The following is a 71497-nucleotide window of genomic DNA, read 5'->3' on the forward strand; positions in this document are numbered from 1 at the left end:
AGAGATTTTAGAGAAATTTAAAAACTAATTTCAAAATGTATCTGAAAATCAAAGAACCTAGAATAGGCAAGTCGGTCTTGAAGAAACAATAACTTGGAGGACTTACTCTGCTAGATTTCAAACCTGATTTTAAAGCTACAGTAATTTAAAAATGGTAGTTTGGTGTACGTATCCATAAATACATCAAAGTAAAAGAATACAGATTCAAACAATATGCCCACATATGTACAGTTATTTAATTTTTTTAGTAGAATCTTTTTTATTCATTAAAAAAACTCAAAACCCCCAAATGAAAAAGTTTTCCAACCACACACAGGAAGGGTATGGGTACAGGGGGTGTCTGTCCCTCTAGTCCTGGCCCCCAGCCCATGTGGTTTTAGCAGCAATAAGGAGTGTGGGGTAATGGCCCCCAGAATTAAAATGGTGTATGTGTGTATGAGAAGGAAAGTGGGGCAAAGCTGTGGGAAGCGGTGGAGGGGAAGGAACAAAGGAGGTCAGTACTGAGAACACTGAAGGTGGGAGGCCATTTCATAACACTGCTTGTTGATGAAACTGCCATGGACACTTTCTTTGCCCATCAGCAGGCCTAGCGTCTTGGCAGTCATGGTGACAATGGCATTGAAGGTGGGGGCTCCACTGATGCTCTTCATATGAAGATCCACGGTCAATTCCCCATCCTGCAGCAGTGAGTCCGGGACCACAGCACATTTCTTCCCCCCAGTGTCAGCCCATCCACGAAAAAGCTTGACCAGTCTTTGCCAACCAGGACACCAACCTCAGCTGGGGTGATGTTGAGGAAAGTTTTCCCTGGGACGGCGGCCCAGACAGAGGGCGAGTCCTTGTAGCCCACGATGGCCGCGTCCTAACAGGTCCCGTCCGCCACCAGGCTGTAGATAGAGGCATCCACCGGGGCATTGCGCCTTTGCAGGGGCTCCTCTGGTCGCTGCTGCTGGGGCCGCCGTTGCTGGCGGGCGCGAGAGGCGGAGAGCTCAGGGCAGGCGCTGCCGTCCTGACCAAGGCACTGGCACTGCCAGAGATACCAACGCCCTTCATTGGGAAAATGAAAGACTTAAGTAAAACGTTTTTGAGTGAAATAATATTTGTTGTTTTAAAAAGTTAATATTAACAACCACTCTCCACCATACACTGAAATTAACTTGCGGTATGAAAGTTAAAATGAGAAACCTTGTGAAGGAAAAACAGGAAATAGTTTCATGAACTTGACATACGAAAATATTTCTCAGATGAGATACCGTAGCACTCACCATAGTAAGCAATCAAGTGAATTGCACTTCATTTTTAAAAACTTTCTGCTTATTATGTTTTGTTTAACAACTTAAAAGCTATCTGTAGACCAGAAATAATTATTTGCTATATAATATCAAAAAATGTATATATAAATGGACTCATTCAACATATATAAAGAACTCCTATAGATTACAAAGAAAATGACAAACACCCCAATATATCAATGAACAGAAACATTTGAAAAGGTCTTTTCCATAAGAAGTTATCTAAATGAACAATAGGTATGAGAAAACCAAAATAGGATATCTCCATACACATGGTAGAATGACTATAATTTAAAAGACTGAAAATATTAAGTGTGTGGGAAGGTACAGCACCTGGAAATGGCCTGTATCTTTCATAGAAATGTAAAATAATACAACTTCTTTGCAAAACTCTGTGACCATTTTCTACCCATTCACCAAACGATTTCATCCCTAGGTTTAGATACCCAGGAAAATAAGTAAAATAAGTATAAGTATGTATATTCACAAAAATAATTGTACGAGAATATTCATAGTTACTTATGCACAGTAGCCAACAAGCAAACCTGTCTCCCATCAGAAAAATGGATATCAAATTGTGTGATAATCATACCATCAATAGGATATTACTTGGCCAAAACAAAATGAAACAAGGGAAAAACACAATCCAACAAATTAGTGTCATATATAACCACCTAAGTAAGAAAAGTCAAAACAAGAGAACATACTAAATGATTCCTTTTTTTTTTTTTTTTTTTTTTTGAGACAGAGTCTTGCTCCGTTGCCCAGGCTGGAGCGCAGTGGCGCGATCTCAGCTCCGCTTCCCAGGTTCAATAAATTCTCCCTGCCTCAGCCTCCCAAGTAGCTGGGATTACAGGCACCTGCCACCATGCCTGACTAATTTTTGTATTTTCAGTAGAGACAGGGTTTTGCCATGTTGGCCAGGCTGGTCTCGAACTCCTGACCTCAGGTGATCTGCCTGCCTCGGCCTTGCAGTGTCTTAGGATGACAGATGTGAGCCACCAGGCCCGGCCAAAATGATTCCATTTTTATGAAGCACACAAATAAGCAAAATTAATCTATGGTGGCTGCTATAGTTTAGATATTGGTCCCCTCGAAATTACATGTTTAAATGTGGTCCCCAGTGTTGGAGGTTGGGGTTAATGGGAGGTGTTTGGGGCATGGGAGTGGATCCCTCATGAACAGAATAATCCCCACCCTGGGAGAAGGTAGTGAGTGAATCAAAGAGTGAATTAAACACAGCCAAAGGAAGACCCAAGTCTCATACTTCTCTTGCATATTCCAAAGTCCCAGGGAAATTCCAGGTGATAGAGGTTATTTCCCATACTGTTAAAGCAAGGTTGCAGACACTTGGGAATTTTGGTCCCAGTACTCTAGGAGGGCACACTTGTGTCCTGGAAAATAATACAGGAATGAATTCTCTTCCCGTGACTCATTCTGCTCATTCTTCCAGCATCACAACAACCAAAAAATGGAAATATGGCCAAACACATGATTTGCTATCCCTCTTCTTCAGGTTTCTTACCTGTTACTTATGGATAATAGCTTTACCTTAACGATTATGAAGAAGATACAATGTCCACATATGAGCACAGTTTTGAACAAAATGCCTTGTACGAATTGGTCAATGAATAATTACTAAATAATTATGTGAATATTTACTGAATTATATGAATCCTATGAATAATTACTGAATAATTATTGTGATTGCTTTTATTGGCAGTGCTGAAAACTCATCCCTGTGTGACCTCGAGTAAGCCATGTAACTTTGTGAACCTGCAGTTTTATCATACTTGACAGCTCCCAGACCCCAGAAAATGCACTGACTTAAAGCCTTTGATGCATCTCAAAGCAATATCCTTACAGTGTCATTGGAGGATGGTGTGGGCTGCAGAGACGGATGCTTTCAAATGGGATTGATCCAGTCCTCCTTCCTTCACTTCCACATGAATGCTGGGCAGCCCAGGGTCACACCCACTGCACCCTCAACTCAGGCAAGTCCAGCAGCCAATCTTAGGAGACCTGGGCTACAGGACAGTCTCCCAAGTTCCAGGCTCACAAAACCTAGGTGGGAATGAAAGCTGAGAAAGTGAGGAGGTGGTTCAGGGGGTCACTCTTTCCTACTCATTCCTCTCACCTCAAACTCACCTACTGCACAGCAACACTGAGGATCACCAACCAACCCTGACCGGAACCTTGATCTTGCCATATTCTGTTAGTGGAATGCAACCAAAAATCAATGGTGTTAGTCCAACTCAACAAAATATACATCAAACCATATTCCACAAGAACTGCTCGTGGCCCTGTTCTTTTCAGTATATGGGAAAACAAAATGGAAACAACAAAATAGCATCAAGTTTACAAAAATTCCCAAGATAGATGGTCACACACGTTTTCAGGAGACGTCTATATAAATGATGTTGATCACTTGATACCTTGAAAAGTGCTCTTGTGGCACTAGAATGACATCCATAAGTGACAAGTATAAAATGTAGTGCTCAGTGACATTAAAAAACAAATCAACCCACATAGAGGAAGAGCTTTGGACGTAGGGATGCCAAACTGGTCTTGGGTGTGATGAAAACCCAAGATGGTGCCCCAGTAAGATAAAAGAAATCAACATAACAATGGGATGCAGCAAGAAGAATACTGAGAAAGAAAAGAAAACATTTTTTAAAAATGAATTATTCATTCACTTTCTAGTAGATACAGAAAAAACTGCAGAAGACCCAGAGGATATCAGGGCAGGCTAAAAGTTTGATATCTTACACCTGTGGAAAAGCCTTAAGATGTGTTTTAACTTAGAGCAGGTGGGGTGACTTCATGACTACCATTAAGAAAATATAACCTGTGGGGAAACTGTTTCTGTCTTGATGATTTTGTACAGACAAGAGCTAAACAGTGAGGAATATGCTTAGATGTATTGGGAAAGAGATGGGTCTGTGCCATTGTCACAAGGGTACACAAATACTGAGAGTGAATGCTCAGGAATGATCCCCATTGGTGGTGACCCTCAGGTGAGACCAGGGTGCCTGTGTTTCAGCAAAGCCTGGGCAATTGGAATGCAGGGCTCCTAAGATTCCATGACACCCCCACCTTCTAATTCTGTTATTGCAACTGGAGACCGTTACCTGGCACGCTGGCCACAATCTCCCTCACTCTTGTTAGAGTCTGAGCTACGGGCAGTGCCTTCAGCTCTGAGCTAAGGTACCTCAAACCTTGTTTTTGTGGTTAAGGATCCTAAAGTGCTGTGCGGAGTGATCACGTTTTTCTCAACAGTAAGTTAAGAATTTCAGTTACTGACATCCCTCAGTCCTGATTAAACCTATTTGATTCCACCAATTTTTAACCCACCATATATTTGTGTTTCTTCTCCCCAGTCCCTGACTCCACCTCTTCTGCCACAAACGTCAGCATGGTGGTGTCTGCTGGCCCTTGGTCCAGTGAGAAGGCAGAGATGAACATTCTAGAAATCAATGAGAAATTGCGCCCCCAGCTGGCAGAGAAGAAACAACAGTTCAGAAACATAAAAGAGAAATTTCTTGTAACTCAAGTGGCCTACTTCCTGGCCAACCAGCAGAATAAATACAGTAAGATCTCTAGGCTCACCATCATGAAAGTGATGAATGACATCCTGTCTTCTCTCTGAGAAACTAAATGCTCTCTCCATCAAAAATAATTTCATCCTTCCCGTACTTCTAGGAAAATAGAAATGGGTATTTTAACATTTTATTAAAGTTGGAAGACAGAGGTACCAAAGTATTTGGCAACTTTCCATGTTTGCAGTCAGGTGGGGGTGGGACTAGAGTTCAAATCCCAGTTGCTGATTTTCTGACACAGGCAGAGAACGACCTGTTTTCTCCAAGAGGCTCAATCATGTTTTCAAGAATCCTCTCTGTACCATATAAGATCCTGCAGACGAATAACATCTAGTCTGTTGTTCTAAATGTCTGGGACTAGTGAACTTTTATTCAGTTCAAGCTTCTGTTGAGGCCCAAAAGGCAAAGCTCTGTTCTAGGGACCCTGAGGGAAAGTTGGTGATAGTACCCAGTACCCGCTCTGAGGGGCTTCAAGAGGTGTCTGCTCCTAATAGAACCTGTGGTAGCTATAAGTGACAGCATCAAGAGCAGGGAGTAGGGGCCGGGTGCGGTGGTTCACTCCTGTAATCCCAGCACTTTGGGAGGCTGAGGTAGGCAGATCACAAGGTCAGGAGTTTGAGACCAGCCTGGCCAACATGGTGAAACCGCGTCTCCACTAAAAATACAAGAATTAGCTGGGCATGGTGGCAGGTGCCTGTAACCCCAGCTACTTGGGAGGCTGAGGCAGGAGGATCCTTTGAACCCAGGAGGCAGAGGTTGCAGTGAGTCAAGATCGCGCCATTGCACTCCAGCCTTGGGGACAGGGCAAGACTCGAAGGAAAAAAAAAAAAAGCAGAGAGTACCCTGGTGAGAGGAAGTCCTGCTTCCTGGGGCACAGGCTCTTGTTCCTAAAGAGGAAGAAAGATCGCACCTGAGAATGTGTGGAAGTAGCAGTGCAGTGTGCATAGCAGGGACCCTGGGCCTGTGTCCTGCGCTCCATCCAAGTTGCTTGTCTTTTCTGATCCTCAGTTTTATCATTTGATCATAGAGTACTACAATAATACCTACCTCTGTAAATTGCTGCAGTGAGTTACATGAGCTATTTCTTGCCAATCTCCTGGAACAGTTACTGGCACAGAGTAAACACTATGTATTAGTTCTTCATTGTACTGTTTCTAAATTAACACAAGCTTTATTAGTATTTGGGCATATTTCCTTCATGGCCTTATGGTCTTATGTCTCATACTTTATGCTTCAGATATGATTCTTAAAATCTTATCTGAAGATATGATTTAAAAATCAAAGATTTTAAAAAATCTTTGACATACTTGTCCTTGGAATTCCCAGTAAAAGGGAAACCATCAGTCCCATAGTCCTAGGGGCCTTCCCGACTTACAAGAAATCACTGCTTCATGGCCCAGTGCAGTGTTTTAGAGGAGAGGCTGAAGGCTTGGGAAAGCGGCCCCACATTCAGACTCAGACCTCAGGGGCTGTGAGTTCTGATTCCACTTCATTGTGGTTGAATCATCTTGTCAATTTCCTTGATGTGCCCTTGAGTTTCTCTTTCTTCATCTCTAAATTTTGGAGGATTCGACGCCAGAAAGTCGGGAGACTGAAGAGTAAAGACGTGGAAATCCCTGCCTAGAGCCTGGTAGTGGGGACGGTTTTGTCCTTGGTATGGACCTGCCTCCTGCCCTGAAGGCAGTGACCACAGCAGCATGTCCAGCCTTCCACTGAGGCAGGCATGTCTGTCTTTTCTCAGAGTATGAAGAGTGCAAAGACCTCATAAAATCTATGCTGAGGGATGAGCTGCAGGTCAAGGGGGAGAAGCTCGCAGAGCAGCTCAAGCAAGCTGAGGAGCTCAGGTGAGGGGGCCCCGTGGGGGCAGGCAGGTGGGCAGGTGTGTAAATCTCTGAAGTACAGCAGCTCGGCGGGAGAAGTAAGAGCTAAGCTGGGTCAGGGAAGGGAAGGAATTGCCATGGCAGGCTCACGACACACAAATATTTATCAAACAGAGAACAAGGATAATAATACGTTATGGGTTGCAGTTGTTTCTCAGAGCCTTGTTTTCTCTTTTTCAAACAAGTAATTGTTGAGGTGAAATTTGCATAACACAAAATTAACCAAAGAAGTGGGAACCACCCAGCAGCATTCAGTATACTCAAAATGGTGTGTCATCACCACCCCACTTACCCTTGTTCAGAATCACCTCCTGACTGGCTACGGCGTCTCATTCTTCCACTCAATCAATGTTGCCTTCTCGGCCCTGTCATTCTTTTCTTCTTTCGTCTTTTCAATTCTCCCCATCTGCACCCGGCCTCATTTCTGTACATGGCTTTGTATCTATCGCCGCAAGATGCACTATGCGTATTTTCACATGGAAATGTCCGTGGCCAGGGTGAGGAACTGAAAGGATGTCTTTTTGAAATGGAATTAGGAAGACACCTACTTTTGTTTACAGAAGAGAAAGATGAATGGATCATCATCAAGGATCTTACAGGAGCCCTCTCTGATACAGAGGAAGCCTGTAAACCATTTTCTATTCTTTCTCTTGGCCACGGGCATTCCTTTAAACATGTGCTGACCTTCTGCTTGGAGGTCTCCTTGAGGACATTGTCTCAGAAATCTCTGTTGCAATATTAGAACTGATCGCTCATCCCTTTCCACTGTTAAATGTTCTCTACCCTCTCACCTTAGGCAATATAAAGTCCTGGTTCACTCTCAGGCACAAGAGCTGATCCAGTTAAGGGAGAAGTTACGGGAAGGGAGAGATGCCTCCCGCTCATTGACTCAGCATCTCCAGGCCCTCCTCACTCCGGATGAGCCGGACAAGTCCCAGCGGCGGGACCTCCGAGAACAGCTGGCCAAGGGGTGTAGGCTGGCACGGCACCTTGTCCACAAGCTCAGCTCAGGTAAGATGGCCACAGGCCCTGATGACCCCAAACCCCAGGCTTATGAGAGACTCCAGACCTCCACACTTTCACAATGACGGTTGTATCGGTGGGGCTTTTTTCCACTAAACATATGTGGCCATGACATGACCAGGACTTCCTGGGTAAGAACAGAGATGAGAAACCCATGAGGTTGGAGGTCACAGTATTGCAAATGTCCCTCCTTCCTTGATGGAAGGTGGTCTTTGGAGCAACAGGCAGTATCTGTCTAGTTTTTGTTTTTTTTTTTTTTTTTTTTTTTTTTGAGACGGAGTCTCGCTCTGTCACCCAGGCTGGAGTGCGGTGGCCGGATCTCAGCTCACTGCAAGCTCCGCCTCCCGGGTTCACGCCATTCTCCTGCCTCAGCCTCCCGAGTAGCTGGGACTATAGGCGCCCGCCACCTCGCCCGGCTAGTTTTTTGTATTTTTTAGTAGAGACGGGGTTTCACCGTGTTAGCCAGGATGGTCTCGATCTCCTGACCTCGTGATCCGCCCGTCTCGGCCTCCCAAAGTGCTGGGATTACAGGCGTGAGCCACCGCGCCCGGCCAATCTGTCTAGTTTTAAAGGACAGGAAGGAGGCTGTGACGGGAGGACACTTGTTAGAGTGAAAAGAGCTCTGGACTAAGAATGAAGGTTCCCAGGCTGTCTCTTCAGCAATGTTCTTAGTAACTGTTGGTGAGTGATTTATTTATCTTTCCTGGGTTACTGTCTCTCATTCTGCAAAGGCAGACACATTGTCTCTTGCAAGTGTCTCTATCATTCAAATGCCAGAACACTTATGACTGCTTTTCAAAATGAGATGAAGCCCCTCACCGTGTGGTGTTGGAGAAGACACTTGATGTGGGGGCATTTGGTGGTAGGAAGGGCTTCAGACTGGAGCACTCCCCACGGAGAGAATGTCCCTGAATAACACAGCAGAAGCCACGTGGAGGGCCTGTGCAGTCTCCTGATGTATAGAGGACTGTGGGACAAGTTTGTCCTCTCCTAAGAGAAAGAATTAGTTTCTAAATGCAAACTGTGACAGGACACCAAGCCCGTGCCTGGGAATCAGATCTGTGGCGGGATGGGGGAGACAGCTGCCAAAGGCCGGAGAGAGGCTGCACAAGCCTCCAGTGATATGGGGAGCAAAACGTCTTTTCAGTGTTTGCCCACATCTTGATGGTGGCCCTCCAGATCAGAAATGCATTGCCTGATGGATCAGGAAACAACGCCAGGGCATTTTGTTAAAGATAAAACATGAGAGCTTTCAGTTCAATGCTGACCCATCATAGATGTTCATGTCTCTGTGCACATTGGGCTGACTGTGCTTGCAGAGTGTGAAGTGGGAAATATCTGAACGAACACTTCTGTATTTACAGAAGATGATGAAGATGAGGATGAAAATGATAAAGCTGAGGAGGTCGATAAAGTACAGGAATCACCTGCCCCCAGGTAAGACTGAATAATCAGGAGCAGGTAATGGGTGGTAACATATGGAAAAGGTCTCAGCAAGAACACAAAGGGAGTGAAGGTAGTCACAGATTCCGGATGCAGGATAAAGAAAGCTGCAGAGTGCACTGATTTCTTGCACTCACCTAACAAGGAAATAGGCCTGTTAACATGTTTGTCCATTGTCTCCATGGTACCTTAAGGAAGACCCTCAGTAAACTCACCAGCCCCAGGGACTTCCTGCACACACAGAGAAGGCCTGTTCTACCCTGTTGTGAAAACCAGGAGGAGGTGCAAAGCTGCTTTCTCCATGGTTGTCTTTAGATACTTGTTATGAATGATAAATAGCAAAGAGGCAACAAGCAGAGGAATTAGGAAGTACCTAGCAAAGTGAAACACCAGGAAAAGTACCTAGACAAAAAAAAATTACATTTTATCTCACAATGTTAAAATAAAAAGGCCTAGAAGGCACACCATGTCTGGAGTCTATAATGGGTCCAAAGCCTGCGTTCCCTTGGCCACAGTATGTGAAATTCAACCCAGCTTAGACACAGGGTGTGGCAGCTGTTGTCTCTGTGTGTGTGCTGTGTGTACTGTGCAGGGATAGCTGAGTCTTCATCCTCCTCAGCTCCTACCTGTCCAGTGCAATGAACACCAGTTGCTCTCTTCCTCTCTGGCTCCCACGGCAGCCATGCTTCATTGCAGAGAGAAGAAGATTGCCTGTTCTCTCTAAATGGGAACCTCTTGTTTGCTTTCTGGAACCACTCTCTTATGCCTCCTGTCAAAACCAGCTAGGACTCCCTGGGGTCCAATCCCTCTCGGTCTAATCTTCTGTCATCTCTATCCCACCTGGCTCATCAGGGAGGCACAGAAGGCTGAAGAAAAAGAAGTCCCTGAAGGCTCACTGGAGGAATGTGTCATCAGTCGTTCAAATAGCCACGGCCCTTGTAACTCCAACCCGCCACACAGGAACACAAAAATCACATTTGAGGAAGACAAAGCCACCTCAACTCTGATTGTTGATGGTGAATCCTCTCAAGATGAATGGCAGGATGCTCTAAACATTCTCCCAGGTAACCTCTGTTTTCCTTGTGTCTCATACCTCTGTCTAGGCTATGGAAGATCAATTCTGAGGATGGGCTGTATACACACATATTGGTTTGAGTCAGAAACTAGGATGGAGCTGGGTGCGGTGACTCACATGTATAATCACAGTACTTTGGGAGGCCCAGGTGGGTGGATCACTTGAGATCAGGAGTTCAAGACCAGCCTGGACAATATGGTGAATCCCATCTTTACAATAAATACAAAAAATTAGCCAGGCATGCTGCTGCATGCCTATAGTCCCAACTACTCACGAGGCTTAGGTGGAAGAATTGTCTGAGCCTGGGAGGTAGAGGCTGCAGTGAGCCGTGATTGCACTGCTACACTCCAACTTAGGCGACAGAGCAAGAACCTGTGTCAAAAAGAAAAAGAGAGAGAGAGAGAGAAAGAGAGACAGAGAGAGAGAAGTGGAAGAGGAGAGAGAGAGAATGAGAAACTAGGATGGAATATTAAACACAGATACCAGTGGATCAGAGAGCTTTCCTGTCCTCCTTGGCCTATGTCATACCTTTGTCATCCTGGCCCCAGTATCAGGTTATTGGAACAGAGGCAGGTGTGACAAAACCATAGCTACCCATGTACAGGAGGAGTACAGGAGGTATCTGTCAGGCCTCCTAGCTCGGTTCCTATGTCTCTTGTCAGCTGCAATGGTGTTATTTGTGTCTCTGAACAATGTCCGTGGAGTTTCTTTGCCTGTCTGAGGCCACTGACAGCCTTGTCCATTTATTTGAAGATGTTGTTTCCCTGGTTTCACTCTCCTCATCTCCAGTCTGGATCTCCTTTAAACCAGCTTGTCTCAACTATTCAGTCAACTGAAACCAGGACATCAACACTTGCACCCTTATCTTGCTTATAAGTTTCCATAAAGCAAGCCTGGGTCCTGAGTTCTTCACCCCATGAGTGGCCACTGTTTCTGGGTAGCACCACAGATTTCTTTTCTTTCTTTCTTTTCTCTTTCTTTCTTTTTCTTTTTTTCCTTTTTTTTTTTTTTTTTCTTGTGATGAAGTCTCACTCTGTCACCCAGGCTGGAATACAGTGGCGTGATCTTGGCTCACTACAACTTTTGCCTCTAGGGTTCAAGTGATTCTCTTGCCTCAGCCTCCCGAGTAGCTGGTACTTCCAGTGTGCGTCACCACGCCTGGCTAATTTTTGTATTTTTAGTAGAGGTGGGGTTTCACCATGTTGGCCAGGCTGATCTTGAACTCCTGACATCAAGTAATCTGCCTGCCTTGGTCTCCCAAAGTGCTGGGACTAGAGGCATGAGCCACCCGCCGGCCCCACAGATTCTTTTTTAAGCAAAAGTTGTTAGAATTAATCTATCAGTTCAATTTTCTATATAAATTTCTCTAACCATTCATTGACCATGATATATGAAGAGATAAATCAGTATTGCAGCAGCACTTCTGGAAATCAGGGCAATTTTTGAAAATCTTAGGGAAAATGATTTAATTGTTTGTGCTGACTCAGGTCAGAGGATATAAGATTAAGATCTACCAGATGAGGGAGATTTTGTCCCACGGATCTGAAAAGCAGTCTCATCTACTTCTGTCAAGACTTAATCTAGGGCACATTAGAACGTTCCTGTCAGAATATCACTTCTTACACTGAGAATATTTATGTCCTTGTGCTATGACTGGACACTGATTTGGTCTTGTGTGAAGCGTGATTTGCTTAATGTGACCTGCTCTTCTGAATTTGTTTACAGAAAATCGAAATGATCATGAGGAAGAGGAAGGGAAAGCGCCAGTGCCCCCCAGGTAACTCTGTAGATTTGTGGGATGTTAGTACAATAGTGACACCGGGAGACTGTAGATCCAGGGAAAAATAGAAAGTGACAAACAGAACTGCCTCATCCATTCATCCAGCTGCAAATTATACGTTTTAACAATGCTGTCTTTTTGAGTGTGGTACTTGAGTAGGTTACACATTTCTTTCTTTCTTTCTTTTTTGAGACAGAGTCTTGCTGTGTCTCCCAGGCCAGAGTGCAGTGGCATGATCTCGGCTCACTGCCAGCTCTGCCTTCTGGGTTCATGCCATTCTCCTGCCTCAGCCTCCCAAGTAGCTGGGAATACAGGCACCTGCCACCATGCTGGGCTAATTTTTTTTTTTTTTTTTTTTTTTGTATTTTTAGTAGAGACAGGGTTTCACCGTGTTAGCCAGGATGATCTTGATCTCCTGACCTTGTGATCTGCCTGCCTTTACCTCCCAAAGTGCTGGGATTACAGGTGTGAGCCACCGCGCCTGGCCAGGTTTCAATTTCTTAATCCCCCCCTTGCATAGGAATATGCAATCAGTTGAGCCAGGTGAGCTAACCAAACTCAGGGATGTCACCTGTTCTCTCCCATGTGGTTAATCCAGAGTGAGATGCATGTATGCTTTCTACATATTTGATGTCAGCGTGTTGGCAAGTATTTCATTACAAAACAGGGAAATGGTAATTTATGTCAAAATATTTTTTAAATGGGCTTTGAAAAGACAAGATCTGTGTATCTGGAATGCCTCAAGAGCTGTGTTTACTTGGGTGCTGCATGTAAACATCAACACATTTAAGCATAGGAAGCCAAGCCCTGTGTCAGTTCTCTGCGCTGCAAGTCGTGATCGCGGTTTACAGGGAGAGTCTGGGACCTCCCGCAGCAGCTCGTTTGTGGCCAACGCACTGAGCACCTGCTGCTTGCGTTTGCTCTGTCCCTAGGGCGGTCACATCCACCCCACATTTAGAAGGATAGATTTTTCTCTCTTGGAGGAGACTACCCCTTTGGTTTCTGTGACCACTCCCTTATGTGTCCCATGAAACCACCTGAGATGCTGTGGTGTTGAATCCCTCTTGTCACTCCTCTCCTGTCTGGCGCATCAGGAAGCTGCAGGAGTCTGAAGAGAAGGAAGTGCTGCAGGACTCTCTGGAGGAAAGTGTTTTGACTTCCTGTAGTCACCATGATATGTCCCAATCTTACCAGCCTTGCGAAGGCACTTTCTTGGCACTGGACGAACAGAAAGTTTGCTCTGCTCAGGATGTAGCCAGCGAACACTCCAATTCCAAAGGAGAGGAAACCCCACTTGGCTTCCCAGGTAGGCTCCATATTCTTGGCACCCCACGACCGGTCTAGAATGACAGATGCCATACTGTCAGGCGAACCCTATACTCATATACTAGTTAGAACCAGGCTCTAGGATTGAGTTTGAAGAAGGCATCCCATGAGTCAGAGAGTTTTGCTCCATCCTAGCCCCATATCACATGTCATCTTTCATCTTTGCCCCACTAGCAAATCACTGTACCCAAGGTTGACCTCACAAGTTCATATGCACCCCTGCGGCCTGGATGCAGGATTTATCCATCAGTCCTCCCAATTTAGATTGAATCCGTCATCTCACATGGGATCTTCTACTTTTCCCTCCCAAACAGCCTGAGTTTTTATGCTGTCCAAGGCCGTTGGCAGCCATTTCTATATTCCTGGGACTGTCATTACTCTTGTTCCTTTCTGTCAGGCTAGACACTGTCTCTTTTTAGTTGGCTTGCCTTAGCTAGGAAGTCTCTGAGTACCAGAACATGAACACCACTATTGGACTTTCGATGTTTCTCTGAAAGAAGGCTGGGCCCTGAAACTCCCTACAAGATGAAAGGCCAGTGTTTCTGCATAGCATGAGAGATTCTTTTGACGCAATCTATCCATCTAAATGTGAATTCTACAAAACCACCAACAGTAACCTATCCGAAGGAAGCATGCTGAATACTGCAGTAACCCTCCTGGAAAGCATTGAAGTGGATCCCCAGGATCTCTCAGTAAAAAAGGATGTGTTTAACATCCTGCTGTGGCTCAGGACAGAAGGGACTATGATGATGACCTGTTATGTTAAGGAGATTTGCTCCATGGCTCAGGAATGTAAACCTAGTGGCTTCTCACAAGGCTCATGCCGAGGCCTCCTGGGAAGTTCCTCTCACAATAGGCTGTTATGACACTGAGTGTATTTATGCCACTGTGTACGTTTGGACACAAGTTTGTGCATGTATGAATGGGATCAAGTTCATGTGACTGGTTTTCTCTCAATGTATTTGCAGAAAAGCAACTTGGTCTTGAAGAGGTGAAAAGACAAGAAACAATTGCTCCCAGGTAATTGAGAAAAATCAGGAACTGTCAATTCAGGGTGATATCTGTACAATTCATATCCACAGAGAACCAGAAAGTCCTGAATATACCTAATGCATCCCTTCAGCCAACCAGAAATGATCCTTTTGGACAATGTTTTCTGTTTTCATTGTGATACTTGTATTATTTGCCATTTCTTATTTGCAATTTCTTATTAACTTCTCAAGTTCCGTACACAAAACCAGTTGACCTTGTGAACAACTAATCAGTCACAGAGATTTCCTGCAAGCAGATATGTTCTTCTTATGGTTTCAACCACCCTGAGATGCATATCTGCTTTCTGCTGGTTTTGCATTAGCACAGTGGTGAGTATTCCACGGCAAGAAAATTTGATAGAAAAATTATTATTATACCATGCCACAATATTAAGAGAAAGGGGAGTTGATGACATGAGATTTTGGGGGATATTATAATGCCTCAAAATCTGTACTTCCTTGGCCAATACATATAAAATTCAATACAATTTAAGAAAAAAGGATGAAACCACTGTTCTGGGACATGATAATCAGTAAGTCATGACTGTACCATACAGAAACACTCAGTCTCCTGCCTCAGAAAATCATAATCTGGCCAATTCATGGAGTACCTGATGCTTCTCTCTCTCTTGTCTCTCTTTCCCTCTCTCTCTATTGCTCACCTACCCCATGGCAACCACACTGCAACCCACCAAGAAGAGGAGAATATTGAACTCTCTAATGGGTTGACCATTTGCTTTCTGTGATCGCTCCTTCATGCCTCACATGAAATCCAGCTAGGGCTCTGAAACTTTTTGGATTAATCTATAGTCCTTCCTACCCTGCAGGCTCAGCAGGGAACCGCTGAGGGTGGACAAGCATGAAGTCCCCCGGGAGTTACTGGATGGATGTTATTTGATTGCTTCTGTTCTTCCTGACCTGACTCACTCCTGCCAGCCTTATAGGAGAACTCTGTATTCTTTTGAAGAAAAGCAAGTCAGCTTGGCTCTTGTAGACAGTGAGTACTCCATTGTGAACATGATAAATCTCTTATTGGTGCCCCAGGCAGACTTTGTAATCCTTGCACCTCGCACTCCTGGCTGGACTTAGACGTGTCATTGGTGTGGGCATCACTCGTAGACACAGGTTGATTTGCTGGAACTTAGGCTGTAATGTTGGCTCTCCTGCTACCCACCTCCTTTTCTATGGCCTGGTTCCTGACAGGCCATGTATCGGTGCTGGTCTGTGGCCTGGGGATTGGGGGCCCCTGTTCTAAATCATCAAAACCTGAGTATTTGGTGAAGGTGGCTGAATATTACAGTCTCCCTCATACAATGCAATTTAGCTATTTGCCTAGAGTCTGTGGGGAAAAGGATTACTTCACTGTGTGCCAGACTCAGAATGGAGGATGTTGGGATGATGGCCTACTAGCACAGGCAGATTTTGCCCCATGGCTCAGGAAAGCCAGTAAGCCAGTTCTCTCAAGACACGACCTTATGCCTCCTGAAATATGTCTCTCACAGTATCCTGTTCTCATACTGGAAAGTTAGATGTCTCTGTGTTAGGACTGGACAGTGAATTGGACATGTGTGGAGGGGAATCAGCTTAATGTGACAGCCCTGTCTGAATTTATTTGTAGAAAATCTAAATGACCGAAAGAAGATGGAAGACCAACAACTACTGTGCCCTAGGTAAGTCTCAGGAACTGTAGACTGTTCATTCACTGTTGACAGCTGGAGACTCCAGACCTAGGTAAAACAGAAAGTGCTATATATATATATATCCTCTCAGCAAGTCACAAATTATCCCTAGTCATAAGATTGTCTGTTTTCATGGTGGTACCTGCATAGGATCCCATTACTTCCTCCCTCTGGCATTTAGTAACCTGCAGTTGGTTACTCAGGTCAACACACCTGACTAGGGAGCTCCTGCAATTGCCCCTTCTCTCTTGGGTGCGGGGCCACAACCAGTGTGATGCAGACTTGATTTTGGCTTGTTTCTCTTCATCGTGTGTTAGGACTTTGGTAATAGGAAAAGGAACTAGAAAAAAACCATAGCCTGTCACTATATTGAGAATAAGAGGCCTGCCTGAAGGTGAAAGGTTTTGGAGCCTACACTTCCTCTAATGCTACAATCATGTACCTATTGCATATCAACTTCAACTCATTTTATGGAAAACCACTGAAGCCACTGCTTTAGTAATCTCTCCATACTGTGTGTCATGAGGGTGATAATAGAGGGCTTCCTTTCTCCCTCCCCATCGACTTATAATCTGGCCAGTTCCCTGAGCACAGCCCCACACCACATTCCCTTGGAAGCCACACTGTATCCTACAAATTAGAGGATACTTTTCCTCCTTTTAAATAGATTCCCATCTCTGATTTCTGCAACCACTGTCTCAAACCTTCCACCAAATTCAGATAGACCTCTGTGGCACCTGATCTTCCATGGATTAATTTTTAGACCTTCCTACCCCAACAGGCTCAATAGGCGACTGCTACAGGTGGAGGAGCATGAAGTCCCTCAGGAGTCATGGGATGAAGCTGACTCGACTCTTCCGATCCCTCCTGACCTGACTGACTCCTACCAGTCTGATATGAGGAGTGCCCTGCATTCATTAGAGGAACAGCAAGCCTGCGTGGCTCTTGACGTAGACAGTGAGTACTCCGTTGTGAAGGTGATGTAAGTCCTAGGTGGACCCCAAAATCCTTGGGCCTCCCACCCATGGCTGGACTGAGAGTTGTCAACACTGTGAACTGGACCTAGATATACATGTAGATTTGTATCCCTCTGGAATCGAGTCTGAAACAAAGACGTAAGATTGGGTCCATGAACTTTGGCCTCTTCCTAGTCTCAGGCCATTCTTGTGGCATCCTGGATCAACTGTTAGGACACTGGACCCCAAGCAGGTGTGAAAAATTCACACCAATGTATGTAACACATGCCCAACAGGTGTCTGTCAGGCCTCTTAATCTGAATAAACTTTGTCTTGCCAGCTATTGTGCTCCTTACAAGTTTCCTTCCCCAACCATGTTCCTTCAGGTTCTATGCCTGCCCAAGGCCAGTGGCATCTTTGACTACATTTCTGTTAGCGATATTACCCAGATTTCAATGAATCAAGCTTCATTCTCTGTGTCTTCGATGTTGGCCTGTCTTAGCAGAGCAGTCCATTACCTTTTGTTATGTTTGCAGAAGCAAGACTGGGCCTCGTCACTCCTAGATGGCAAGAATAGCCAATGTTTCTTTATAGCACCAAAGATTCATTTTGATTCAAGAGTCTGTTGATTCCTCCCTTCATTCTAATTTCAATGTCTAACATCCTCGCAACCATGAACGATGTGGGTATTTAATGATAGAAAGTTAGGTATTTCCGCTAGAAAGCAGTTGGGGTATTTGCTTTAAATTGGTGTGAAAAATGTTGCATAACTCTTTGCACAAAATCAGGAGTGATGATATTGGGATGATGATCTACCACAACAGGGAGATTTCACCCCTAGGCTTAGGGAAGAAACCCAGAGCACCTCTCTCATGACAGGACTTCAGGCCTCCGGAAATATTTCTCTCACAGTGTCCTGTTCTCCCACTGAGGAAACCGATGTTCCTATGTTAGGATTGCACAGTGGATTGTTTGTGTGTGTAGGGGAACCTGCTTAATGTGTCTGTCCCTGTCTGAATTTATTTGCAGAAATTAACAAGGATCAAGAGGAGCTAGCAGACCAAGACCCACCATGCCGCAGGTAACTCTGAGGAATCATGGACAGTCAATTCAGTGTTGATATCTGGAGACTCCACATGCAGGGAAAATCAGAGTGTGCTGAATATACCTGTTTCATCTGTTCAGCCAACCATGAAATAGCCATGTTCATAATGTTGACTCTGTTCATTGTATACCTATATTTGTTTTTTCTCCTTATTAATCCCTGTAAATTGTACTAGTCTGCATTCAGTTGACTCTGTTGAACTGATCAGTCACAGACATTTTCTGTGGTCCTCTTTTCTGTCCTTTTTGCTTAAAGTGAAGAAGAGGTGCACATCTGATGTCTGCCACTTTGACAATAACATGTTTGCAAGTATTTGATAGCAGGAAAGTGAGTGAAAATTACTCATGTCCTGCTACAATATTGAGAGCAAGGGATGTTGAGGATGCACTCACTCTGTCTGTGAAGCCTTACGAGGCTGTATTCATTTGGCCAGTGATGCTAATTTCAACAAATGTATGCAAAAGTGCTGCATGCACTGTGTCATGGCCATTTCTCACAGGGATTGTTCCATCTCTTTCCTCCCCAGCTCATTGTCTGCCCAGTGCACTGAGCACCTGCTGCTCTCTGTCTCCTGCTCGAGACAGGGAAGCATCCTTGTATCTCTCTGAGGGGACTGTCCTTTGCTTCCTCTGGTCCCTTCTGTGAGCCTCCCTATAGACCCAGCTGAGTACAGTGGTTTTGGTTATCTCTGGTGTTTACCTTATGTCGTCTTTACCCACCAGACTGAGGCAGGAGCTGCTAGAGGTGGAGGAGCAGGAGGTCCCAGAGAACTCCCTGGATGAAGTTTACTTGACTCCTTTGGTTCCTCATGACCTGTGTGACTGCCACCAGGCTTATAGCGGCACCTTGTACTCACTGGAGGATCAGCTCGCCTGCTCTGCTCTAGATATAGCCTGTGAGTACTCCAGCCTGAAGGTCACAAAGCTCCACCGTTCTCCCAGGCAGCCCCTATCTGTTTTGCTTTGTGCAACTTGTGCAGCTGAGGCGGTTCATCTCTGTAGGCAGGCCCTGTATACTGAGCCTGTTTTGAATCTGGCTCTTGGATCTAGTTTTAAGCACAGACATCCACTAGGTGGAACTTCCTCTTCTGTCCCAACTGGCTCATCTGTCACCTGGCATCTTCTCACAAGAGCAGGCTGTGCGTATCCAAACAGACCAGAGAAGGGGATGGTGAGGGATCATTGCAAAATCTTGACAACAGTAGCTTACCTGGAGAAATCTGTATAACAGACCTTCTTTTTTTATTGTTTCATTTTATTTTACTTTAAGTTCTGGGATACATGTGTAGAATGTGCATGTTTGTGATATAGGTATACATGTGCCATGGTGATTTGCTGCACCTATCAACTCATCATCTAGGTTTTAAGCCACGCATACATTAGGTATTTCTCCTAATGCTCTCCCTCCCCTTTCCCCTCAACCCCCAACAGGCCCTGGCATGTGTTGTTCCCCTCGTAGTGTCCATGTGTTCTCATTGTTTAACTCCCACTTATGGGTGAGAACATGTGGTGTTTGGTTTTCTATTCCTTTGTTAGTTTGCCCAGAATGATGGTTTCTAGCTTCATCCATGTCATTCACTCTGCACAGGACATGATCTTAATCTTTTTTATAGCTGGTGTGTAAGGAAGGGGTCCAGTTTCAGTTTTCTGGATATGGCTAACCAGGTTTCCCAGCACCATTTATGAAATAGGGAATCCTTTCCCCATTGTTTGTTTGGTGAGGTTTGTCGAAGATCAGATGGTGTCATTCTTTAAGATAGGGCATCTCTCTTTTCTGAAATTATGTTGCTAACTGCTGCCCTGAGCAGTGCCCTTATCTCTTTTCTGGCCACCCACATGTGCTTGCAGTCTTGCTCAATTATTTTGGAGGTCTATTTCAAGATTTCTGTGTCCCAAGCTAGATTCTCTACTTTAGGGATCCCCAACCCCCGGGGCCATGGACCTGTGTTGGTTCATGACGCACAGGAGGTGAGCAGTGGGTGAGCATTACCGCCTGAGCTCCACCTCCTGTTGGATCATCAGCAGCATTGGATTCTCATAGGAGCTTGAACCCTATCGTGAATTGTGCGTGTGAGGAGTCTAGGTTGTGCGCTCCATATGAGAATCTAATGCCTGATGATCTGTCACTGTCTCCCATCACCTTCAGATGGGACTAACTAATTGCAGGAATACAAGCTCAGGGATCCCAATAATTCTATATTATGGTGAGTTGTATAATTGTTTCATTATGTATTACAATGTGATAATAATAGAAATAAAGTGCACAATAAATGTAATGTGCTTGAATCATCCCAAAACCATCCCCCCTACCCTGCTCCGTGGAAAATTGTCTTCCTTGAAACTGGTCCCTGGTGCCAAAAAGGTTGGTGACTGCTATTGTATTTCCTCTGTGGTAGCTTCCCTCCACTGAAGCAGTCTAGTGTCCTTTCCTCCATGCAAGGCCATAGCTTACATCCTCTGTAGAGCGCTAGTAGATTTTACATGGATGGGATTGTAGTTTCAACCACGTGTTGGTCTCAGTGCTATATTCTCACAGAAGCCATTGACAACTCGTATATCTGATGAACAAAGCAGAGTGGTTCCCGTCCCCATGATCTCCAGAAAACCCTTCCTCTTAGCAACTTCCCCTTGAGACAGCAGCTTCACAGGATGTGTAGAGAACAATATCCAACGTTCATTTCTTCTTGCTCATTCTATTTTTTTTTTTTTTTGAAACGCAGTCACTCTGTCACCCAGGCTGGAGTGCAATGGCATGGTATCGGCTCACTGCAACCTCCACCTCCCAGGTTCAAGCAATTCTTGTGCCTCAGCCTCCTGCGTCGCTGAGATTACAGGTGCCTGCCACCACGCCCAGCTAATTTTTGCCTTTTGAGATGGAGTCTTGCTCTTGTTACCCAGGCAGGAATGCAGTGGCACGATCTTGGCTCACTGCAACATCCACCTCCTGGGTTCAAGTGATTCTTGTTACTGAACCTGCCAAGTAGCTGGGATTATAGGCACCCACAATCATGCCTGGCTGATATTTGTATTTTTAGTAGAGATGGGTTTCACCATGTTGGCCAGGCTGGTCTCGAACTCCGTACCTCAGGTGATCCACCCGCCTTGGCCTCACAAAATGCTGGGATTACAGGCATGAGCCACCGTGACTGGCCTAATTTTGCCTTTTTAGTAGAAATGGGACTTCACTATGTTGGTGAAGCTGGTCTCCAACTCCTGGCCTCAGGTGACCTGCCTGACTCGGCCTCCCAAAGTGCTAGAATTACAAGCATGTGCCACCATGCCTGGCCTGATTGTTGGGAATTTTACCCATCAAATCATCTTCTAGTAAGAACAAGGAACTCTGTGATGTCCCCCAAAATATATGAATGTTTTATAATGAAATTAGCAACAATGCCAGGTGCAGTGACTCACTTCAGTAATTCTATCGCTTTGAGAGGTCGAGGGAGGGGGCTTGCTTGTGCTCAGGAGATTGAGACCAGTGTGGGCAACATGGAAAAACACTGTCTCTACAAAAACTTAGCAGGACATGGTGACACACACCTGTAGTCCCAGTTACTATGCGGGGGGCTGAGGTGGAAGGATCATATGAGCCTGGGAAGTTGAGGCCTCAGAGAGCTGCGATTGTACGACCACACTCCAGCCTGAGCAACAAGGAGACCTTGTCTCAAAAAAAGAAAAAAGAAAAAGAAAGAAAGAAAGAAAGAGAAAAGAAACTAGCAACAAAAATGTTGGCCTCTATCTATTTTGGTAAGTGCCTTTGATGTTGGGACCATCTCCTTTCCTGTTTTCCATTTCTCCCTGAGTTTCAAAAAAGCAAAGGCTTTTTTTAGGATCACAGCAATTCATGAAACAGAAATAAAATACACATTGACTTTGCATCGGCTGTATGCCAGGCCCCTTGCTAAGCAAGCTCTGTCCTTGCTGTAACTCGTTCAGTGCTCCAGGGACGCTCCCAAGTTTGCGGTGGCATCTCCATGTTAGAGCTGAGGACGCCGAGGCTCAGAAAGGTCCACTCACCTGCCCAGGATGTCTTGACTAGTTGCAGTGGGAACATAAGCCCCATATCTACCTGACTCCAGAGCACAGTCGCTGTTATTTATTTCTGTGTTGGCGGGAGAACGTGTCAGGGCTGAGCCGACATGGGTGCTCACCCTTTTTTCTTTTGTAGAAATTAATTTGGAATGATTTCAAGTTGAAACAGAAAAGTTGCTAGCCTGGTACAAAGAACTCCTGCAGCCCCTGGCGCAGATTCCCGAAGGAGGAATGCCTCTGTGCGCTTTGTCTGTGAGCAGAGCTAGTGGCTCCTCCAGTCCCTCCAGGGGGACCTACAGCTCTATGGGGCTCTCCTTGGAAAATCACACAGGGGATGAAAGGTCTTAGTCTCTCCCCAGCCCTTGTCCCCAGGGTTTCAACTTGGCCATCCTTGAGCCCCTGTATATCTGCAGGGCTCTGTCTGAGGAACACCCCAACCAGGACAGGGCTTCTACAAGGAGGAAGGGAAGTGCTCAGACACATGTCTCAGAAGTGACATGCCTCTGATATGGGCCGGCTCTGCCAGAGCATCATGAAACAGGGGCCTGGGGAGGCCACAATCCTCCATGCAGATGGGTTGAGATGAATGAATGCACCTGTCAAATTACACAAGGATGCATCCTGTGTGTGGGTTCATGACAATGGTGTGTGAATAGTGTGCACAGTGCACAGCCCTGACCCCAGCAGCGGTTTCCACAGGTGATCTGCTCCATCCATCCTCTCCTTACAGAGGAAAGCTTGGTAGAACCAAGGAGAATACAACCTAAATGATCACTTGATCTATAATTGAGCGCTTTTTCCCACCTGCCCAACTCACAATACTACCGTATTTTAGAAGCTTGAGAAAATATTTTCCCTTTTCTCCTGAAAATGCAAAGAATATTCAAAGTATAAGTTTAATAAGACTCAGTAGTCTAGCAAAGAGGGACAAAATGACATGACAAAATTAAGTAGTAATAATTAAAAACATTCCTAGACATTGATTCTAAACAGCCAAGTGCAGAGGATCAGAAAGAGAGACCTGTGTTTGCCCAGTCTTCACCAATGAGATTTGTTGTTTCAGCATGTTGTTCTCATTTGCCCAATGTGAACTATCTTAAAATCTTAGAGTGTCCTAAGTGACTGATTGACTGATGGTTAACGATCAGTAAACTGTGCCCTGAGTAACTAAGGAGGCCACACCAAGCCAAGAGAAGTGCTCCTGGACAAAGACGCAGAAACTGGAAGGCACCCTGTGCAGGGCTGGGCCAGGGAGCAGCCAGCCTGACCCCAGGGGAGACTCTGTGTGAGGGAGTGGTGGGAGGTGATGCTGGATAGGATCATGGGACAGAAGATAGTAGGAGCACACAGGCAGAGTGAGCGGGGAGAGTGGCGCAGTGGGCAGCTGAGAGTTTTCAGAAGCAGAGTAGAAACGTGGAAAGAACAGGGCCTTTGGGTGATAAATTGCTTGTGGTATAATTGCTCGTGCGGAGATGGCAGAATCAGAGAAAGCAGTTGCAGGGGTGTATGAAGTCAGGCATCAGTGATGAGTCTGATACACTGTCCTCTCAGGAAGATGAAAGAGAACAGATACACGGAAGGCATTTTTAAGAAAACTTAGAGAAATCTTGATGAGAATGAGGATGTGCAGAGGGGAGGAGAGAGAGGAGCCCTGCAGCAACGTGGATCAGGCCCTGCGCACCCCATCCCTCTTCTGAGGCAGATCTGGACTGGCGTGAGGCCACCGGAAGTCTTTCCTTAGTCCACTTTCTGAGAGTGTGATTTCCTCTTCCTGTGGAAATAGCGATAATATTTATGGTGGGTGCTGCCTGGACTCCACTGGAGGAGCGGGTAAGATGAGGACTGTGCTCGGTGTTCTCTCCCTACAGAACCACACACGCTGATCCGTAATACCTGTGGCCCCTAAGTGTCTGTGAAGGGACTGGTCCCTCTAATACTTTGCTTATGGCTGCTGAGACCCTTCATGTGGCAATAAGATGTATATGTGTGGGCAGGTGGTAAAACCATTATAGGCAATAGGAAATTCAAAATGTCCCGGAACCCTGAAAAGCTTTCCTCATTTAGTATGTGGTCTATAGGATCCCAGCCCCCTTTTCCATGGTTCTTTCTCAAAGCCTGGCGGCTCTAACTCTTGCCTTGTTCTTATACCCCTGTGTGTGGAGAGAAACAACTTCTCCTCTCCTATGCTCTGAGGGCTCTCTAGAACTTTCCCTCTAGACCACTGGAAAGAGATCAATAATGACAGAATAATTAGCATGACATTGTTAGCCAATCCAAAGCCCTCTGGGCTGAAACAGGGGTATTTCACTTCAGGGACGCCCAGCCTGGGCACCTGCCATCTCAGCATCCCCAGGCACAAACAGGAAAGGTGACCATGCCTGCATTTACATGATGTCGGTCTGCGTGGCCTGGTCACTGGGTGATTTTACTGAGAGGCAGGGACATCAAGGATAGGCGTTCTGGGCATGCGTAACAAATGAGGTTGTTCCTACTGAAGACCCTTCTCTTTCAGCTCCCACCCAGGCAGCTTGTCCCCACGGGCCTTGGAGTGGAGACATCGGCCACCACCTGTCAGAGATGCAGGCTTCACAGGCACAGCCGGAGCCGAGAACCCTGGTGCCCAATTCTTTGCAACTGCAGCTGGATCAAGGGTTTGACTGTGGCTATGGCTTAGCCAGGCGGGGCGTTTCTTCCACCACCTGCAGCTTCACAGCCAACGCTGATCCTGGGAAGCAATGGCCCTTCCAAGGTAGGGAAGGAAAGGGGACCGGGAAGCTGTAATCCGGGTGTTGGTGGTCATGGTACTGTGGGTGGAGGAGACAGTGGGGCCTCTTCATGCTCCCTCAGAGTCAAGTTGAAATCCACGATGCTCCAACCCAGTGAGGTGAGCAAGAGCCTGGGGCTTAGGATCAAATTTGCTCTCAGGCCCTGGCTTTGCCACTGTCTAGTTGTTCACTTTGGCCAAAGTTTTTATCTTTTTGCTATTTATATCTCAGTTCCCTCATATGAGATACCTGAAAAATCATATCTACCTGTAATCATTATTGAGAGTATTAATTATGATAATTTCCAGAGGGCCGGATTCAGTAACAATTGCTCAATAAACCTATGAATAGATGATATCGAATCCTTTTCTCTTTCTGGCAAATTCGCACTTAGAAAGTGACTTCACATGTGGTGTTTTGTCTGCGGTAGAGCAATTGTTAGGATCTCTGCTTTCTGGGGACCCCTCTTCCATTGCTTTCTTAGAAAGTCTCCTTTGCCAGCTTTCTTCCTCTCATTACCCATCCCTTATGAGACCAATCTTCCTTTACCAGACACTTTCAGTAATAACCTATTAGGCACATTCAGTAAAAGTGTAAATCCTGGCCCTCAAGTCAGTCTTCTGACGTATCCAGCTGCTTCTGCTTTTTCAGCTTTTTTTGAAATAAAAGGGCAACCTTCTCATGGAAAGTGTACACATCAGTCTCTTTTATGAAACTCCATTTAGTTCATCATCTCTACTACGTCCACAGCCACGTCCTCAGTTTCTTTCTTCCAGGGATCCACTTCTGCTCAGATTTCCTTAAAACCCTGGGTCGTGTTTATCCTTACTCTCCGTCCCACTCAATATCTCCTCCTGGAGCCCCTGGGGCTGCCTGGTGCTCATCTGTCAGGCGATGCCCTCAGCTGAAGAATAAGGAGACCCATGTCCTCAGGAGGAGGGAGGGTCACGTGATGTAACGAGCACCATCTGGGTCCCTGAAGAGGACACATGGAAGGCGCTCAGTGAGTGTCAGGGAATGCGTAGTCCCTGACATGTGCCGTGATAACTTCGAATATTTAAACATATTTCTTCCCACTGGAATCTCTTTTGTTTCTCCATGGATTCCCACACCCCCAGCCAAGACTCACCCCACTGGCTCAGACACGCCCTCTCTTGCTCATTTTCCCTGGAGTCTAGAGCATGAACCAGGCTCCAGGTAAGAGGACAGAATGAATGCCTTTTGTTTTCTTTTCCTTCACCTGGTGATTTCTCCTGGCTTTCTAACTGGTCATTTGTTTCTCACCACACTTTTTCTTCTCAATATTCTCATATTTCTATTTTTTTCCAATTTTTATGGACGAGAAGAGTGGTTATACTGTTACATTCAATAGCTCCCAAATCCCTGTATAATACTTTTATTAGATTAATATGTATAAATAGATATATACATTTGTGTCATTTGTCATATATATTAAGCATATTTGGTATGTATGTTATATAGGGTATATATACATGCAGGAGATCATATAATGATGCAAGTTTTGTAACTTCTCCATGTTTAGTCTTCCTGGTTCTTTTCTCTCATCAGCTGCTGTCACCGCTGTCTGATCTCACCTCTGTGCCCCATGGGCTGCCGCCCGGCCAGGCCCTGCCAGGCCCTGCCATCGCCTTCTCCTATTTGAGCTCAGTTCTGATTTCACTTTGATTTTGCTTGAGTTTTATAATCTCTTCCTTCCCAAAAGCACAATCTAGATACAGTGTGATTTCCTTGCCTTATCTACCTGTAATCTATTTGTGTTTCTCAATCCTCTGTTGTTTGAATATTTTTGTGAATTGGGAGTGTCTTTGCTTCCTGGCAATCTTGTCATTACTGGGTAATGTAAGAAAGATCAACAAAAAGAAAATATCAAAGTGACTCCATTGGCTTTGGATGCCACTTTTCCTTATTTGATGTTCTTTGGGTAGGAGGAAAGTCACAGTGAGAACATGGATGCCAGTGGATCCCATTGTCTTTGGTTTCATTTTCAGAGCTGGGTTTAGAGCCTCCTGGAATGAAGAACCCTCCCCAGCTGGAAGGTGATGCTCTTGAAGGCTCAACCGACAACACACATGGGCATCAAGTCATTGGCCACATTCATGCCTCAAGTGTCCTAAAACCGAAAATGATCAAAAGAAAACTGCCGTTCAGCAGGTGGAGACTGGCATGCAGATTCCCTGGCCTGCAAGCTTAGAGTAGGAAAGTAATCACATCTACGGCTCTTAGCGGCACTCACTCCTTATTTCTCTCTGTCTATGATGACAGCTCATTCTCCCACTGCTGTTCTCTTCCCTATTTGTGGGTATTGTCTGAGGCCCCTGCTGCTTCTCACGTCCAGGTTCTTCCCATAGTCTGCTCTCCCGCTCCTTCCCAGAAGACTGGGACATGGAGTTGTAAGGGGGTGGGTTTCTCTGCAAAGGGCCCTCTCCTTCTACAGCCCTCTGCTTCTGAGTGTGCATGGTAGACTCTGAGCACATCCTCTCTGGGAGGTGTGAAAAGCCATCACTGCTCCGGACAAAGAGGATCAGAATGAAAGGGTCATCGGCTGCTGGTTGGGCATAGGCAGGTCCTCATATCTGCCCTCCAGGCTGACTGGAAGTTCAGCGGTGTTTTCTTCTCACTTGTGGATGGCACTTGCCCCTTCAGCTAGCCAGAGGCTGAGGCTTCAGCTCATCCTTCCAGCAGGAGCTCAGTTTGCCCCTGGGCTATCACAACTTAACAATCCCTCCAGACTCAGTCATCAGCAGGACTTGACATAGATGCTCTTTTCATTTTTTCTTTTCTCTCTCCTACAGATACCAAATACTGCTGGAAGGATGAAAAAGATGAAAAGATGTCACAAAAAGTAGCTTTTCCGCTTGATGAAAAAAACTAAAACAGCAAAGCAAGTTGAAGTTCAAATACAACACTGCAGGGGTCCTTTGCTGAGGACTGAATTTTAGACACAGAACGCTCTTGATGATTTCAACCCACTAGGATCCATTGATTTGAGAAACCACAATCCGTCCCATTTCCACTTGTGATGAATACCCAAGGACACCAATTCCCGGATGGACAAACAGCATTGAGAGGCCTTAGCCCTGCTCCTCTCAATTCCATCCTGTAGAGAACAGGAGTCAGGAGCTGCTGGCAGGAGACAGTATGTCACCCGAGACTCTGCCGGTGCAGAATATGAACAATGCCATGTTCTTGCTGAAAACGTTTAGCCTGAGTTTCATAGGAGGTAATCACCAGACAACTGCAGAATGTAGAACACTGAGCAGGACAACTGACGTGTCTCCTTCACACAGTCCACGTCACCACGAATCACACAACAAAAAGGAGAAGAGACATTTTGGGTAGAAAGATAATGTAGCTACACTTCTTTAGTTATTTTGAACCCAAAGTATCTCCTCATCTTTTTGTTGTTGTCATTGATGGTGGTGACATGGACTTCTTTGTAGAGGACAGGTCAGCTGTCTGGCTCAATGGTCTTCATTCTGAAGTTGTCAGAAAATTTCCTTATGATTAAATTCAGCCTAAACATTTTGCCAGGAACACTGCAGAGTCAATGCTGTGAGTTTCCAACCTCAGCTCATCTGCAGGCAGAGAAGGTCCGGTTTGTCTGTCACCATTATTGTTATATCAGGACTGGTTACGTGGTTAAGGAGGGATCTGGGAGATCTGTCCTTTGTAAAGACACCTTATTTATAATTAATTTGGAAAGTGGTTTGAAAAAGGATAAATACCCCGTATTCTAACAATCTTCCTCTGAGAATTTCATCATCAATCAATCACCCCTGGCTGTGTCAGTTATTATATTTATGTTTGTACATTGGAAATTTCTATCTCAGTTCTTACTATAAACTTATTTCTGTTGGCATTCTGTTGTGAAAAAGAATATTCCCTGCCCAAATTTTAACTTTCATCCAGGACTAATTTTAGTCTATTAAAGTTAAAATGTTTATGTTTTAAATCTGTTTAATTAAAATATTCTTGCCTATCATTCTGGACTAGTAGATTTTTTTTTTACATACAATGTTTTAAGCTTTTATGATGATTGGTTTTGGTGGATAAGGATACAGATTAATAAAAACATTCTTATTTCCCTGTTTACATTTTAAACTCTTCCACATTTTAGTCTACATTTATCATATGCAGTAGTAGATGGTATTTACTACATTTCTTTATCAATGCTATTTTTTCTTTGTGTGTGTGTGTGCCTTTTGTTTGTTATTTAGGAAGGGTTGTGTAGCTCATGTTAAACATTGCACTAAAAATGTTTTGACATCACTAGTCCCCTTTTAACTTGACACACTTCTAATATTTGGTTTATAAATTTTTAATCATATCTTTTGAATTTAAAATTTTACCACTATGACAACCAAAGATATTATTTTCCTCTTCTCTGACCTCTTAACCTGCCATTTCTTACAGTGTTAGTTCAACCCAAGCATATACCAGTGACAGCCTGTGTTTCCCACCTCGCCTCCACCTTGGCTTTTGGTTTAGGTCCACAATTAAACATGCTGATGCTCATGAACTATTCAAAAGTGAGTGTCCTGGGCATCACTTGTTGAAGGGAATTTATTCTTGGGAGAGTCCTCATGAGGGAATAGGGTCTCGCTGAGTTTTGCTTAATAACGTTTTCCCACTGCCTTGGTATATGGTGCACATGACTAGATATAAGGTACTGGCCAAAAATAATTTTTCTTGAGTTTTTAGAAAATGTCTTGCTTTAGGGGACAGGGATGGTGTGTGTTCTCATTCTGGGATTCTGTTTCATTCTACCAGGACCTCTAATTTCTGCCAGTTACTTCATTCATTCTCTTCACCACAAGTCTCCAGAGGATGCTTCCTTTGTCCACACCTCCCCATCTCCCAGCAATTCTGGGTTTCCGAGCTTGCCACCTCTGGTCCTCTGCACCGTGAAGCCCCTTCCTTTCAATTCCCCAGTAGCCAGTGTAAGTATGGATTGATTAGTTCTATAATCAATTTTGAGTTAGTTTTAGTGCAAGTATGGATGTTTTGGTAGCTTTTGTTTCTTTCTTTGCTTATTATTTTTTACTACCAGGTCTCAGGCATGATCTGTCTTTCTTCACACTCACTTTCTGAGGATAGTTTTACCTGTGTTCTGTCATGAACAGGCCCTCCCTGCTGTCCTGGCCTCTATTCGAGTAGTGTTTCCTGCTCCCTCTGCAGTTGTGTGGCTCCCAGACCCTGCTAAAGAAAATCACCTGAGGGCTACAGGGTTGTTTAGCCCTGGTGTTTAGGGGCAGGGTTCTAGGTGGTATTTTTGACTCCCTGCTAATTCCTAGGGCTTTGAAGTGTATGTTAAGAAAATCAGCTGTTATCCTATCCTACTTCTTCAAACGTGGAATTTCAATAGTATAAAAAAGGAGACAGAATCATATAATAGAACTCCCTCATATTCATTGGCTAGCTCAGCAACTATCATTGAATAATTGAACTTTTAAAAATACAATCCTTCCTACTTATGAAATGTGTGTATACATATATATATATATATGTATAATGCATGTACTTGTATGTGTGTGTGTGTGTGTGTGTGTATATACATATAAATTTGGACATATGATTATGGAGGCTGCAATTCCCAAGATGGAAAGCTGGATACCCAGGAAAGCATTTCCTTCTTATTAGGCCCTTTCTTTCTCCTCTGACCTTTGGTTGATTGGATGAGGCCCACCCACATTAGGGACGACAGTCTGCTTCACTTAGTCTGCCTATTCCAGTGTTAATGTCATCCAGAAACACCCTCCAGCACACACCCAGAATAATGTTGGAACAAATGTCCTGGCACACTGGGGCTTGGTCACAGTGACACACACAATTAACCATTATACAGGTCCTTCATCATATGTGGGATTTTCATATTTTTCTCCCAATTTGTAGCATATGTTTTATTCTATTATCGATGTCTTGTGCTGACCAAGGATTTTTAATTTTTATGAAGTTGAATATATCAATGTTTTCTTTAATAGTTTGTGTTGATACGATAACTAAGAATACTTTGTGCCTAACTCTACATCATGAAAATTTTCTCTTACGTTTTCTACTGTAAGTTTTCTAGATTTGCAGTTTACATTTAGTTGTATAATCAATTTTGAGTTAGTTTTTGTGCAAGTATGGATGTTTAAGTGGATTTTTTTTCTTTCTTTGTTAGTTGTTTTTTACTTCCACTTTTATTTTAAGTTCAGGGGTGCATGTGCAGGATGTGTAGGTTTGCTACATAGGTAAATGTGTGCCATGGTGCTTTGCTGCACAGATCATCCCATCACCTAGGTATTAAGCCCAGCATCCATTAGCTCCTCTTCCTGATGCTCTCCCTCTCCCCACTTCCCACCCCCCGAAAGGGCCAAGGATGTGTTGTCTCCACCCCTACCCTATCTGTCTATGTGTTCTCATCATTCATCTCCCACCTATAAGCGAGAACATGCAGGGTTTTGTTTTCTATTCCTGTGTTAGTTTGCTGAGGCTAATGGCTTCCAACTCCCTCCATGTCCCTGAAAAGGACATAACCTTATTCCTTTTTGTGACTGCATAGTATTCCATGTGTATATATACCACATTTTCTTTATGTAGTCTATCATTAAAGGGCATTTAGGTTGATCCCATGTCTTTGCTATTGTGAATAGTGCTGCAGTGAACATATGTGTGCATATATCTTTATAACAGAATAATTTATATTCCTTTGGGTATATACCCAGTAATAGGATTGCTGGGTCAAGTGGTATTTCTGCCTTTATATTTTTAAGGAATCACCACACTGTCTGCCACAATGGTTGACAGTTACACTCCCACCAACAGTGTAAAAGCATTCCTTTTTCTCCAAAACCTCACCAGCATCTGTGAATTTTTTTCTATTTTTGCCTATGGATGTCCAGTTTTCTCAACACAATTTGTTGATAAGACAATGCTTTCTCTCCTGAATTGTTTTGAACCATTGTCCGTCCATTGGAGAGATGAGACTGGAAAGAGGACTGTCCTGATCATTGGAGGGATAGGGCCTGAAGTAGGGCAGGTCTTATGGAAAAGAAAATGAACACATATTTTTCAGTGAGGCAGAGGAAAGCCCCAAGCACAAGTGAAGTACTCCCTACCCCCATGTGTGGCACACTTGCCTCTGCTCTCTCTGCCTCTCCTGCTGCACAATCTTGGGTGTGCACAGACACTGAAGCTGAGTTGTGTCACTGGGCACATTTAGGCATTGACATCAAATGTGTGGCATCAAATCCCAGAATCTCAAACAGGCAAAGTGGCAGGAAAACATGAGACTTAATGAAGAATGAAATAATTCATTGAAAATGACACATATGTTAGAAATAGCAGGCAAGGACATTACAGCAGTTATTACAATTTTAATTAAGTGAAGATGTGGGAGATACTTTTAAAATATCAAGTTCCATAAGTGAAAACTACATTTTACTGTCTGAATTTTTTTTTAAAATGCACTAGATTGAACATTGCAGAGGAAAAGGTTAATGAATTAGAGGGAATAGCAATAGAAATGAACACAAATGAAATACACAGGAAAAAATGAATTTAAGAAATAAAAAGCCCATCAGTGGGAAAACTTTAAACACTCTACTAAATGGAATCCCTGAAGGGAATGGAGTGGATAAGAGGGATAGAAAAATATTTAAAACATACTAGATGAAAACTTTCAAAGCTTCATGAAAACCATAAACCCCAAATAACCAAGAAACATAATGTATTCTGATATCCCAAAGTCTGTGCTCTCTTCAGAAAAGAAAGTTCAGCATAAAGCACTCAACCAGGAGTCAAGATATTGTATTTTCAACTGTTATTTCAACAGCTGTATTATAACAGGCCAGTTTATTTCACGCCTTTCTAATTTGACCTAAAGTGCTGGGTGGCATTGGGGCTGGCACAGCTTTGCTCAATTATGTGTTGAAGAGTATACAGAGACTGCCAGGCTGAGGGAAGATGCAAGAGAATAGAAGAGATGTTCACAGGGAACAACAGAGTTAGAGGCAGCATCAGCCATTGTCGGCTGCTCATTTTCCCAGACAGAGCCCACAAGCCTCAGCCATGCTTTGCTTCTGCAAGATGCTTCTTCAGCTTTTCAATAAACCTGCCCGAATTTAAGCTGACGGGGGTTTATTTCTCCCTCATCATAAATGAAATTCTTCACCACAACGATCTCCAATGAATTGTGGGCACAGCAGGCAGGCCCATCCCTGCTTCTGTTCCACTATCTCCCCTGTAGGTTGAAAAGGAGGAGGTACTGAATTACCTCCAAATGTTCCTCTGGCTCTGATATTCTGTTATTCTGGTCTCTTTTCAGCTACTTTGTTTTTGGAAGCATGTTTCCTAAGGCGTCCAGTTGAACCACCTTTGTCTACTGTGTCCAGGCATTCCTGGTGGTATTTCAGAATAGACACTCCTGGGTTACTGCACTCACAACCTCTGAACCAATTCTATGACCATCTGTTTCATGGCCACATGTTTGCTCATTTTCTATGTACATAAAGGGAGGGGACAGACAGCAAACTTGCATGTTATAAATTGTATCATCTTAAAAAGGAAACAAAGCAACACTATGCAATAAAACCTTAAGATGCATTAATTTAATGCATTAATTTTAATCCTAATGCAATAAAGAATGCAATAAAGAATGCTCATAAAAATTTTATCTAAAGAATCAAGGGACATCATCATTTAAAGTGATATGAAGAAACCTTCTCAGCTAAGCATATGGGCTAGATTAGAGAGAAAAATAAAGGACCCATCTCTGCCCTGGAAAAACTACTGGTAGCATCTTTCAGAAAGCTCTCTGTGTCTGAGTACGCACCTTGATCCATAGGCTCACATTTGATCCCAACTGGCGGCTGCTTCTTGGCATTAACATTGGATTCCTAACCAGTAAATCTCACCAAGATCTGAGTTTCTCCAGGTATGATATTATTTTGTTTGACCATCCTTATCTTCAAGGGCTACCAAGAAGGAAGAAATAAGTTATTTACCTCCCCAAAGGAAAAGGTTTTACCAATGAAACACTTTCTTACCATGACTCCAGGGCCCCCTGTGCCCTGTTCACTCCAGTGCCCTGTGTGGTCTGACAGGAGCTCATGCTGGTCACAGGATTTCTTATATGATTAACCTCCTTCCCGAATCCCAACTTGATGGTGGTGGTGATGACAGGTGTCCTGTATCCCATGCTCATGTCCCTGAAGTCATCAGCCTGTCTCCAGTTGGAAAAATTTACACATATGTAGAAAAGCCTCTTTGGAAGTAGCTAAAGGTTTCTCCCTTCTCATATATGAATGGTTGAAATGTACAATAGTATAAACACTGTGGGGGAAAAAAGTCTGGCAGATTCTTATAGAACCGAACAACTACCCACTCTATGACTCAGTAATTCTTAAGTATTTATCTAAGAGAAATTCAAACATATGTCCACAAAATGATTTACACAAAAATGTTTATAGCACTTTTATTTGTAATAACAAAAACTGGAAACATTGAAGTGTCTGTCAACATGAGAATGGAGCAATGAACTGTGATACATTCATTCCATGGAATGGCTAAAGGAACAAACTGTTGACACACAAAACAACATGGATGAATCTCAAAAATACTTTATTGAGTGCAAAAGGAGCCATATGCAAAAGAGTACATATTCTTTAACCACACTGACAGACGTTCTGGTGGAAAAAAGTCCCCACAGAGCAGTAGTTTCCTATGGATGGAATCAAAATTGATGGTGAAGGGGCACAAGGAACTGTTTAGGGTGTGATGAGAATGTTCCATATCTTCATATGCATTCATCAAAATTCATCTAATATTCACTTATGATTTGAGTATTTAATTGTATATAAATTTTACCTCAAAAGGAAAAAAGCTGTAGATAAATATTGAACTTTAGTAAAGGATGTGAATGCTGAAGGAATCAGTGGGAAGTGTACTGATGTCTGCAGTTTACCTTGAAATGCATCAAAAACCTAAGATGAATGAATGGATGGATTGGGAGATGGGTAAATATATAGATATGTGATAAAGCAAAGATAGTAAATGTTAATGATAGAATCTAAGAGATAGGTATGCAGGTAAAAACATCCCACCTTTGTAAAAGTCTTTCAATTTTGTTTTAAGTTCGAAAATTTAAATAAGGAAATACTTCAAGCCTTTGGAGACTCCACAAGGAGGGAAATTGCCATCCACATAATCTGTCAACTATATTATGACCATGTTCATTAGAATACCAATTTATTGCCCAAAATAAAGTCATTCTTTGTCATCGATTTGAAGAGAAACTGTCAAAGCCAGTCCAGAAGTAGCCAGTGCCATGGCCAGAGGGACCCTCGGGGGACTTGATCTCCCCATGCATGAGGGTGGAGCTGAGTATCAGCATCGATAGCTTGTTCCTCTTCTCAGTGGAGCAATACAAATCCTGTTTCCTAGTTTTTATATGAAATTGCTCTAGCCACACAGTCTACTAACTGAAAAGATGGGTCCTGACTGCTTCCAACCTGTTCTTGCAGAAGACGTGGATTTGCCTCTATTACCCAAGCTGACCACTGGGGGATAAACTATTCCTCCAAATGGCTGGGAGTCTCTACAGGGGAGAAAGCCCCAAAAGGGATTCTAGCCTAGCTAGTTCATAAACCCATTGATTCCCACGATGTTTCCCTCATGTATTCAGTAACCATACATCGAGCCTTTATTATATGCTGGGCTCTGTGGCAGATGCTGAAACAGAGCAATGAGCCTCTGCCATCACCAAGGTCACAATCTCAGCTTTGCTGCACCCTGCAGTTGATCCGTAGTGCCACATCCTCACACAGGAACTTCCTCAGCTTTCACTTTCAGGCTCAGGTGCTTCCAGATGGCTTGTCAATGCTGGTCAGGGCCAAGATTGCTGAAACAACTCAGAGACACCCTGGGACCCATCACCAGCAGTTCCCACTCCCAGAGCAAACCACATCCACTGCTCCCACTTGAAAGCATGAGCCGCAGGCCTGTCTTTCAGTACGTAGGACTGCATGATATGAACTCCAATGCCCACCACGTTGCGGAGGACCTGAAACAAACACGGCCCTCTCAGTCCCCTGATGTCAGTACCAGGGCCTCAAGGCTCCCTCAGCCGGAAAGCATGAAGTCCACTTATTTGTTGACTTTTTAAAGTTTTATAAATATGGGCGGGTGCGGTGGCTCACGCCTGTAATCCCAGCACTTTGAGAGGCCGAGGCGGGCCGATCATGAGGTCAGGAGATGGAGACCATCCTGGCTAACACGCTGAAACGCCGTGTCTACTAAAAATACAAAAATTTAGCCGGGCGCGGTGGCGGGCGCCTGTAGTCCCAGCTTCTCGGGAGGCTGAGGCAGGAGAATGGCGTGAACCCGGGAGGCGGAGCTTGCAGTGAGCCGAGATCGCGCCACTGCACTCCGGCCTGGGTGACAGAGCGAGACTCAGTCTCAATAAATAAATAAATAAATTTTTATAAATATTTGAAAGCATAGAAAAGAAGAAACTCCCATAAATCCATAGTATCACCCTCAACATAAATTCTTCATATTCACTTCCTATTTTTAAAATAAAATGTATCTATTACTTATGCGAAGGATAAGACATCTTTTGAAATTCAAAATTAAAAAGCCTGAGAGCATTTAAGGATGTGAATAATTTTTAGAACTGAAGGTAAATAATAATTTTCTTCCTATCTTTCTTGTTTTCCTTAAAGAGGTTGGAAACCTGAGCAAACCAAACATTGAGGGAGGTAGAAAGTACTTGAGACCTACAGCTGGCTTTGAGCCTTGGCTTAGTAACACCCGTACTTTCAAGCATAAACTCTGTGCATGAAAATTTATATCCCGCCTAATGTGAGTACTTTGGTTAGAATCTTGGGAGTAAATTATATTCTCTTCTTTATTCCCAGCTTGTATATGTCACAGGAACAACTGGGATACTTCAGGAAGTGTCCACTGTTTTTTTTTTTACTTTTTTTTTTTTTTTTTTTTTTTCTGAGACTGTGTCTTGCTCTGTTGCCCAGGCTGGAGTGCAGTGGCACAATCTCAGCTTACTGCAACCTCCACCTCCCAGGTTCAAGCGCTTCTCCTGCCTCAGCCTCCAGAGTAGCTGGGATTACAGGAGCACACCGCCTTGCATGGCTAATTTTTTTTGTATTTTTAGTAGAGACAAAGTTTCACCATGTTGTTCAGACTGGTCTTGAACTCCTGACCTCATGATCTGCCCGCCTCGGCTTCCCAAGTGTCCACTTTTAAAAAATGATATTAAGAGCTTAATAAAGCTCTTACTATGTATCAAGCACCATACTAAACTCTTTGCATTCATTATCTCATTTAATATTCACAACTTCCCTATGGCAGATGTGTAATGAATATCTGATTTTATTAGAAGGAAAATAGAGGATTCTTGAGGCTATCTACCTCAAAACCCTTCAGCTAATAAGCAGCGGAACCCCATGAGAACCTGAGTCTCTGATGCCAAAGCCCAGGCACTGACAACCGTACTCATCTGCTTTCCTCTAACTTCATTATTTGAGTAAGAAATGAAGCCAGAAATCACCCACTCCAACTCCTTTGTTTTAAAGAAAACCAAGGCCTGGTAAGGCATACTGATTCCCCTACAAAAGACTTATCTTCTCGAGAAGAACTGGGACATTTTCTTTGAGTAGCCATTGGGTTTTTTTCTTTTATTGTGGTAATATACAAATAACATAAAATATATCATCTTAACCATTTTTTTAATGTAGAGTTCAGTGGTATTAAATACATTCATAAAGTGCAACCATTACAATTGTCTTTCTCTGTAACTCTTTTTGTCTCGTACAACTGAAACACTGCACCCAATGAACAATAACTCCCCCTGCCTACCTCCCCAAGCTCCTGACAATCACTACTCTACTGTCTGCCTCTATAATTTTGATTGCTCAAAGTTATTGCATAGAAGTGGAATCATACCGTTTTTGTCTTATTGTGACTGACTTGTTTCATTAAGAATAATGCTTTCAAAGTTCATCCCTGTTGTGCCATATTGCAGAATTTCATTTCCTTTTAAGGCTGAATAATATTCCATTGCATGGATATACTACATTTTGCTTATCCATTCATCTGCTGATGGACACTTAAGTTGCTTAGATGTTTTAGTTATTGTGAATAATGCTGCTATGAACATGGGTGTACAAATACGTCTTCAAGACCCTGCTTTCAATTCTTTGGGGTATATACCCGGAAGTGGAATTGCTGGAACACATAGTAATTCTATTTCTAGCTTTTTGAGGAATAGCCATACTGTTTTTCACAACATCTGTACCATTTTACATTCATACTGACAGTACACGGGGGTTCTAATTTCTCCACATCCTCGCCAACACTGGTTATTTTCTGTTTTATTGATAGTTGCCATTCTAATGGACGTGGGGTGTCATCTCTTTACAGTGTTGATTTGCATTTCCCTAATGATTAGTGATGTTGAACATCTTTTCATATGCCTATTGGCCATTAGTATATCTTCTCTGGAGAAATTTCTATTCAACTCTTTTGCCCATTTTTGAATCAGATTTTTTTTTTAATTGACAGATAAATTGGTATATATTTTCCACATAGAATGTGATGTTTTGAAGTACATATGCATTGTGGAAAACTAAATCTAACAACATATGCATTACCTCACAAGGTTATATTTTAGTGATGGGAACACTTTACACCCACCTTTTTAGAATTTTTCAAGAATGCAATATATTATGAGCTGTAGTCACCGTGTTGTACAATAGATCTCTTGAACTTATTCCCCAACTGAAATTTTGTATCCTTTGAGCAACATCCCCCTAGTCACCAACCTCTACAAAGAGCCCCGTCCCGGGGAACCATCATTCTATTCCCTATTTCTATGAGACCAACTATTTTAGATTCCACATATGAGTGGGATCATACAGTACTTGTATTTCTGTGCCTGGCTCATTTCACTTAATATTCTCCAGGTTCATTCATGTTGTCGTAAATGCTAGAATTTCCTTCTTTTTTATGACTGGATAGTATTCCATTGTGTATACACAGTACATTTTCTTTATCCATTCATCTACTGATGAACACTGAGGTTGACTCAATGTCTTGTGGCTGTTGTGAATAGTGCTGCAATGAATGTGGGAGTGCAGATTGCTGTTATCACTTCAACATGGGTTATGTTTTGTTGTTGACTTTTTTTTTTTTTTGAGACAGAGTCTCACTCTGTCGCCCAGGCTGGAGTGCAGTGGCGCGATCTGGGCTCACTGCAAGCTCTGCCTCCTGGGTTCGCGCCATTTTCCTGCCTTAGCCTCCGAGTAGCTGGGAGTACAAGCGCCCACCACCACGCCTGGCTCATTTTCTGTATTTTTAGTAGAGACGGGGTTTCACCGTGTTAGCTGGGATGGTCTCGATCTCCTGACCTCGTGATCTGCCTGCCTTGGCCTCCAAAATTGGTGGGATTACAGGCGTAAGCCACTGCGCCCAGCCTGTTGCTGACTTTTAAGAGTTCTCTATATACTCTGGATATTACTCATTTATCAGATACATGATTTGCAAATACTTTCTCCCATTCTTTGGGTTGCCCTTTTGCTATGTTGATAGTTGAGCAGTTTGTAATCCCTTACTTTGTGTTAAGTTATAGCACATAAAATAAATGTCTCACTTTTTGAATTAAGACAAAAAGTATTAAAACACTAACAATGCCAGATTAACAATTACTAACAATTACTGAGGATGTGGAGCACTTGGAACTTTCCTGCATTGCTAGTGGGAATGTAAAATGATTCAAAAGCCCTGAAAGACAGCTTGTCAGTTTCCAATAAGCTTAAATATACACCTGTCACACGACACTAAAATCCCACTCCTCGCATGGAATTAAAACATATGTCCACCAAAAGACTTGTGTAAGAATATTCATACCCCAAGGACCTCCATGAGATAAAGCCAGGAATGGCTTCCCTGTGCTCAAGCTGAGGACCAGGAGTGCCTACACAGCTCTTCCTGCTGCTGCTTCTACTTTTATATTTAGTTTGGCTCCATAAATCCATTTCAGCTATACATTTCAGACACGGGGTGGTGGGGCCAAGATGGCTGACTAGAAGCAGCAGCGATCAGAGACTCCCATCAAAAAAACCATAATAACCGTGTGAATCCTGCACCGGCAACCAAGGTATCCAAGTTCTCTCATCAGAATTGTCTAGAAGGCTGGCATGACTCACAGAGAGAAAGAACAGTGTGGTGTGGTGGCCCACTTGAGAGCCACACGGGAAAGGGGAACCCTCTCCCCCAAGCCAAGGGAGGTGGTGAGTGAACATGCTACCCAGCTGGGGAAACTGTGCTTTTTCCACAGAACTGGGCAACCCACGGATTGGAAGATCCCACTCACAAACCCACACCACTGGGGCCTAGCGTCCCAATCCCAGAATATGCAGATTCTTACGGCCTCTCAGCTAGAATCTGCTTAAGCCTACAGAACTCCCAGGGAGAAGAGTGACCAGCACCTGCTGCAGCTGCCTGCTGTCTAAGCCTTTTGAGCTCTTTGGGGAAGGGGCAGCAGCCAGCACTGGGACTCGCAACTGCCTAACATGCTAAGCTCCCTGTCGGGGGGGAAGGGCAGCACCCATTTCTATAGCTCCAGGCTGGGCTTTTCCCCTGCTGGAGCCAGAGAGGCTGGACAACTTGGTCCCAAGACTTGTCCCCACAGCCCAACACACTGTGGCAGTCTGCCGCCAGAGTGCCTCTTCAGGCCTAAACCTGACCCATCCTTCCTCATTGCGGGGGCCTCCCTGCACCATCTCCAATAACTCCAACCAGAGGCTCAGGGACAGAATTCAGATCTCCCTGGGCCTGAGCCCCTAGCGGGAGGGGTGGACGCAGTCTCTGCAGACCAGCAGACTCAGCCTCTCCTCCTGGTAGTTCTGAGGAATCCAGGCAGCCCAGACCAGTGGGTGTCCCCACAGCAAAGCCCACCCTCTCCACCAAGGGACAAAGTGCTTTGTTAAATGGGTCCTGCTCCCTGTGCCACCCAACTGGATGAGACCCTCTAACAGGGGTTGTCAGACATCCTATGCAGGAGTGATCCTAGTGGAATCAGGTTGGTGCCCCTCGAGGTCAGAGGTCCCAGAAGAAGGAGCAAACACCCATCTTTGCTGTTCTCCAGCCTCTGTGAGTGACATCCCCAGGCATGGGAGCAAACCAGATGAATAGGGCCTGAAGTGAACCCTTAGCAAACTGCAGATGCCCTACAGAAGAGGGACCTGACTATTGAAAGATAAGTCAGCTTCACCCCTGGGATGCAAGGCTGGCTCAACATATGCAAATCAATAAACATAATCCATCACATAAACAGAACCAAAGACAAAAACCACATGATTATCTCAATAAATGCAGAAAAGGTATTTGATAAAATTCAACACCCCTTCATGTTAAAAACTCTCAATAAACTAGGTATTGATGGAACATATCTCAAAATAATAAGAGCTATTATGACAAACCCGTAGCCAATATCATAGTGAATAAGCAAAAGCTGGAAGCATTCCTTTTGAAAACCGACACAAGACAAGGATGCCCTCTTTCACCACTCCTACTCAACATAGTATTGGAAGTTCTGGCCAGGGAAATCAGGCAAGAGAAAGAAATAAAGGGTATTCAGATAGGAAGAGAGGACGTCAAGTTGTCTCTGCATATGATATAATTTTATATTTAGAAAACCCCATCAGCTCAGCCCAAAAACTTCTTGAACTGATAAGCAACTTCAGCAAAGTCTCAGGATACAAAATCAATGTGCAAAAATCACAACCATTCCTTTACACCAACAATAGGCAAGCAGAGAGCCAAGTCATGAATGAACTCCCATTCACAATTGCTACAAAGAGAATAAAATACCTAGGAATACAGCTAACAAGGGATGTGAAGGACCTCTTCAAGGAGAACTACAAACCACTGCTCAAGGAAATAAGAGAGAACACAAACAAATGGAAAAACATTCCATCCTCATGGATAAGAAGAATCAATATCATGAAAATGGCCATACTGCCCAAAGTAATTTATAGATTAAATGCTATTCCCATCAAACTACTATTGACATTCCTCACAGAATTAGAAAAATCTATTTTAAATTTATATGGAATCCAAGAAGACCCTGTATAGCCAAGACAATCCTAAGCAAAAAGAACAAAGCTGGAGGCATCATGCTACCTGACTTCAAACTATACTACAAGGCTACAGTAACCAAAACACACAGAGAGGAGGACAACACACACCAGCGCCTGTTGGGGGATGGGGGTAGAGGGGAGGGAACTTAGAGGATGGGTCAATAGGTGCAGCAAACCACCATGGCACATGTATACCTATGGAGCAAACCTGCATGTTCTGCACATGTATTCCGTTGTTGTTTTTTTAAGAAGAAATAAAGAAAAAAAAAGAATATTCATAGCAACTTTAGGCCAAAACCAGAAATAGTCAAAATGCCCATCAACCAAAAATGAATAATAATAATAATAATAATAATAAATAACCTGTGCTACATTCATATAATGAAATAGTACTTAGCAATATAAAAAAAAACCAAACTATTAGTACCGGCAACAATGTCGATGAATTACAAAAGCATTATGTTGAGTGAAAAAATCCAGACATAAAAGAGTATATATTATATGATTTCATTCATATGAAATGGACAAAAAGCCAAAACTAATCTATGGTGAAAGAAGTAAGAATAGTTGCATCATTGGTGGGAAGACTGACTGGGAAAGGGCAGGAAGAATTTTCCAAGGTGATGAAACTGTTCTCTATCTTGATCTGGATTAATGTTACACAAGTGTATAGATATGTCAGAATCCTTCTAGTTTAATAGTTAAGATGTGTGCATTTTATTCTATATAAATTAAACCAAATAAAGTAATGCTATCACAAAAATCTTCATAAAATACAAAATGAAACAAGGAATTTGGTAATAAAGGAATCCGTATTTTCACCTAGTCATTTTGAGGAGGCGATATGGTAAGACACAACAGATAAGAAACAAGTGGATACATAATAGAAAGAAAATGACTTAAAGGACCAGGGGAGAAGAAAAGAATAAAGGGAGAAAGATAAGAAGAAGGGAGGGAGGGAGAAATTTTGAAGTCATCAGAATCCAATGTGAAATAAAAAGAAAAATGAGAGAAAGCAAATAACCAAAAATCACGAGCTAAAAATAGACACATGGGATCTAATTAAACTAAAGAGCTTCTGCATGGCAAAAGAAACTACCATCAGAGTGAAGAGGCAACCTACAAAGTGGGAGAAAATTTTTGCAATCTACCCATCTGACAAAGGGCTAATATCCAGAATCTACAAAGAACTCAAACAAATTTACAAGAAAAAAAAAAACAACCCCATCAAAAAGTGGGCAAAGGATATGAACAGACACTTCTCAAAAGAAGACATTCATACAGCCAACAGACACATGAAAAAATGCTCATCATCACTGGTCATCAGAGAAATGCAAATCAAAACCACAATGAGATACCATCTCACACCAGTTAGAATGGCGATCATTAAAAAGTCAGGAAACAACAGATGCTGGAGAGGATGTGGAGAAATAGGAACACTTTTACACTGTTGGTGGGAGTGTAAATTAGTTCATCCATTGTGGAAGACAGTGTGGCGATTCCTCAAGGATCTAGAACTAGAATTAACATTTGTCCCAGCAATCCCATTACTGGGTATATACCCAAAGGATTATAAATCATGCTACTATAAAGACACATGCACATGTATGTTTATTGCAACACTATTCACAACAGCAAAGACTTGAAACCAACCCAAATGTCCATCAATAATAGACTGGATTAAGAAAATGTGACACATACACACCATGGAATACTATGCAGCCATAAAAAAGGATGAGTTCATGTCCTTTCAGGGACTTGGATGAAGCTGGAAACCATCATTCCCAGCAAGCTATCACAAGGACAGAAAACCAAACACCGTATGTTCTCACTCATAGGTGAGAATTGAACAATGAGATCACTTGGACACAGGGTGGGGAACATCACACACTGGGGCCTGTCAGGGGCTGGGGGTCTGGGGGAGGGATAGCATTAGGAGAAATACCTACCGTAAATGATGAGTTGATGGATGCAGCAAACCCACATGGCACATGTATACCTATGTAACAAACCTGCACGTTGTGCACTTGTACCCTAGAACTTAAAGTATAATGAAAAAAGAAAAGAAAAAAAAAATCACAGGCCATGGTCTTCTGGTTAAATAGCTTTCTCCAAGCCAGAAGAGGTATGACGAGTTCTCAAATAATCCTGGTTATTAAAGATGTTTACAGATGTCTAATCCAGCCTTATGGAAACCGAGTGAAGTCAGCTAACAGGCAGGCTTCCTGTACATTTAGTGCTGGAGAGCAGCCCTCCTTGAACGCAGGCTGAATAATCTTCAGGGACTCACAAAGGCCAAGGTTACAGACCAGGTGAGCCCTGAGGACATGCTATGGAAGCCCATAAGGCAGGAGGATGCGAGTTTGAGAGCTTGGGGATTGAAAAGCAAGGAACAGAGACACACCATAGAGAATCTGAACCTGGCAGGAGTTTAAGAAACCATCTAGTCCAACTCCCTTATTTTAATAACAAGGAATTGAGAAACCAAAGTCATGGCACATTTTGCTCAATGACATAAATAATCCCTTATGTGTTCATAGCACTTCTGAGCTTTCAGAGCACTTTATAGTTTTAAACAATTTTCACATAGATTATCTTAATTGAAATTGTAATAGAAAAATAAAAGCAAAGTAAACCAAAATCTCCACTCTTACAAGACCTCTGTGAATATAGTAAAATTTGGAAAGCTTACAATTTACAAAAAAGTAAACAAAAATTTAGCTTAATATTAGACAGACATGTTTTTAAAAGCCCTTTGGAACACATTGCAGTGCTTTACTACTCTGCTGTCTCCTTTCTCTCCCTCTCTTCACCTTTCCCTCCTGCTCCCCTCCATTAAATTTCCAGTTTATTGCTCAAAAGCAGAACAATTTAAGTACATTTTACTGCCTTGCATTTTCCTAATCAATATTCTTAGAGTCTCACTTTCCACCCCAATTTACTTACCAAGGTATTTTCCCTATCAAAAACAATTCCCCTCAAAATGAATTATAGTGCCTGCTATTATAATAGCCTTTTACACCTCTACATATGCGTCTGTAAAATGTATATGAATTATTGAGATAAAAGGCTCAATCTAGTCTGTGAAAATCTTTAGAAGACGATATAGAATAAAGAAACTAACATGTATTGTGGGCCTTCTATGTGTCAAGCGCTATCCTGGGGATTTCAATACACTGAGATTTGTCCAGTGAGTTCTTGTTAAACACAACTGAAGTGCCAGACATATAGACAAATATGAAAAGTCACATCTCTATTTTTGAGAAAAGATACCTTATTGAGGACATTAGGCCCATAAGCAAATAATTTACATACACTGTGGGAAATGTTACGGAGGAGGCGGCTGGTTTAGGACAGGATTCATGAAGGAGATTAAGTCTGACTTGAAAACCTTGACAGATGAAAGCTTTTTATTTTACTTCTTGGGAGTGGAACTTCCATTGTGCCTCTTGGGCAAATCAACTGATACTTTCTAGCTGGAGAGATTATCATGAAAATAGACAATAGGTTGTTCACGAAGTGGGGGAGAAGGAGAGTTAGTTCCCTGCCACGTGTCTCCCACTGTGGGATGAGTGAGTGGGGATGAATCCTGCTGCCCTCAAGACAAGAGTTTCTTCAAACTGGCTATAAAAGTTAATGGGCATCTCCACAGTGATTCATTTCCTCTCTCCCGCTGATAGGATTTGCTTTCAATATAAGGAGATATTAAGGGTTTGCTTGTATCAGTGATCATGGTCAATACCTCTGTAAAATATGAAGGGACAAAGTCCAGGGCCATAAAAGTCTGCACCCTGTGGAAGCAGGGACAAAATCACAGTATTTTTTTTCCTTCTTTTTAAATATAATGATTAGTTCATGCTGTTTCTTAGGATTTAAAATTAGAAAAAAAATTACAAGACTCACCTCCATATTATATAGTCATATCAGTTCTTCTCCAAATCCTTCTACCAGACTTCATTTTTTCACAATCCCCCAAAATACATCTTCTTTGACCTCTTTCTAATGCCATTTCAATGCATACTTTCCACACTGCTGCCCGTCTGGCTGGGGTTCTTCTTTCCACCCTTTCAAAAAGCTTCTGACAGGCATGAACTACTAGTAAAACAGAAGCTGTTCATTAGTTAAAATGGATCCTAAGTGAGTAACTGTCAGACTGAAACTATAGGCAATTTACCCGTGACCTCAAATGAAGAAATATTGAGAAGTTCCTCTATTTGACTCAAAATGAAGGTCATCAGTCATTTGAAGAGGAAGGGAAAGGAATCGCATCCAAGCTTGAACCAGGGAAAGCAGAGGAAGAAAACTGGGCTGTAGATGTGACAAAAGAACTCCAGACTCAGTCTATCACATCGCAGAGAATGACAACGATTTCTTTCTAAAGTGTACCCTAGGTGTCAGCTGAGACACTCCTGCTTGGCGACCTACTTACATTTGGCTCAAATACAAGTTCTACAGCTTTCCCCTAAACTCCCCACAATTCCTTCAGTACTCAGAACCTACTTCCATGAGTTTCCCTCTGTCTCTAAGCTTCCCTGCAAACAGGAACAATTCATCTTTTGTTCCACATCAACTTGTTTCCACAAAAAAAATCGCCCCTGTCTTCTTGGTTTGTGCTGTACAATATGGCAGCCACTAGCCACACATAGCTGTTTAAACTTAAGTTTAACTAACTGGAATTAAATGAAGTTCACAATTCAATTCCCCATTCTTAGTCTTCACATTTTGAGTGCTTGATAGCCGTATGTGGCTAGTGACTACCTCACTGACACCACAGATTAGAATGCATCCATTATCTTAGGGAATTCTGTTTGACAGCTGTACCAGCATGTCACAAACTGATGAGAGTTTACTGTATATCTGCGGACTTATGGAGAGAGATCACATTTTAATTTTTTATCAGAATATTCACTTTTATCTAAGCATGTTTAATCACATACCACTTTTGAGAAATGTACTGTCTACCTGTAGGGATGTACTAATGCACAGGTTTCCATTTGGAGTTTTTTAGGAAGCCAAGTTAAATCACCTCATAGAGGAATTTTCACTGTTTCAAGTGGGCTTAGAGCATGAATTCTTCCAAGAGAGGAAATAAGGCATTTCTCCCTGACAAAGAAGTGAACGTCTTCTCCAAAAATATGTTCAGTGAAGTTTTCCTGGGCTGGATGCAGTGGTTCATGCCTGTAATCCTAGCACTTTGGGAAGCCGAGGCAGGCAGATCGCCTGAGGTCGGGAGTTCCAGACCAGCCTGACCAATATGGTGAAAGCCCATCTCTGCTAAAAATACAAAACTTAGCTGGTCATCGTATTGGGCACCTAAAATCCCAATCATTTGGGAGGCTGAGGCAGGAGAATCACTTGAACCTGGGAGGTCGAGGCTGCATAGGAGGCTGCTCACGCTACTGCACTCCAGCCTGGACAACAGAGTGAGACTCATCTCAAAAGAAAAAAATAAAAATAAAGTGAAGTTTCCTCTGTGGGAAAAAGAAAGATATGAGCGAGCTTGCTTGTTCCCTAGAACCGCTAGATGGAAATACGTAAGAAGAAAAGAGGCAGATTTTGAAGCAACTACTCTTCTTTGGGTTAGTTTTGCTACTAAAAATTGCTGAGCATAAGGTGAGAGAGAGGAAGGAGGTATGATCCCTGACCTAAAGTAGCTTAGCGATATATCAGGTAGCCAACCAGAAAACAGAGACTCTAAGTGCCAGGCGTGGGGTATGTGAGCACAACGGAAGGCATTTCTGCTGTCAGAGAGTAGAATTAGGAAAAGCCTCCAAAGTAATGCTGTAAACCAAACCAAGTTGTCATTGTGGTAAGATCCTGCAGGACAGAAATCAGATGGCTGTTCTTCAACTTTTTCTCACCTCTGTCCCCTTCCCTACCATACCTACACCCATATACCCAGATTCTTGCACTTAATCACATCCAATATTTATTGAATGAATTAATTAAAAGATGAATAAACATGCCCAAACAAGGAATGAGAAAAAGGGCATTGCAAGCAGAGGAATGACATGAAAAAAGGCATGGAGGTGTGACCTCGAATGGGGTTGTTCCAGGAAGTACCAACATGTGGTGTTGAAGGAGCACAGATTTGAGTGCATGGAGTATTAGTGCTGGAGGCAAGAGTGACGTGAAGGTGTACGACTCAGAAAGACTTTCCTGCTCTACTGGAAGTCTTGGTGACTGTGGGGGTCAATTGTAATATTTCATCGTAAGTGCAGCAACATCAAGTCTGCATTATCAAAAAAGGCCTCTGATAACACATATACTTAAATTAACATTTTCTAATGAAGTCTCAATTTAATCAGGATCAGATTTTTTTTTTTTTTTTTGAGATGGAGTCTCACTCTGTCACCCAGGCTGGAGTGCAGTGTGCAGTGGCACCATCTCGGCTCACTGTAAGCTCTGCCTCCTGGGTTCACGCCATTCTCCCACCTCAGCCTCCTGAGTAGCTGGGACTACAGGCGCCCGCCACCATGCCCGGCTCATTTTTTGTATTTGTAGTAGAGATGGGGTTTCACCGTGTTAGCCAGGATGGTCTCGATCTCCTGACCTTGTGATCCGCTCGCCTTGGCCTTCCAAAGTGCTGGGATTATAGGCATGAGCCACCGCGCCCGGCCAGATCTTAGAATATTTTCACTTCATTGCTAACTCCCTTTAATCTCAGTTGTTATTTTCTGGTATTTTTGTTCCTACTTATATTAAAAATAAAATAAAGGTACTATTAATTTTATTTTAAACATTGTTATAACTATTTAATACAGTCAACACTTATTTCTTTATTGTAACATATCTTCTAGGATTCTTTTATTTTTTGACAAAGGGCATGCTTAGGCAGTAATTTCCATGAGTCTATGGATAGCAATCTTAACTACGTTCTCATAACTGTAACATATCTTTTTGTCATACTAACCCTTAATGGTTGGTTGCCTGGGTACAGAATTCCAGGTTGAAAGTTGTTTTCCTTTGCACTTTAAAGCTAGAGTTCCATACTACCCAGCCATAAAAAGGAATGAAATAATGGCATTTGCAGCAACCTAGATGGAATTGGAGACTCTTATTCTAAGTGAAGTAACTCAGGAATGGAAAAACCAAACATTGTATGTTCTCAGTCATATGTGGGAGTTATTAGGATACAAAGGCACAAGAACGATCCACTGGACTTTGGGGACTCAGGCGAAAGGGTGGGGGTGGCAGGAGAGAAAAGGCTACACATTGGGTATAGTATACACTGCTTGGGTAATGGGTGCCCCCAAATCTCAGAAATCACTGCTAAAGAACTTATTCATGTAATCGAACACCACCTGTTCCCCCAAAAACCTACTGAAATTAAAAATAATAAAGAAATAAAGAAATAAAGTTAGTATTCAAAAGCTGCCTGGCCTCCACTGTATCTCTCCATTATGGTGCCATCCCCATCCTTGTTACTTTGAAGGTGATTGTTGCTGATTTGGGACTTTGAGGATTCTCACTTTGTACATTTCATGTATGAGGTGTCTATACGTAGACATTTTTAAAAAATAAACTTACTATTCAGTGGACCTTTTTGATTCAGATATTTTTCTGGTCCTTTATATTCTTGCATCTCAAAGGTTTATGTGAGTCCTATCAATGCCTTCATTTGGAGCTAGTCAATGTGAGGGTTCAGTGAGAGACCTCTTAAAAGACCTATGAACATCTAGTTTTCTCATCTGTTCTACTCTCTTCTCTCCCATCTCAAGTCTTTCAATCTATATAATGGTGTGGGGTAGCAGACTAAGGGTTGGGATGGCTGGTGGAAACACAGGAGATCTATCTAATCAACCATTTTGTCAGAACTTTTCTGTCTTACATCTGGACCAGGACTTCTGAAGTTGAAAGACTTGGAGTTAACATCTTTGTACACCACTGTGCCATGAAGCAATGATGATTCCCATCCAGCTGCCTAAAGAGAAAGAGGTTTGTGTCAAACAAGTAGTGCAGCAAATAAATTGATCTAGTAATACCATCATTCCATGTACAGATTAGCAACCTCAGGGTCCTAAAGGCTTTAAATCTTTATATAACAGCATGGAGGTAGCAGACTGAGGGTTGCAATAGCTGGTGAGAACACAGAAGATCTATCTAATCTGAGGGTCCAAAAGGCTCAGTATCATGCCCGGTGTCACACAGTGAGTGCATAACAGAATGCGGACCTGAACCAACAGCCATAGGAGGCCAAGCCGTGTGCTCTTCTCCCAGGGCATCATTAGAATGGGAGAGATTCTCGAAAATGTTCTTTGTAAACCATGAAAGCATTACTTTCTCATGTCCTACCATGAATTTATGCACCTGATGGAAAAAATCTAATAACAAAGACTGAGTAGCATTTTTCTTTTTTTTTTTTTTTTGAGACGGAGTCTCGCTCTGTCACCCAGGCTGGAGTGCAGTGGCCGGATCTCAGCTCACTGCAAGCTCTGCCTCCCGGGTTCACGCCATTCTCCTGCCTCAGCCTCCCGAGTAGCTGGGACTACAGGCCTCCGCCACCTCGCCCGGCTAGTTTTTTGTATTTTTTAGTAGAGACGGGGTTTCACCGTGTTAACCAGGATGGTCTCGATCTCCTGATCTCGTGATCTGCCCGTCTCGGCCTCCCAAAGTGCTGGGATTACAGGCTTGAGCCACCGCGCCCGGCCTGAGTAGCATTTTTCAAACAACATTGAGCTGGGAGCAAGGAAGCTGGCTTCTGATATCAGCTTCACCCACAACTGTCTGTGCAGTAAACTAGTCACAATGTTTCCCTAGGCCTCATTTTCCTCACCAGTAGAACAAAAGAGTAAGATTCGATAACTACTATGGTCCCTTCCAGACTTAAAGTTTCCAGACATAAAGGTCCTTTACAGACTTAAATCCGTAGTTTGAAGTTGAGTCATCTCTGGCACCTACAACGTAATCCTTTGCCATCTACGCTGGAAAAGAAAATCTTGTTACTTTTTTCAAATAGCTTATTTTTCAGTAGGACTGTATTTCAGCAAATGGCTAGATTTGGAGTCAGAAGGACAAGTTTCAGTGTCCAGGTCCACTGCTGACCAGCGTTGTGAACCTTGGAAGGTTTCTAATCTCTCTCAAGGTCGGGTTTCTTGAGTGTGTAATGGGAATGTCTGTCCTGTGCTGCTCACAAGGATATTTGATGACTTAAGGGAAAACCCTTTACTGTAACACACTCTGTTGATGTAAGCTATTTTGACATGATCACCCTTGTTCCATGGGAGAAGCTCAAATAGTAGATCTCTGAGGAAACTCATGCATGTTGAGGGAGTGGAGTTGGTGCTTTAGGAGGAAAATCTGTGTGTGGGCCTCAAGTCCCACCGCATGGGTCATAACCCATGCCTGACCCTGACAGAAAATCCTTCTAGAAGTAAAAGAGAAATAAAAGAAATCCACAATACCAAGGGATGAAAAGACAGCCATGAAAAAGTAACTTAAGGGGAGAGGAAGATGGGCTTATACCAGATTACAGGATATTGTCAGTTTTAATAACGGGACGTAAAGAAAAGATTCTGTTTGCACACAGGGAGAGGTTCTTTTCCTGGCTAGTCAGAGCACACCTTATGTACATTCTCAAGTCGTCTCTCATATGATTCATTTTTTTCACTGTAGATAAGACTTTTATGGATGGATTATTTTTCTCAAATAATATTATTGCTTTATGATTAAAGTAAAGATTATTAATTCCTGAGGCAAGAAGATATAAAAGCTCTGGAAACTTTGACAGGGACCACTGGAGACACTGAAGAAGGCAGGGGCCCTCAGAGTCAGTCTTGGTTGCCAAACAGGTAATCCTCCTTGCGGTTGATGATGGGGGGCTTTCTTTAAACATCTGTTTTCCTCTGTCAGCTATTAGCCAGGCCAGAAATGACAAATTGTATTTCTAGCGAGGCTTGTCAGGCTTTCTGTTGCTGTGTTGTTTGATTTAAATTATTTACCTTCTTTTCTTCCTTCACTGTAAAGAGCATTGGGTTTGGTGTCAAGCTGTTGGGTTAAATCTTGGCTCTGCAGTCTGGTAGCTCACTGCAACCTCTGCCTCCCAGGTTCAAGTGATTCTCCTGCCTCAGCCTCCTGAGTAGCTGCGATTACACCACCGCGCCCAGCTAATTTTTGTATTTTTTAACAGAGACAGGGTTTTACCATGTTGGCCAGGCTGGTCTCGAACTCCTGACCTCAGGTGATCCACCCACCTCGGCCTCTCAAAGTGCTGGGATTTCAGCCATGAGCCAGTACACCCGGCCTAGTGCAGCTTACTTATGAACATGACAGGTAGGCATTCGATGAATGCCAGTTCACTTTATTTGAGAGTTAGATTGTATATTCAGATTTTTAATCACAAAGTATGATTAAATGTGGATTCAATGAATTAACTCATTTTAATAATTATTTGGGAGGGAAATCCAGAACTCAGTTTCATACTTATATTAGAACAAAGTCCAGACAGATGAAAATAGAAGAGAACACTGATAAATAGTTTAACCTTATGGGACAGTAATGGGCAGTCTTTTGATATAAATATAAATTTAAAAAATATTTTTAAAAACATAAAAAAAATTTTTGAAAATTTCAGAATGGCAAAAATTATAAGAGAAAAATACAAACTGAGAAATACTATAAGTAACACGTGAAATGCAATAAACATACAAAAAGAATCTCACAAATTGGAGAAAAAAACAATGAAATAGAAAAATGCGTAAAACTGCAAACTGAAAATTCACCAAATACAAAAAGCAAATCATTATATAAAAAGATGTTCAACTTCATTAGTAATTATAAAATATTTTAAATCACTAAAGTTCTTTAATATACCAAAAATTAACCAAAAATTTGACAAAATTAAGCATTCACTGGGAGCTTAGGGAACCCATCCTTTTAGTGCCCTATTAATGAGGTAAATGGCACAGCCCATACATTTAACAAAGGGTATTAAAATGGCAGTGTGCATATTGTGTGATGCCACGACTCTACATACGAGAATTTATACTAAAGAAAAAATTTAAAATGCATGAAAGTTATGTGAGTGCAAGCAAATGTATTACAATCAATCTTTTTCTGAGAAACAAAACCAGGTTATGGGACAATATGATCCCATTTATATAAAATTGTACACGAAAGATATCTGTAGGCTACTCACCAAATTATCTATCTCCTGGAGGTGGGGTTTACTTCTTATTTTCTAGTTTTGCATTGATTTTCTAATAGCTCATGTGTTGTTTGCTAATGGGGAAAAGATAAAGCCATGTTCTTTATTTTTAAAAATGATGTCAACTAAGCGTAAACAAAAGAGTGCTGATGGAGTCAGATCCGCTTGTAGCTGGTGTCTATGAACAAATTACTTCATACTTACTGACCTTAGGTTTTCTCATCTGTAAAATGTGGGTATTGGACACTGTGCTCACGTTTAATTTTAGCATTTAAAAATTCAACGTCGGAGCCACTCTATTGGATTTTCTTGACACAAAATGCCCATATCCGCCTTATCCGTGAGGAAGCTTGCCTTGGGCGCCCTCTGCTGGCTCTCCTGAAGCTAACAGGGGCGAGTGCTCGGTGGTTTACAAATTGCCTCCATTAAGACTGTGAAACTGTTCAGCCTGCTATAGTTAGATCTCTGGCACCTGCCTAGGAGGTCTTGCAGGTAAGAACAAAATCTCTTAAAAGTTTCTAACCTGTACATCTAACTTGAGATTCCCTTCATTATAAAGTCTGGATTTAGCCAGGAAAATGTTGTATTATTTTCCTCCATATGTGAGTCGGCATCTAGATTCCTGGGTCCTTCTCACCTGTGCAAATGTGTTCAGATTTGCAGATCAAGGAGAACCCAGGAGTTTTAAAGAAGCGCTTGTAAGGTCTCTGAGATCCTTGCAGTAGCTGCATCCTCAGGGGAGGAGGAAGATGGCTTCCAGAAGCATGCGGTTGCTCCTATTGCTGAACTGCCTGGCCAAAATAGGAGTCCTGGGTGGTGAGTATCCATCACTTAGCTGAAACTGAGGCACAGCCAGTGTTCACACAGCCCACGTGGGACACCCTTCCATTCACCCACAAAAACATTTAGGAACTGCAAGAAATAGGTTTTTAAACATGGAGATGAAAAACAAAGATAAGTACTAAAAAATTCAAGGGCTGTAGAATCCAACAAAACCCAATACCATATGATTATAACCCATACTTAAATCATCAGTTAAGTGTAAGTTATAACATTAATTTAGCAAGTTTTTTTGTGAAGGGCAGAGATAATGTGTTTAAAACACCTGTTGCCTAGCAGATTGTCAATAAGTCATAGCCATAATCAGAATTCCTCAATGCTTATGCACTGGTTTACCATTTGAGCATTATTAGGGATTCCAGTTTGCAAGGGACCTACAGTCGAGTTGGAGAGATGGCGCTTAAACATTTATAGATCACACATCAAGTGCAAAGTAACATGGCAACAAAGTGAGTAGCAATATTGTAGAATCCACCAATAGAGAAAGCAGGGGAGGAACACTGTACAAGTGAGCTAAGAAGAAATGTCACAGAATACCAGAAATGGAAGGAAATGAAATGTGATCTCATCTGATGTAATTTCTTTGTTCTATTTACAAGGAAAATGGATTCCAGAAAAGGGTAGAGATTTGCCCAACGTCACACAGTAAGACTAAGTGATGTTTGGGCTTCTAGTGCCTTTCACAGTCCCATGTGGCCTTGCTGGGTGTTGGGCATGTAAGAGTGAGTGAAGAATCCATGTTTGAGCATTGCCTCTGTTGAGAAGAGGGCTTCCAGAGGGGTCCAGTGCTGTCAGTTACTTAGCACTGCTACTGCTGGGGAATGCCCTCGGCCAACGGTAGGATGGTTTGGAAGGACATACGAAGAGAAGCAAGGTTCTTTGGGCATCGTCTTGGCCCCTATGGCTGCAGTCGGTGGTCCTAGTCATAGCTTATCCTTAATATGTCCTCCATGGCTCTTTGCCTTCAACCCTACACCCATTCGCTGAACTATCTCAGGCTTCTCAGGACCTGTGGAACTCAGCCATGTGAGAGAAACCATACAAGAGAGTGCAAGGCTCTGAGGGGCTGCTCCTGAGCCCCTCCTGCAGAGCTGTCTTCTGTGGCCATTTCTACATGGCCAGGTGGTTCCCTGCCACTCTTGTTCTGTGCTGACTTCAGGCCTCCTTAATGAAACTTGAAATTTGCCCGAGCTATATCCTGGGGAATGTGATGCAACCCTCTTCCCACCCCTGGGATCTCACTAACCTCTCTGGCTTCTCTCCTGAGGAGGAAATGCAGACACAACATTCACCACAGGTCCTTCAATTTCTCTTTTTCCAGGTAGATCTCCCTCCCAGCTGTAGAAAGACATTCTACTTATTTTTTACTATCTTGGGGATCCTCCCTTATGACATATCCTAAATGTTCTTTGCACTGCCCTACTTAAAAGAAATAGAGGGGACTTAGAAATTAATCTTCTCTCTCAGTGAATATTAGACTCTTGTTGCTTCCACAGTGAGTTCTTTGTCCTGATACCTGCCCTTCACCTGAAGCAATTCATGGCATTGATTCAGTGAGCGGACAGACATAGAGCAACATCATTTATGGACACTAAAAAACTTCATCTGCCTTATATTTTCAAAACTATTACATAGTAATGATGATGGGTGTTAATAGTTTCAGGTTTTAACTAGCTACTGTTTATCGAACAATTCCTATACACTAAGCTCTGTGCTAATCACTGTACATGAGTTATCTTAATTAATCCTCCCAACAACTGTGTGAAGAAGGCATATATTGTTGATCCCTCTGTACAGACAAGAAAAGTAAAGCTAAAAGAGATTAAATCACGTTTCTAAGGTCACACATGTAATAAGTGATGGAGTAGAAAGAGTATTAGAGTAGTCCAGGCAAGACGCTGGAAGCTGAAACCTCTTGACAATGCATGTGTAGAGATGAGGGGCTGTAGCACCATGTGAGGTGGGGTCAACATTCTAAGGCCACCATGGAAACATTGACTTCTCTCCCAGTTTCCACCACACTCCCCATCTGGATAACCTCAGTAGTTTACTCACCTCTGTGAGGAGGTTCCCTTCTCTGTACAATGGAAATGGTTATCCACACCTATCTCTCAGGGAGGCTCTGGTAATTAAACAAAATAATCTCAACGGATGTGCTTGACCCATATAGGATTTAAAGCATTAACTTGAGCATCATTACTAAGATGACTAAGACTTGGAGTCAGACTGTCTGTCTGGGGTCAAATCTTGCTTTTATCATTTATTTGCTGTAGGATCCTGGGACATGATGACTTCTTTCTGCCTTTGCTTCTTCATCTGGAACATAGGAATAATGACAAGGTTATGATGAAGATGATTAGAATATATGTAAATGGTCTGGACCTTTCTCGGATACATAGTAAATGCTCAATAAATGTGTGGAGTAAGGCCGGGTGCGGTGGCTCATGCCTGTAATCCCAGAACTTTGAGACACCAAGGTGGGTAGATCACTTGAGCCCAGAAGTTCGAGATCAGCCTGGGCAATGTGGCGAAACTCCGTCTCTACTAAAAAAAAGTACAAAAAACTAGCTTGGTATGGTGGTGCTCACCTGTAGTCCCAGCTACTCGGGAGGCTGAGGTGGGAGGACCACCTGAGCCTGGGAAGTCGAGGCTGCAGTGAGCTGAAATGGCACCGCTGCACTCTAGCCTGGGCGATGGGAGTGGGGTAGCAGAAGGCAGAGCCACAGCACAGCAGAGCGGCTGTTAGTTGCGTATCTAGGAGCTAAAATGTCTCCACCAGGGGGCTCACGGCCATAGCTGCAACATTGCAGAGTGTGGGGCAGAGGGCAGGGGAGAGAGATGAAGGGAGGAAAGAGGAGGGGGAGAAAAAGAATTAGAAGCAGGGAGAAGTCATAGGCAAGGAGGGACACACATAGGCAGAGAGACAAAAGAGACAGAAAGTACAAAGACAGGGAGAGAACGGAGAGATGTATAGAAAGTCAAAGACGGAGATGCACAGAGAAAATTGAACACAGAGAGATGGTCAGAGAGCAACACTCAGAGAAACACAAAGAGAGTCAGAGAAAGGAGAGAAAGAGAAGAGAGAGAGTTGTGATTGTCTGGGCTCCAGCATGGTCTTGGGTCTTCTTCACTCTGACCACTCTGTCCCTCCAAGTCCTCTGCGTATGTCCCTAGGCCCTCTGCTTTCACAGCTTGGATCCGGGGGAAACAAGGACCATGGTGGTAGAGGGTCTGTCCTAATATGTTTGCTCACAGAATGCCAAGGAGAGTTGCTTCAGAGGGCACAAGACCAAACCAGAAGCCCCAGGTGTGAGGCCAGGGGTCTTTGTCCTCGGGCCAAAGGTCAGAGATTTGGGTTCCTCTTTGCCACCTCTTTCAGAACAGTCTCACCGGTATTACAATGGAAGGCATGTTTTCGCAGCTGTCCCTTTCTGAAATTCAAGCCCATGTCATGTCTGCCCTCCGGTAATCAATGGCCAGCCTTCTCTTAAGAAGATCAATTTTTCCTTGAAGTGCAAGGATTTCTTTTCCTCCTGACAAAATAATCAAGGCAGCCCAGTTAATTATTTCTGTTGCTAAGTTTTGAATTTCTCATGTTTATAAATATTGGGAGGGCTGGTGGCAGTAACATAGATTTTTAAGTCATAGAGAACTGGATCTGCAAAGCAGCTTTTCTATCTTTCTGTGTGACCTTGGGCAGATGACCACCCTGAGCCTGTTTCCCCACCTCCTCAAGCAATCTTGTTAAAAGTACAATATGGATAAAACACTTAACATGGTGCCTGGCACCAAGAAAGCACCTCGCAGGGTGAGGGGCAGAAAGGGGAGGGGAGAGAGATAGAAAAGTGAGCAAGGAGAGGGAGAAAAAAGAATGAGAGCAGAAAACAGATAGTCATAGACAAGGAGGGACACACAAAGACACAGAGACAAAAGAGACAGAGATGGAGAGTACAAAGACAGGGAGAGAACAGAGAGATGATAGAAAGTCAAGCACCTTATCTACAAAAGCTGGTGACAGTGGTACTAGTAGTAACAGCAATGGCATAAAGGCTGCGTTTTATTTATCATAAAATTATGTTCATATTTCTGAATGTAGTAGAAGATGAAGCATTTAAATACATGAATATCTTTGCTGTTTGTTTGTAGTATATTTGACATACTCACTGAAACCTTTCCTGCCTTGCCTTAGCTAGGTTGGTCATTATTCATTATTCACAGATACCAGGAATAGCACAGACAAAGGATCTAAAGCTACACTGAGCATTCATGTTCCAAGACGGAGCTGGGACTGTGGCATAGAAGCATGTGGCTGGATAGGGGCATACAGCCAGGTTATAAAATCTTTTACATGCTAGATGAGCAGAGAGCTCCTCTGAAAGCAATGGGGAGCCCTGGGAGATGTACAGGCAGGGGCTGAAATAAAACAGAAGAGTGGGGCAAATAGGAGACAGTAGTATCATTTGAATGAGGAGAGAAAACATACTGTTATGACAGCTGCAGTCTGTGGACATCCCTTACGGAAGGAAACACTTTTGCACCCATCATGGTGTCAGAAGGTAGCCACATGGTCACAAAGCCTACACTTGCTAGCTTGACATCCCCTCGATCACCTGGTGCCTCTGTACATCCAGCCATCTCCCCCTCTTTATAAACCTTCAGATACAGCGACATTGCCCATTCACCAGTTGACTAGCAGGAAAATCATGTGCCTCCCTGAATCATAGATTCCTTTGCTTCTAGGTCCTGGCTCTTTCCTATTTCTGCCACGGTTGCCTGATGGACACCCTGTCTCTTAAGCCCTTAAGGCAGACTTAAGTGCTTGCTGTTTCTATGCATGCCCTCACATTCCTGCTTCCTTTGCCTAAAATGTTCCCTCCCCCAGTACTGACACATAGCCCACCTATGCTCAAGTTCCAGTCAAGTTGCCATGTAACCCATCCCTTGTCTCCCAGGCCAAAGTGACTTCTCCCTCCTTGGAATGCCCCAAACTACCAATTTATGTCCCTCATCCACTCTTGTGATGCCTTAAATCATAGTTGTTTGACCTTCACTACTAATACAAGATTCCGTCAGCTGCTGAGAATCTATTCCAGTTATGTGTGTCTATCTAGTCCAATTATGTACGTGTGTCTATTCCAATTATGCATTCCAGAACTGGGGAGATAACCACAGCATGGGTTCAGGGGACCCAGTGGACTCGCTGGACCCACTGTGAGGCAGATCAAGCTAAAACTCCATTGATCACCTGACTTCCATAACCCCTACTCTGACTGGTGGACCGCAGTGACATTTTCTTGGAATTAGTGTCAGTTCAGAGGCAGTGTCCAGTAATCGCAGAAACACAGTCACACTGGTAAAAGGCCTTAGGTCCCTTTGGGAAAAGCCAGAAGAAGTGTAAACTGTATACATTTTTGACAGTGTAGCAGGAATCTTCATGAAGGGACTCTCTTCATTCAAGGGGTTCCTGATTGCAAACTGTATCAAGTCTGGGAATTGATTGTTTTTGCTATCATAACATGCAATTGCCTCTTGTTTATGTGCAGATGTCATCAGGAGACCCAGCTGTGCTCCTGGATGGTTTTACCACAAGCCCAATTGCTATGGTTACTTCAGGAAGCTGAGGAACTGGTCTGATGCTGAGGTAAGAAATTTGCCGCCTGCTTGGCCTGGGCTTTCTAGAGCAAAGGACCAGCCAGAGCCCCAGATCTCATTTGATTCAGGATCAAGTGTCCTTCCTGGGCACTATGAAGAGAAACCCCTTTGGCTGGTGAAATGGAGAGAAGAGGGTTGTGTGTTCAACTCTTTCAATTCCGTAAGCATTGCTGAAGCAGGTGCTGTATGCCACACCCTAGATGGGCTACAAGCACATACGGATACATAGGAAATAGCCCCTACCCTCAGCAAGCTCACTGTCAGTAAAGGAGACAGAAATACATCAATCAAAGGAGGAAGAGAAGATGAGGAATTCACAGAAAGGATAATGAAGTTCCTGTAAGAGATCTACCAGAGAGAGGTGTGTAGACACGCCTGGAGCAGACACCTTGGAGCCGCCGACAGAAGGTGAAGCGTCCAAGAAAATGTGGAAACTTTTCCACTGCTCTACACAGTCCACAAACATGTCCATTTTATTTCATTGAAGCTTTGTCTGAGAGATCACCAAATAGACAGTCAAAGTAAGTTATCTCAGCCACGTGTGGGGAGTCGCTGCTGCCGAATTGTGATTAATTGGGGGAGTCATATAGGTATATTTGGCATGATCTGGGCCCATGTGGTCTTAGAATCCCTGTATAAAACTAGACAATGAAAAACAGAAAACAAACAAACAAACAAAAGCAGAATGAAGCACCTACCACGTGCCAGCTACTGAGGCTATGAATGTATTCTCTGGCCTTAGAAAGCCCAGGGTTAATGCAGGCTTGCGACATTGAAACAGAACGTTTCAATGCAGCATGAGTATAAATGACTTGCCCAAGTTTACACTGAGAATAACTGATGCAGCAACCCCAGCAAAGTCTGAGCTGAGTCCTGAATAATTGTATAAAAAGGGGAGAGAAACAGAGTGAAGAAAGGGCTTCCCAGACTCTGTCCCTGGAAAGAAAATGAGCTCGTGGAGAGGAATAGCTTTTCTCTGTGAAAACAAAGAGAACAAAGAGGAAGATGTCTGGGAACCGTGGAGTAATAGAGACCTGAGTTTACATCACTACGCTGCAATTCACTAGGTACCTCCCTTTACCTGTTTCCCTACTGGAAAGTGGGATAATACTTTTTACTTCATGGACATGTCAGGAGGATTCATTAAAACAACTTGCATAAAGCCTATGGCACATGGTAGATGCCAATTCAGGGTCTCAAGAAAGAACAGCCCACAGGATTGACGCTGAACCTTAAACAAAGTTAACAGGACCAGGATGCAGAGGGGGTGCTGGGACGGTGAGGCCAAAGGGGACCCCTCAAACCCAACAAGGGCTGTGCGGCTCCCCGATTCCTCACCAGTGTTGCTACTGCCCTTGGCTCTTGAGACCCCTGGAAGCTGATGGAGGCAACGTGAGAAGCACATGGACATGCGACCTTGAGCTTGAGAGGCAGAGGCTTGAGTTCTAGTTACAGCTCCAGCAGTACCAGTTGTGTGAACTGGGAGGGAGGCTATCGCGTACATACTCCAAGTCTGTTTCCCCTTCTGACACAGGATCTTTTGTGGCTGGTACCCAGTGGGCACTCAATAAATGCTGTCTGGTCATCTGGCTGGCATGCCTCATGGGCCTGAGAATTAAATAGAATTACAGTGATAGAAGCATGCTGGTATTGTAAGTGGTTTGTCAGTGTGAGGACTAAATTATTATTAAATAGTAATCACATCTAATCTTGGGTAAATTAGTAAAAGCAAGAATGGGATCAGTAAAAACCTAAGCAACCCAAACTAAAATTTTATTGAATTAATTCAATTTCTTGTCATGTAACACAACCTCAGAAGAGAATAAAATAAAGTTTACATACACACGCCCATATATATAAACATTTGCCTTGTTTAATTGAACAACAGGTTTCTGGGTACAGAACAAGAATTTGTCATGTCATGTGTTTCATACAATCCTTAAAACTGTGAGTGATTACCATTTATTCACCCACAAGAAAAATTCAGATTGCATGGCCTTGGATGTGAAAGAAGACAGCACTTTTGCAAAGGACCTCAGAAGGAAAAATTTGGGATCGATATGCAGACATAAAGGAGTAAAACAGATTTGGGATTAGAGCTGAAAGTTTTAAAAGTTGCAACAAAGCGGATAGTTACATATCTGCCTCTAGTGCCCAGGAAACCCCGAAATCCAACCAGATTTGGTGGCATGGTTACTGCTGAGGAAAGGCAAAGCAGTGGGCACATTCACCTTCAATCGGCAGGGATTCTCCACCAGCACGGGGAGCCGACTCCTCTCCTCCGGAGGATCACCTCATATGTTTAGGCAATTGATCGATGCCCATTCACTAGCAAGTCAAAATGAGTTACAGACCACTGCTTACAATTTACAATGTGTTATTCTTATGTAACATAGGCTAATAATAATTTATTTTATTTTATTTATTTATTTTTTTTGAGATGGAGTCTCGCTGTGTCTCCCAGACTGGAGTGCAGTGGCACGATCCCGGCTCACTGCAAGCTCCGCCTCCTGGGTTCACGTCATTCTCCTGCCTCAGCCTCCTGAGTAGCTGGGACTACAGGTGTCCGCCACTTCGCCCGGCTAATTTTTTGTATTTTTAGTAGAGATGGAGTTTCACCGTGTTAGCCGGGATGGTCTCGATCTCCTGACCTCGTGATCCACCTGCCTTGGCCTCCCAAAGTGCTGGGATTACAGGCTTGAGCCACCACGCCCAGCCGGCTAATAATAATTTAAAATAAACACAATGTAGGCTTAGGAATTAGGGAGAGCTGGGCTCTCTTCCTGTGTCCAGTTGCCCTTTCCTGATCCCCTGTCTCCCCATCCGTAAACTAAAGGTGGGCCCCATCTCCTTGGGCTGCTGTTAGGACTGAATGGTGGGGTGCCCAGTGTATTGGAGGTGTCCCGCAAAGAGCACTGCTGTAACGTCTGTTCTCTGATGCACATTGTATTCACATTCTGACACTTCTGAAATCAGGTGTGTGCTACAAACACGCTGTGTCACAGTGTATCATAGATTCATTGACAGTGATTTTATTTTCTTTCTTCATGGGACATAAAATAATGCCACATTTTACAATCAGCAGTTTCTTAGATCTGTTGAAATGCAGTATTATAACACAATAGGTCTCATGACAGGTCATAGGTAGCAGTAATTATTTTACAGATGAAGAAACTGAGCCTCAGAGAGGTGAAGTGACTTGTCAAGGTCACATATGCCCTGAGAGGCAAGACCAGGATCCCGGGCATGTCCTCAGACCCTCAATCTCTCGCCCTGGCCTTGCACTGCCTCTTTCTTGAGACCGAACGCTGCGGTAGTTGTGTTTTCTGCCAGGCTGGCAGGAAGCCTTCTGTGGGGTTTAGAGCACTCTGTGTGGAGGACGTGGGGGCTGTGTGAGTCCCTCCTGCTTGGACTAGCGTTCTGAGGAGAGGGCTGTGCTTTAAACATGCAGGCATCATTAACAGGACCTCTCCTTGTACTAGCTCGAGTGTCAGTCTTACGAAAACGGAGCCCACCTGGCATCTATCCTGAATGTAAAGGAAGCCAGCACCATAGCAGAGTACATAAGTGGCTATCAGAGAAGCCAGCCCGTATGGATTGGCCTGCACGACCCACAGAAGGTAACCTCAGACTTGGCCACAAAGGCCCTCTTGGGAAAGCCAGGCTGGCATTCTCTTTTTTGAGGAATGGCCTCCCGGCCTATAACAGGGACACAGCGGGTGGATCTTCTCCAGATGCACCTCCAGCTGACAGAGACCAAGGCCTCAAGGTCAGGGACCCAGTTCTGGCCCTCGGTGGAGGATATGATTTAAATGTATAGACCTCTGTCTAATTAAGGCCCTCCTGAAAGGCAGAACACAAAATTACCAACGTTTTAAAGCCTTAACAAGTTCGTGTGTGTGTGTGTGTGTGTGTGTACACACGGGCCTATTATGAGACAGATCAATCAAATCTCCATTGGATCTTGAGTTAAAGTTGAAAACTTTCAGCTAGCCTTTTTTTTTTTTTTTTTTTTTTTTGGTGCTCTAATTTTCTTTATGTTATCCTTGATGCTTTTCGCTGTAACTTCCTGTTCTTTTTATCAGTACCCTATTGTAAGAAATGACATGAGCGGCCTTTGTAAGGAACAGCTGTTGTTGAGGTCTAGGTGTGGGGTCTTCAGTTGACAGATGCTTGGTGGGACTTCTTTAGTTGACTCAAACAAACACAGGGAACATAAAGCGGGAACCCCCATACTTCCTGCTTCTTAATAAAACTGCTGAAGATACCACACATTCATCACCCTCTTTCATGAATATGTATGTGTTCATCCCTTAGTGTTTGTCTATCAATATCTTATGGCTTTTTCTCTTTTTGAATATTATGTTACAGAAAAACTAATAATCCTTTACCGTAGTTGTTACAAATATTTTGTGCAATTATTTTTTTAATGTCATTTATTTGACTATCAGAAATTTTGCATTTTTATGCATTCACATTGCTATCAGTCAGAACCCTGTCATTCAGATGGAATAAATACTTACATCTATTTCTATTTCTTGCAGTAGCATTGGTAATGTTGTCCTATTAGTGGTTGAGTGGAATGACTTTCTCTTTTTCCTTCTTTAAGCATTTCTGCACTTTCCCAACATTTGCAATGAAAATATGTTTTAAAGGGGACTGAAGGGACTTCCTTGGCTGTGGCAGGCGGGTTGCTGAGCCGTACGCCTCTCCATCTCCTGTTGTTGCAGAGGCAGCGGTGGCAGTGGATTGATGGGGCCATGTATCTGTACAGATCCTGGTCCGGCAAGTCCGTGGGTGGGAACAAGCACTGTACTGAGATGAGCTCCAATAACAGTAAGTTCTAATGCACCGCCCCTCACCACTTCTCCATGCGTAGACCCTTCCCTTTACCTAGTAAGAGCAAAAATAGACACAGGGGACTCCTGCCCTCCCCATTCCACACTAACAACTCTTTTCTCCAGCAGGGCAGTGGCCTTGCCACAGACATAGGTTACCAACCTTCAGTCCTTTGTGATCACTTTACAGTCTTTGTCCTATCAATGTTCCAGCTGTTGTTATTTACTCATATTTTCTTTAAATCCGTTCAATTTTTTCTGAAATACACTTATTTTAAAATCATATTCTATACCATGAGGGGGATATATATCCCATTTTGGGAAACCCAGACCACAGGGAGTAAATATATGCGGTGAAGACAGATAAATCTCTTCTGACTTCTTTAAAATGAGGGTTTGCCATGAGCCCTGGAAAGCTGGTCTTTGCCTCAGTTCTTCCCTCCTGTTTCCCTGAATCCTGTCCCCAGAATGCACTGGCCTGAAGCTCAGTGCAGGCTGCACACACTTGCATGAGCCTCCTCCTTTCCCTGGCCTGCTTTCATTCTTTGTCTTTCTGCTCATGAGTTAGACTTTTCAGCATTCATCCTGGTGACACCTTGGGCTGGGTACTTCTTGGTTGTGGGGGCTATCCTGTACTTTGCACAAGGTTGAGCAGCATCCCTGGTCTCTAATCGGTAGGTGCCAGTAGCACTCCTCCTCCCAGGTCGTGAAAAATATCTCCAAGAATGACCAAGTGTTTTCTGCAGAGGGCAAATTCACCCCCTGGTGAGAACCATGACAAATAAGCGGTGTAGAAAACTTCAGCTGTACAAGATCACAGGATATTAAAGAATCCTCAATGCCAAAGGTCATACACTTGAGAATATCCCAGTGGGTCTAATAGGCCATCATAGTGACACCAGGACCCCCTGCCAGCCAAGAAGTCAGCGTGGGGCAGGCCTGGGCTGAGGTCTCAGCTATTGGGCTGGGGAAGGGAGGGACTCGGCCACCCCCAGCAGGACATGGGGGAAGTTTAATGTTGTCTGAGGAATAAACTTATAAGAAGGAAAAAGAGAGTGAGAAAACTTTCTAACAGCACGAGGCGAAGGGCAGACACGATGAGACACAGTCTGAGGAAAACCCTCCGAGATAAACAGCCAGAGAGGGGATGTGCACAGACCGGTGAGAGCACAGCTGCTGCTGTTCAAGGCAGAAGTCGGCTCAGATGGAAAGAACACAACCAAAACCAATAGGCAGAGGCTACCCACAAGTGGATTTTTATTCTAATCAAGGAAAACAATGTTGAACAGTTAGCGCTGCTCAAACACATAACGAGCTACCCCAGGAAGCAGTGAGAAACTTTACAACCAGAGTTAACCAAGCAAAAGGTGGACATTGTAGTTTTTATTGCAGTTAACGCATTAAAAGTGTTAGAAGCGAGGCTCCATGGCACCAAAGAATCAAATGAGGAACAACTGTAAAAATACCAATATCAGGGATTCGCTTTTCAGACCTGCAACATCAGACTCTCTGGGGCTGGAGGCCAGACCTGGTTTGGGAGCAGTAGACCAGATGCCTCCCCAAGTCCCTCACATTCCCCAGATTCTGACATTTCCACTGGACAAAGTTCTCAAACAAAAGTCCTTTCCCTGTGAGTCGGTGATCACATCAGCAAACTTCAGTAGCGGAGTCGCCTCTGTTGTGTGGATGGGAACCGGAAGACTGAAGCTCTCTGGGAACAGCACGTCTTTGGGTTCCTTTCCTTTCCCACGGTTACTCACCCAGCTCGTGGCTGTCAGAACACTGGCTCTCAAGGCAGAAGAGCACAAGGAATGAAGCAAGGATTTGAGAAGAACTGGTGGAAGGTAGAGTTTAAAAGCACATGCCCCTCAGCCACATCAGTACAATGGATTTTGCTCCCCACTCTGTTTCTAATTTTTTTTAATTCAAAATTTATATAATATTAATGCCCCAATACACAGCCACACACACATTCTTGTTCTGTCTCTGTGACAGAGCTATTCCTTTTTTATATCTCTTTAGAAAGAATTTCAGAGCATTTTACTTGGTGTGTTTCTCTCTCACCCTTTCTGATGTAAAGGGGAGCCTTTACATCAGAATGTGTTTTGTGACTCTGGAAAATTGCAGCTTGCAGTGTTTCCTGACGTTTTGCTGGTCCACTTTGAGACATTTAACAATGATAAGTGGGATTTTGCAGTTTGAAAAAGAAATTTCATATTCAGTATACATTGAGGTCAAGAGCACGGGTTCTGCATTCTGAATGCCCAGGGTAGAATCCCAGCTCCTCCTAACTGAGCTGTGTGACCCTGTGCAGCTCTCTTACTTCTCTGTGCCTCAAATGCCTCTTTATAAAAAGGAGGAAATAATCGTCCTAATTATCTGAATACATGTGGCGTGTTTATCATGTGCAAGTTAGGCTCATGGCTCCGTGGCCTGGAGGAGAGGGAAAGTAAGGTCTCTCACTCACCCTTCCCTGCACTCCGCCTCTGGTGAGGTGGGAAAAGTGGAGCTCTCTAGCTTAGTGCCCGTGGTGAGCTGTGCTGTGCTTGATTGTTTGAAGTTGCTGTACTAGCTTATCCACAGGCTCAATGGGCAGCAACCTCAAAAGGACCGGCTGATGAGTCAGTCTCAAGCCTGGCCCATGGCCTTGTGCTGTATTCTCTTTGCCCCACACTGTGAAAGTACCCACAAGCTTGCAGGGCCCATTTCATTTATACTCTGTGGCCCCTGCGCTGAGCACTATGGATGCTGGCATGGGCAGGCACCATCCTAGGAGTGGGAGGGGCACACCTCCCCTCCTCCTCTCCCCAGAGCTCTCACCCACCCCACACACACTGGGAACAGGGTCAGATCTGCAGGTCAGGGCCCAAGCAGACACCTAGCCAGGGAACAACTCCTTGCTCTGCTGCAGGCACCCATGGATGACAAGTGATGCTGTGGAGCTTGGCTTCTGGGAGGGAAGTAGCTGGATCTCACCTCAAAAATACTTCAGTCCTTCAAAGGGCCACCTCCGCCTTGGGCTCAGTCCTTTTTCATAAGCAGATGGCCTGTTGGGATGTGAATGGCTTTAGCAGCTTTCAGTTCTTTTAACTTTGAACAGGAGCTTCTTAGAGCCTAGGAAAGGCCACCCTCAGATCCTCACTGCGTCCTGCTTCAACACAAGAGCCCCTCGTTCTCAGTTGATTCATGTCAACCCCTGCCTTTCTTCAAAAGCAGTGCTGGAGTGGAGCTTTTGCCATGGTGTGTGACATTTAAAGTGGTTTTCTTTCATTGGGAAAGTTAGTATCTGTCTTAAGGTTCTCCAGGGAAACAGAAGTAGTGGGATGTATATATAGAGAGACAAAGATTTACTTTGAGGAATTTGCTCACGCAATTGTGGGGGCTGTCAAGTCTGAAAACCACAGGGCAGGCCAGCAGGCTGGAAGTTCTTGCAGGAGTTAATGTTGTGGTCTTGAGTCCAAAGACAGTCTGGAGGCAGAATTTCTTCCTCTTTGGGAGACCAGTCTTTTCTCTTAAGGCCTTCAATTGATTGGAGGAGGCCCACCCACATGATGGAGGGTCATCTGCTTTACTCAAAGTCTACTGATATTTAAACATTAATCATACCTAAAAAACATCTTCATAGCAATCAAACAACTGTACACCATAGCCTAGCCAAGTTGACACATAAAGTCAACCATCATATCACCTTATCTATGACTCCAAGAAAAACACCCGGATAACTCTGGCAAGCTCAGTACAGGACTGAATGGATTTAAATGTCTGTTTATTTTCTTACAGACTTCTTAACTTGGAGCAGCAACGAATGCAACAAGCACCAACACTTCCTGTGCAAGTACCGACCATAGAGCAAGAATCAAGATTCTGTTAACTGCTGCACAGCCCCGTGCTCTTCCTTTCTGTTTTCTGCTAGCCTGGCTAAATCTGCTCATTATTTCAGAGGGGAAACCTAGCAAACTAAGAGCGATAAGGCCCCTACTGCACTGGCTTTTTTAGGCTAAGAGACAGAAACTTTAGCATTGGCACAGTAGTGGCTTCTAGCTCTAAATGTTTGCCCCACCATCCCTTTCCACAGTATCCTTCTTCCCTCCTCCCCTCTCTCTGGCTGTCTTGAGCAGTCTAGAAGAGTGCATCTCCAGCCAATTGAAACAGCTGGGTCTTTGGCCATAAGAAGTAAAGATCTGAAGACAGAAGAAGAAACTCAGGAGTAAGCTTCTAGCCCCTTCAGCTTCTACACCCCTCTGCCCTCTCTCCATTGCCTATACCCCACCCCAGCCACTCAACTCCTGCTTTTTTTTCCTTTGGCCATGGGAAGGTTTACCAGTAGAATCCTTGCTAGGCTGATGTGGGCCGTACATTCCTTTAATAAACCATTGTGTACATAAGAGGTTGCTGTGTTCCAGTTCAGTAGTGGTGAAAGTGGAAAAGTGAAATAAGACCAAGAAATATACCCAAGTGCTTCTTCGTCTCCTTCATCTGAGTCTCTACCTCCTCCAACCCAGCAACAGCACTGGTTCAAGGAGAGGAGAGATGCAGGTGACCTGCCTGCCAACTTCTGAGCAGGGTTGGGCAAGTGGGTGCTATTTAATTGAGTGCTTCTCAGCTTATGAGGGGGATGACAGTCACAGCAGGTATGGTGGAGCTGACCTGGACCCTGGACGCTCATCTCCCCCACTGCCACTGACAACCTGTGTGGCCTTGTGTGACTCTCTTTGCCCTGTGAGGTTTGGAATGGCTTACAGGGTGGTTACTTCAATGAGGAGGTGATTTTGCCTGCAAACAGATATATGACTCCCTAGGTCACGAATCTGCATGGTCATGTAAAAAGAAGCAAATATGGACTTAATGATTACAGCATATGGCTACGGTATGATCACATTCGCATTCCTTAGAGGAAAAAGCCACCAGACAGGAGAGGCCATGTGGGTTGGCTGTGCAGTTCAGGCTGTGTGGATCGCCACTTGCTTTATCCATGATGTGCTGCCAACTGGCAAACACACCGAGTCTTATTCCCTAGTCTGAGAACACTCCCCTCTCATATTAGCAGGCTAAGACCAGCTATTGAGTGCTGGCTGAAAGAAGAGTAAAAAGAAAGGGGAAATGGAAGACACGGAGCCTCGGCCCTAACCAGTTCTCCCTCTACTCTCCCTTCCTTTCTTCTTCCTTCATCCACCATGCCCTTGTCATTCTTTTGGTTGTCAAAGAGGAAAACACCAGAAAGAATGTATTGCTCCTCTCAAGTATAAAAAGGCTGGATAACCCAAAAGATAACTCTCCTAATAGTGATATTTCAGAGAAGGTGACAGGCAAAGGGAAAAGGCTCATTCTTTCAAAGCATATAGTTACCTTCAGCAAAACTGCAACCACCAACTCCCAAGGGGGTTCTAGGCAAGTCACTGTCAGAGAAACAAACAAAAGTATCAGACTGCATGATAGAGATAGAAGATAAATTGGGAATACCAGACCATTGAGAACAACAGTAGAACCCTGTTGGAACAAGTGCCAGATTCTGCAGTATTACCTGTAAGAACCGAAAAAAAATGCAAAGGAAACATGGCTGAGAATATTTCAGAAAGGTGGAAGCTCTCAGTTTTTTCTGACTATGGCACATATGAAAGTTAAAAAAAAAAAAAAAACACCATAGCCCACCTCCCTCTCCTAATTTATTTGCTTTTTCAAGAGGGAAAATTCCTCATGATAGCAAAGAAGTAGAGATGAACAGAATAAAAATCCAAAAAAATTACAGATAGCAAATCTACTAAGACAAAATAAAGTCAAGTCATTCTATAAATATTTACAATATGTAAAAATATTTACAATATATTTAAAAATAGTTCCAATTAAAGACCATCACCAACTTAAGATCATCTTGGCGACACAATAATAACAAGGCTCCCTCCCTGAAATTGCTGAAATGCTGACAGTCTGCATGTGCACATATGCTGGGAAAGGCATGGATAAGAAGTTACCCATCTTATTGGAAGGCTGGGATAGTACGGAGTTAGTTCTAGAGCTGTCATGATTTTCATTTATGTATGTAAAATTTTAATAATCCTCAATAATTCACTGAATGGATATATCATTCAATACATATCATCCCTTTCATCAGGGATGGGGAGTGGATGTAGACAAGCAACAAACTAAATAAGAAAAGGACAGAGTATGGGATGATGACAAGAGCTGTGGTGAAAACATAAAGCCAGGAAGGGGCACAGGGAGCAGGCATGTGTTGGAGTGTGTATGGAATAGGTGCTATGCTTCCCCTGCTCCTTTGGTCACAACTGACAGCCAGACTGTTTCAGCATAAAAAAAAAATGTATGGGTTTATGTCACTCCACAGTCCGTAAGTATATTTGAGCTTCAGGTATAACTTGACCAACAGCTCAACAAAGTTACCAGATGGGAGTTTTCTCTATTTTGTGGCCATTTTTGCTGGGGATTAGCTTCATTATCTGGCCCCATCTAGTGCAAGGTGGCTGAAGCAGGTCCAGCCTCACCTCTACCAGGAAAGAGATCCACAACCCTTAAACAGGAGCCTCCAAATGAAGACTCATTGGCCAGGAAAGGCCCTACATGAGTTATGTGCTCATTCTCCAACCAATTAAGGTAGCGAGGAGGATGGAATGTGATGATTAACTTAGCGAAGTCGTCACCTGTTACTCCTCTAGAGCCCACGAGTTTACGCAGCTTCATCCGAAGGGCAGGACCACTTCTCACCCATATGGTGCCTTTGTAGAAATCGATTTTTTAAAAAAAGATGCCCCTTCTTCGTAAGAAGACATAGCCCCATGGACTCTCAGAATCAAGACAGGCTGGAATTTAGCCCCTTCTTGCTCTCTTAGTTGTGTACTTCTGTGCAGTGCACAAACTAGGC

At 43.5% G+C, this 71497-nt stretch overlaps 2 protein-coding genes and 1 pseudogene across 3 annotated transcripts; 2 read left to right on the plus strand and 1 right to left on the minus strand.

Annotated features, from left to right (window-relative positions):
• Positions 1–303: 303 nt before the first annotated feature.
• LOC105479307 (profilin-1 pseudogene) lies at positions 304–3501 on the minus strand (annotated as a pseudogene).
• A 428-nt stretch (positions 3502–3929) lies between these two features.
• On the plus strand, positions 3930–29923 carry NBPF7 (Putative neuroblastoma breakpoint family member 7). 2 transcript variants are annotated; one of them, XM_071069962.1, is made up of 17 exons: positions 3930–4570; positions 4673–4882; positions 6633–6735; positions 7568–7782; positions 9159–9231; positions 10090–10301; positions 12038–12089; positions 13187–13398; positions 14387–14438; positions 15277–15446; positions 16068–16119; positions 16910–17085; positions 18114–18165; positions 18912–19084; positions 24733–24969; positions 26995–28226; positions 29777–29922. In XM_071069962.1, exons 2-16 carry the CDS (start codon positions 4708–4710, stop codon positions 27195–27197), a joined length of 2157 nt encoding a protein of 718 aa, XP_070926063.1. In that variant the 5' UTR covers positions 3930–4570; positions 4673–4707; the 3' UTR covers positions 27198–28226; positions 29777–29922. The 2 variants fall into 2 exon arrangements, with proteins under 2 accessions (XP_070926063.1, XP_070926066.1); XM_071069965.1 differs by lacking the exon at positions 3930–4570 and having other exon boundaries at positions 29777–29923.
• Positions 29924–51882: 21959 nt separating this feature from the next.
• Positions 51883–69078, plus strand: LOC105479065 (regenerating family member 4). Its single transcript, XM_011736861.2, has 6 exons — positions 51883–51938; positions 53949–54109; positions 59677–59774; positions 63268–63405; positions 64516–64621; positions 68404–69078. Exons 2-6 carry the CDS (start codon positions 54043–54045, stop codon positions 68469–68471), a joined length of 477 nt encoding a protein of 158 aa, XP_011735163.2. The 5' UTR covers positions 51883–51938; positions 53949–54042; the 3' UTR covers positions 68472–69078.
• The last annotated feature ends 2419 nt before the right edge of the window (positions 69079–71497 follow it).

Source organism: Macaca nemestrina, chromosome 1, assembly GCF_043159975.1.
Source record: "Macaca nemestrina isolate mMacNem1 chromosome 1, mMacNem.hap1, whole genome shotgun sequence".
NCBI lineage: Eukaryota > Metazoa > Chordata > Mammalia > Primates > Cercopithecidae > Macaca > Macaca nemestrina.

What these genes read in the sequence shown, in the direction of transcription:
- NBPF7 (XM_071069962.1), top strand. Translation starts at nt 4,708, where the DNA reads ATGGTGGTGTCTGCTGGCCCTTGGTCCAGTGAGAAGGCAGAGATGAAC. An exon ending in CAACCAGCAGAATAAATACA is followed by an intron (nt 4,883 to 6,632) that starts GTAAGATCTCTA and finishes GTCTTTTCTCAG; the next exon opens with AGTATGAAGAGTGCAAAGAC. An exon ending in CTCTGCTCTAGATATAGCCT is followed by an intron (nt 19,085 to 24,732) that starts GTGAGTACTCCA and finishes CTTCTCTTTCAG; the next exon opens with CTCCCACCCAGGCAGCTTGT.
- LOC105479065 (XM_011736861.2), top strand. Translation starts at nt 54,043, where the DNA reads ATGGCTTCCAGAAGCATGCGGTTGCTCCTATTGCTGAACTGCCTGGCC. An exon ending in CAAAATAGGAGTCCTGGGTG is followed by an intron (nt 54,110 to 59,676) that starts GTGAGTATCCAT and finishes GTTTATGTGCAG; the next exon opens with ATGTCATCAGGAGACCCAGC. An exon ending in GGAACTGGTCTGATGCTGAG is followed by an intron (nt 59,775 to 63,267) that starts GTAAGAAATTTG and finishes TCCTTGTACTAG; the next exon opens with CTCGAGTGTCAGTCTTACGA.